The sequence below is a fragment of the Nelumbo nucifera genome, chromosome 1 (assembly GCF_055504915.1).
Source record: "Nelumbo nucifera cultivar China Antique chromosome 1, China Antique-T2T, whole genome shotgun sequence".
Lineage (NCBI taxonomy): Eukaryota > Viridiplantae > Streptophyta > Magnoliopsida > Proteales > Nelumbonaceae > Nelumbo > Nelumbo nucifera.
The window spans coordinates 118,100,955-118,173,043 of NC_142649.1; the positions used below are offsets into that span (position 1 = coordinate 118,100,955).

The window sequence follows — 72,089 nt, forward strand, 5'->3', positions numbered from 1 at the left end:
TTGAACATACACTTGAACCCGCAGGTTTGACCTCGGGCCAAAAAGTCTGGCCTGCAATAAATTTGAGTCGGGCTCGGGATTTGCCAAAATAGCTTGGCTCGTCCTGGCCTATAGGTTAAACCCCAAAACCCTAATATCCTAAGTAGCCCCTCTTCCTCATTCATCTCTTTCGAGTTAGCTGAATTGCCGAACCTCTCTTCTCTTCATAGTGACTCACATCACATTCTCACACTCTCAGGCGGCCACAGAACTGGCGAACACTGACCGACACAACCAGTAAACTCTGACAGACCGGTGGTGAGTCTTCTCTCTCTCTCTCTCTCTCTCTCTCTCTCTCTCTCTATATATATATATATATATATCATTCCTCTTCTCACTTCTTCTCTCTCAAATCTTAGACACCGACGAGGCGGTGAACACAGGCACCAGTGGCGGCGGTGAGTCCTCTCTCTCTTTCTCTCTCTCAGAGGCGAACTGATTTCATTTTTCATTGTCAAAATCTCAGCTCACCGATGAACACAATCACCGACGGTGATTCCTTTGTTAGGTTGGGCTTCAGGCTTTTTATTAGGGCTGGGCTTGGGCCCAAATTATAGGCCCGTTGGTCAGGCCAGGCTCGGGCTCAGGTCTAAAAAAATCCTGTTTATGAAGAGTAAAAACCCGACCCATGAACAGATCTACTTGATAGTTACTCCTAACACCACTGTAGTACTATAACACCTCAATTAATTAGCTTAATTTACAGCTGAACCTTGATTTTACATTGACAATCTACCATATGACACCAACTATTCCTTTAATTTTGTAACATCATCGATCTATTCCCATATGTTCAGAAGAGGAAACCATGGGACTCCCATGATAATCCTAGGGTGAGAATTGGGTGGGTTTGGGTGTGGATCGAAGACCAACCCAGTGGAGAGAGAGAGCATAATAATTTGGGAGGCGTACACCAATGGTCTTTGTTTGGTGCGCCAAGCCTTTAATATTTCATTTTTCATTCAAGGACAAGGATTAAAGTTTCTCTCAATCGAGCACAATAATTTGGGAGGCGTACACCAATGGAGATAAGCCAACTCAACCCATCGATCCAAATTATGTTTTGTTTGGTGCCCCAAGCCTTCAATATTTCAATCAAGGATTAAAGCTCTCCCAATCTCGTCACCAACGATTAATAAGCATCAATACAGGGGATAAGTGTAAATGTAATGAACCACCAAACCAAGAATGGCTGTGAGAGACGTTAAGCTACTAAAGGCCAAGGAAAACCCAACCCAGATTAATTTGGGCTCCTTTAATGCAAGATATAATTAGTTGTGCCAATGCCGACAATCCTCTTGTGGAAGCAGATAGGTGGATTTTTTTTTTTTTACTGCAAACACAAACAGAGGAACATGTTAGGGACAGCATAAGTTGTTACTGAGTACATGTTTTAGCACAGATGAAGTTGTGTTGGGACGGGGGTTGGTGCAGCGGAGACCAGAGTCTAATGCAAAGAAACCAACGAAGTAATAAAGAAACCAATTTACGGTGTCCATGGACGCTTCTCTCCTGATGGGGACATGTTTAGACACTACACGTTGATCTGAACTAACTCAACTCATAATTAGCTTGTTAAAACAAGTACCCTAAGACATTTCTTCTTCTTCTTCTTCTTCTTCTTCTTACTCGGTCAATATTTATTGGGTTCTGATGAACTTTGTAATTTAGCTGTATGGGGGGCGATCTGTGACGAACTCAAGGCAGGGGCGTGGTCCTCTGTTTGTTTCTAAAATGTAAGATACAAAATTTGGCTATTCATGTATTAAAATAAGTAAATAACCGTCTTCTTCCGCTATATATTAGTGTGATAGATTCAAGGAAGAATAGATTTATCATTTACTCGAGTAAATTACAAAAAATCTTCAAGGCCGCTGATACTCTGGTTTGGGGAAATTAAAGGGTCAGTTATACTTTACTATTAACTGCAGTGCTACTTTGTACAATCCTGTGTATAGATTATTGCCTGGGACCGTTGGAAAACGGTAAATTAGTTTAAGGAACGAATTAGAAAAGAAAGGCAAAGTAGACTGTGTTCCAATAATAGTGAAGCAGTCGTATCAATCTCTCTGCAACATGGGTTGCCACATCAGACCTGTAAGATTCACCAAGTAGACTGTGTTCACGTGGCAAGGTTTTAGGAGATGGAGGGGTTGGAGGGCCGACGTCATCGTCACGCCTAATTGTAAAGAGCACTAAGGGTCAGATCTTCACGTGGAATTCCCATGCATTTTCTTTTGTGATCCTTTTCCTCTCTCTTTCTCTCTCTCAATCAATCAATTTCAAATTTTATTAAATTGAATTACACTCCAGGTCCAGGCAGCAATAACAGGTAGCACTACCACCCTCGTCCCCCGCCTGTTCTGGAGTTACTATTTGTTATGTATCTCTGACCAGACGAGCAAAACAGGCACAAGAGAAAGCTCTTCCGGGGGAAAAATCGTATAAGAATGAATCATCATCTATTTTCAGTCATAACAATTTGGAACCACCGTCGGGTTGCTTGAGTTCAATCCTGCGGTTGTTAGCCGGATTTGTCTTTAACACCGGCCTGAATTGTCCAATATCGAGAGGCAACTGAATTATACACCAATTACAAACACAAACGTACGCACAGAGAGAGAGAGAGAGAGAGAGATGCAAAATTGCAAATATGGTTTGTCAACATATACATCTATTCAGTGGGACATAGTAATTTATAACACAACGGATCACAGAGCTAAAGGTAAAAAATACGAGGTAGAAATATTAAAGAAAAATCAAACGGTCATTCTTTGAAAGAAACCATAGCAGCATCGATCAATCATACTAGACAATGTAGTGTTTATGTAAAGTTTCAGCTAAGCATTTGACTAGAGTTAAACATTTGAACAGATTGGTAGGCATTGGCTAAGGGAGAGTAATTGGTATTAGAAACTGCAGCCAGGTAGCCGAGGGCGGCAGGACTATTAGCAGCAGCTCGTTCAAGAGATTGCACCTGTGTCTTCAAGAATTTCACATAGTGGACCGCTTCGTCCAACATAGACGCCGTATCCATCTTGGTTCCTCCCGGTACAAGTCTCTGCAGAATCCTTATCCTCTCACTTATCCGTTCCCTCCTGTGCCTCGCCGCTACACTTTGTGGGTCCTTTGATATCTTCACGTTCCTCCGCTTGGGTGGCTTCACCGACTCTGGGTCAATGTGAATAGGTTGCATCGCTGCAATCCGGAAGATCATCTCCCTCATCGCCGCCATTGAATTTCTCTTCTGCAACGCACTTGCACTACTCAGTAATTCGTTTGTGTCTCTTATGCTTTCCGTTACAGAATTATTGGATAACAGTGTTGGTGCCGCTAGTTGTTCAGTCGGGGCACCCATAAGTGATATTGACGAAGATGATGGGTTCATCCATGCATGTGATGATGTCACAGGTGGGTTACTCATGGTGGGTGGAGTCGCCCCGAAGCTCGTTCCAGCATTACCGCAAGGCAACTCCATGGTCGACGGCAATTCAGATGCATCAGGATAGGTTCCACAGAATTCTGGAAGATTTTCCATATGCATCGTCATCATCATCATCATCTCCAGCTGATCTTCTGTTGCATACTTTAGCAGGTCGATGTCCATGGATTCTCACCACAACCCAATTAAGAGAAATTAAGAAAAAGAAATAAGAGAGGTAAGTGCAGAAGCTGAGGCTAAAACAACAAGTAGACTGGACTGCAGGGATGGGCAAAGTAATGCCGAAGTGGACTAAAAGTTTTATCTCAGCAATTGCAGTTTGCAGAGGAGGAGGAGGAGGAGGAGGCAGGAAAAAAAAATAAAATAAAAGCAAAGAACTGATGAGCAATAAGGAAAAGAAACGAAAGAATAAAACAGAGAAGAGTTTGGGATTATCGGGAACCGCCTATCATTCCAGTGGTAAGACCATATATTTATATATAACAAGCGGTGGAATCCACATAAATAATAATAAAAAAATCGGCTCTACTGTTTCCTCGGCTCTCACCTCAAAAAGTGCTTGGGCTTTTTCTCTTTTGAACTTTGAAGAAGTCATTCCCTTGCCCTTTCATTTATATACGAAAATATAACAGGAGATAACAGAGATCACAGAGCCCTGATGGAAATTATAAGAGTAAATACTTTTAATGAGGGGCACCGGCCTTTTAATCCAGACCGTCCATCAGATGACCCACGTCCCTTAAAATTAAATCTACAAGATATTCAACCATCTAATCCAGAGTAGAAACTCAAATCGGTCGTTGGCATGAGGTTTTATGTTTTTTTTTTTTTGTTTGGGGGGGGGGGGGGGGGGGGGGGACCAGGGAGGGAGGGAGATGATACGACCTACAATTGAATGTGGCCCACCAATTGAAGGGCACTGGTCTATAATTATTGAGGTCATTGGAAGCATTATCTCCAGTACTGAATTCTTTGGAAGGCAAAGACAATTTCCCCCTTGAAGCAAGAATTCACGAGTCTTTCCCTTAAAATTTCGAGTGGGGGACGGGGATTCCATGGGAACGCTCCCATGTGAAAACCATGCGGTGTTTAATTGTAATTGGATAAGAAAAGTTCACAAACTTCTTTGTTGCAGACTCTGCAGCCAACCATGAGGCACGTTAAGGTTGTCAGGGGTTACCAAATGAGAGCGTTTCATGGTTAGATTACTTCACTTTACCACCACCTCCCCCCCAAGCCCCAAACCCCACGTTCACATGACATGTGTCAGGACAACTTCCAAATCAGCAGTCTCACCAGGACCCTTTAAATCAGCTATACCTAGAGAGGGGACCCAGCAAGGGAATCCGGTGGCCACCGGTCGATATTTCCACGTGTCGACGTTGTATGAGTGGACAGCCACTGTTAATCCTGCAACCGCTGCTGTGCTGTCCACCCTCCTCTTATTACCGGGGATCGCTTCTCGAGATGGATGAGGGTTTTGGTGATGGAACAACATTTGGTGACCCACCAACTCAGCAAGGATCTTCTCTGCTAGCGTTTGTTCAATTATTTTGTTTAATTAATATATAAGCGGAATTTAGGCATTAAATCCAAATTCAATTAATCAATTTGACCCCCAACCCCAAACGCAGCATAATTTGATTCGGATTCTTGAAATAAGATTCTCAAATTTGACTGGCTTAGTGGATGATATATCAAATATCATATCCCCCACTTAGCACGTGATTTTTTGTAGACGTATTCATACAGGAAGCAAGATGGAACTTGAAAGGGTGCAGTGCAGAATGAGAGAGAGAGAGAGAGGAAGGACCATTGGGAAAACGACATACCATTACTCCCAAGAAGATGACAGTTAGAAAATTAGGGTTTTGATCTCTCTCTTTCTCTCTCACCTGTCCATGATGCATCATGTAGTGTCTCTACGCTCAATTAACTACTGACTACAAGCCATATCCATGCTGTCTCTCATCTTGTGAATGCGTATGTAACACGCACCTTCAGTCTTCATGCGTGCAAACACACCTGTGGAGTTGCAGAATCGAAAGAAAGAATTCCCTTTCCATGGATTTTAATTTACCTCTCTCGTTATGATTATTAATTTATTACGAAGAAATAAAAGGAATAAGTAAAGGCCAAATCCTTGTTAATCATGGATTTTAGGGTTCTTATCATCAATTCATCGACAAAGCCATCAGAATTGAGAAAGAACATGCTTTGATGCTTCCAGATGCAGAAATCCCGAGGCAAAAGTTGGTAGTCCCAGTCCCGGATGAGCCAAGAAAGGAACCCCGGCAATTACGCGCTGTATAAGTAAAATGAAGCTACCAAAGTACCAATTTTCCGTCCCGTTTCTTGTGTCTGCTGTGTGGTACTGTACACTACAGAGATCTTAGATCAGATCATCATAGCCTTTGCGATTCTGTGGCTTGTGGACCGTACACGCGCTTTGTACAGACTACAGAGCCTGATGCTGAAGTTGTTACAGCAGTGAAGGCTCTATCACCATTTTTGGCTCGTCGGAGACCCATCTTGATTAGAAAATGTCTTCTTTTTTCAGGTTGTGCTATACCAGCCTTAGCATAAGCAATTATGCATGCATCGTTAAAACTTATAACCAATCAGTGGGAATCGATAAAATTGGTTTCCATCAAAGGGAGGTTGATTGGTCAAAACCTCCCTGTAGCCTAATGAGGCAAAATTGCTCAGTGAAAGATCATCATGATGAAAACAATCAAGCACAAAAGACAGACTAACCGACCAGGTATGAAAAGACTAACCCAAATTTCTCAGTTAAGTGAGCTGCACTATTAGCAGATGTACAAGCAAAAAGACACTGATCAGTTGGGGATTCTTGACAATGTAAACTCTGCTATGGGATGCAAGTGATTTAGTCCATATTTGTATACATTGGGCGTAGCATATAATTATAATGATTTGACAGACTAATACACACAAGAAATGCAGAGTTATAGCAACTAATTACAGAATCAATTGGAGCAGTTAATTGGGTGTGAGAGGAAATAAGAACGGTCAGTTTATTTATTTATTTATTTATTATTATTTTTTTGTTGATTCCACAGCATGTGATGTGATATCCAATTCCAATACATCTGTGGTCCTATGTTAGACCTCAATGCGACAGTTGTTTCTTGCAGAGGTGGGGTTGAAAAATAAAAGAACGCAACAGAGTGAAAAAAGCACGAATTGTATCTTTCTTTCTCTCTGAAAATATGCTAATTAATCTCTATCAAGGAGATCTGAATAAAGTGATCTGCGGGTAGAAGACCGATTGGATAAAAAAGAAAAGACGAAAGAGATCCAACACTTTTGTGGGTTTTTTCTTTTTTTTTTTTTTTTTTGTTATTCTTTGAACAATCAGAATCAGAAGAGCACAGTGCACATGTTATCTTTTCGCCCCACCCATAACAAAAATATAATTTCCAGGAGAACAATGAATGAAGGAAGCTTCAGCAATATCAGCCCCTGTTTCATCGAGAACTACAGACGCGGGCAAAACAATACGACATATAAAATGTATTTCTGTGGGTCATAGATAAGTGGGTTTGATTATTAAATAAAACTGCATCCAAATTCCAAACCCAAAGGTGGTCCCCTCTCCCCTGCGCTTCCCCTTCCCCACTCTTTTCACCGCCTCAGACAGTCAGATGCTCTGCTTTTCTTCCTACCAAATACCAAATTACAGGTCTCTCTCTCTCTCTGACAAGGCTTCCGCAAGGACCGAAACGATCGTTTTCTCTTTATCCGATTGCAACATGTCTCACTGTAACAACTCAGCTTTCATTGTTGACTTCCAACCTTCTGTGTTTTCATTCTCACAAAGCAAAAGAATTATGTCTCCATGGAAAGTAAAACCATACAAGGAATATCAAAGGTTTGTAGATGGAATTGGCCGAGAAGGCGAGTTGTCATTATTGCCATGCCGCTCATCCTTGTCTCCTCATGAAGACAAACGGGTTTTGCAGTCCACTGAATTTCAACGACAGGACACGTTTCAGTGCCAAATGAATGAATCATTTTAACTGCTAGTTCCAAACATGAGTTTATTGCCATTCACCAGACACCAGTCTCATCCAAAATCCAAATTCCTTGTGCCAAGATGCAGACCGATTTTTTTAATTCTACCAATAACCATCCCCATCCCCAGGTAGATTATTAGTCTGATAATATCCAAGATGATTTAGGTTGGTCTGCCTTTAAATTATGTGCTCCAACTCCAAGAAGATATCCATCACTTTTGAACTACCAAAAAGTGATTGGTAGAATCAGATTCCAAAGGCATGCATGGGCATGGCACAGGTAGAATGATCTCCATGCCATTGGTTGCTAAGAGTTCCTAATCACTGGGAAAGCAAAATAAAATTGCCATTCAATATTCACCCAAAATTTTTGACTGGTTTTAGCAAACTGCCCCTTTAGTTTGGACCACCAATATATAATTCAATTACACCAGCAGACTTAATTTTTTAGATCTATGGATTTTCTCCAAGATATTGGAAAATTCAGAAAATTATAAAAGAAATTATATATTTTAAATGATTTTCATTTCACTATAAAACTACAATATGGATCCATTAATGATCCATTGAAATCTTTGATCTGACAATAATTTGTCCAAAATTTTTAAGAAACACATGGAAACTAAAAATATAATTTATATATTCTAAATTATTTTCATGGAAAGAAGTATAAAATGGGATTTCACTATAAAATGGTGTTCACATTAAATGTCAAGCCGATCAAACCAGCCCAACCCAACTCGAGTTAGTCGATTTTTCAAAATCACTGGTTGGTTTTGGTAACAACTCGGTTTGATTTTGGTTTTCATGAAACCAAACCGAATAAGTAATTATTAATTAGTTCCTACCTCATATGTTAAATGTTGATATATTTTATTTGTGTTTTGTTTGAACTTTGAAAAAAAATGGTTATTTATGATAAAAACATAAATTTTACATAAGACAATGGTACAATATTTAATTCAGTTTTGTATAAATTTAAATATATATTAACAAAAAATCAGTTTTGCATAAAAAACTAATCGATTTAAATATATATTTTGGTTTTGCATAAAAACTAAAAAGAAATAAATTTAAATATAAATAGATATTTTAGTTTAAAATATATATAAAAACCGACCCAAACCAACCCTTCATGTTTGGGTCGGCTTTGCTTCAGGGTCAGTTGGTTTTGGTTTAGTCAATAAGTGAACCAACTAAATCGGGTTGATTGAAAAAAATGACTCAAACTGACCCAATCCAACCCGTAAACACCCCTAAGGATTATCAATGATGTATCAAACTTATGATCTAAAAACAAATTTATGACAATTTTTAAGGTATTGGATAGTTGATATCTACATGTATTAGATTTCCATTATTGTTGATTGTAATGTATCTCTTATAAAGTATTAAATTATGCATTTCTTATGTGTTTATACTTTACTCATTGTAATATCAACCTTAGATTTAGTGTTGTTAATGTAATTATGAAATTTGCGAAAGTTTTCCCAACGTATCCAAGCATATCCATATCCAAACATACTATGACGCATATCAATATCCAAGTTTATCGATACGATACGCAATGTTAATATTTTGAGCCTCGAGGAACAATTAGCTATCAATTTGTTGGTTATACCCTAGGAAATTAGCTCCGAACTTCCATGCAAGTAGAGCCTGAAATTGTCGATTAGTAATTAGTATAGACGTGAGGTGCGAGCACACATCGAGCAAACTTACCCATACAATGTAAAAAAAAAAGATGGAACATATAATTTGCACAAATCTAAACCATAAAAGTTATAATGATTTTCATAATGCCTTAAATAAGCAATCCTCAAGTCAGAAAAAGCATTCATTTACCGTACCTAATTCTCAACTTCTAGTGGCCAGTTGTATAAGGGAGATTTTCACTGTGTCTGTGTTTGATCATTGCCCAAAAGCTCGTCTACACAAAATTTATGAAGGTATGCAAACATTTCCTTCCATTTTTGTACTATTTCCACTGATCTTTTGCAGTCAAGATTCAACCTATCCACCTCCATTCCAGTGGCAGCAGAACTCTGTTGCTGAAGAAAATACCAGGAAAGAAATGTTAGGGCGAGGATTTTATGTTATCAGAGGACAAACAGGCAACCTAATTATAGAAAAATAATTACCTAGGTTTTTGGCCAAGACAAATTATTAGCAAAAAGCAGTAGATATTGAAGATAATAGAATAACAAAATATAATAATAGTACAAAATGATGTATGTTGGACACTGTGGGAAGAAAGAAACTCCAGGATATTCTCAGAAACTCAGAGAAGAGCAGCAGATCTGAGCGCTATTATACATATTAAGACGGTACAGTGGCTGAAATCTTTGGAACTATTCACAGATTACATTGTGGATGACATGTTGAGGAAGTGGGGTGAAATTGCAAATTGCACGCAGACCAAGTCAGTAATAAGGGTGGCTTGGACCCCCCACCTAGTGGATTCTTGAAATTAAACTTTAATGGGTGTAGTAGGGGAAACCTGGGACAATCGGAGATCGGGGGTGTTTTTAGGGATGAAAATGGGGTCATCTCTGCTATGTTCTCAAGCCCAATTGGAGTGGGTGATTCCCTTAGAGCTGAGATCTTTGCAGTTATAGAAGGAGTTCGGAAAGCTAAGGAATTGAACATCAAGAAACTCATAATTGAAGGGGATTCAAAGGTGGTGATAGGGTGGTTGACTAAAGATCAAAATGATTTATAGAAGTACAATAATGAGAGGAGGAAATTCAAGTGGCTGGTGCGAGAGATGGAAGTTAAGACATGTTGGATTAAAATATAGGCTAATTCCCTAGCTGACGGTTTAGCTAAACAAGGGGCAGAAAGGGATACATTGTTTTGGGCTAAGCTGTAATGTGAGTGTTTTTTTCTTTTTTTCCTTTCTTGAAGCTCTTTGCGACTCTTGGAAGATAAGTGTGTTTGTCTTCCACTTGTAAATTTTCTACTGATGAATTAATGGAAGTGTTATTGATAAAAAAAAAATAATAGTACAAGATGATCTTTGTTCAAACTTCTACAAGGCCAACTTGTGGTAGAATCAATGATCAGCAAAATACGAGCATAATATACATGTGTACACATGCATGGAGTATCACATTATACGTTCATCATCAGAAACCTTTTAGTAATTCAAAATTGGTTAAACGTTAGCCTTTGAAGGCAAAGGAAATATAGTGTGGAGAATTACTTCCTTTGCTGTGTACACATGCATGGAGTATCACATTATACGTTCATCATCAGAAACCTTTTAGTAATTCAAAATTGGTTAAACGTTAGCCTTTGAAGGCAAAGGAAATATAGTGTGGAGAATTACTTCCTTTGCTGTCCTTTATGGAATTTGGAAGGGACCAGAATAGAAGAATTAAACGAAGTACATCCACTTCTACGAATATGTAGAAAATAGAAACATTCATACATCATGGTCTAGGAGCTAAAGTTCAAAGAGTTTATAGAGATGTAGAGGACGGATGTCAAAAAACACCAAGAAGCAGCAAACTTGCTGGCACCTTTATGTAGTATTGTAAAGCATGCATTTCATGTACTTCCAGAACTTTTCCGGATAAAGCAGATCCCTTCTTTCACTTCTTTTCTACATAGATTAATAACTGTCATCTTGAAGGTATCAATAAGTTTCCTGGCTGGTTCCAGTGAAGACTTGGATCAATGAATGCCTTCACCTGGATTGGTGGACTACTGGTATTGGGGCAGCTCCACTGTGCACCCCGTGCCCCCCCCCCCACTCCACCCGCAAGACACAGACACGGGAGAAAAAGCAGAAACCATTCTATGTTGCTACCATAAACAACTGCTTGAATTTCAAGGATAGAAGATTTTCTAAGCAGTAAGCACCATATGCTATATTGGTCAAGGCATTACCTAGGCAACAAGACATCCTTGGTGTGACACTTAGCCTGAATGCCAGAACTTGTTCCAAAAAAGGTTTCCTTCTAGGTGAATAAGAACTTGCTTAAGCCAATAAAAAATCACAAAGATGACATCTCGTAGTAATATTATTGAAATAATCACATCTTATTAATGTGTTAGTAATATCATATATTGCTCATGTTTTACTTTAAGGTTGTACATTTAAAAATATAAAATCTAGGGGTCTTCAGAAAGGAGAAAGAAAGAAAACCTGACAAGATTTCTGTGTATCAATTTTGCAGTTAAAACATCACCTAGATGATCGACTCAACTAGATAGGATCCTAACCATATGCATCATGTACTGGTGCCCTGGGTAGTCAGATTTACTAATCCCATGCATATGCTGTAAAAGTCCTTGTATGATGCAACACCGATTTATCCATATACAACATTAATGAATATTTATATTTCAGTATTATATCGTCATCTGCAAAACCAAGATAGGATATGCCAAATATATTGTTAGTAAGTGATGAAAATAAAGAACTAATTAGGATTTGATAGGTAAAGGATTCCTCAAATGAGAATCCTTAACCATAAGAGAGAGATTGAGGCTGCCACCATTAGAATTACTTGGGTTGATATAGTACTGTTTGGTGTAGCTAATGTAATTAAATAACTATTCTCACCAGGAAAGGATTCTAATTAAATAACTATTCTCATCAACTCACCTAGATAGGATTCTAATCAGATGCATCATGTGCAGGTGCCTGGATAGTCAGTCTTAGAAATCCTATGCATATTGTGTACAAGTCCTTATATGACATACCACCAATTTATCATTGTATAGCATTAGTAAATATAAAATTTTATTATTGTTGAATATCATCATCATCTGCAAATATAATATTAGTAAAATGGAACTATTATTTTTCATGGTTATTTGTAAAATGTTACTTCTATAGCAAGGGAGTACCAGAGGCATGACTCCATACCAGTCATCAATTTGATTGTATATGCAAAGGTATTCGTAGCATGTTAATGGGCTGTGTGATGTTTGGAAAAAACAGGACCAAATAATAACATATATGCCACAACTACATGAAATGTAGAATTATTTTAATATCTACAAATTGCATTAATGAAATGATTCAACATTTTTTATGACTAACAAAGGATTCAAGAACATTATGATAAAAAAATAAAGAAAACCTGAAGTTCACTGATTTGCTTCGTCAGAACATGATAACTGAGATATGGAGCATCCATTATGTCACTGCTGGGTGTCTGAGGTACAGAAACAGCCCCTGAATCAACATTTTCATCTGTCGAGTTTACATATTTTCCCAGTGGCGGTGGCAACAGTGGAGCATGCCTTCTAGAAAAGGAAGAATGTGAATTTTCTGATGTCTGACGATTCGAGTAGAGGGGTCGTCTAACAACAAGAACATTGTTCACAGGACCTGACAAGTAGAAACAGACAGCACCACATATAAATTGAAAAGCTGATAACCTTTGAAAATCTACATACTAAACAAATCTTCAAAATGGATGCATGGAAATGTAACATAAGAGAAACTTCAGGCAATATTAGCTACCATTTGGATAGGAAGACATCCGTTAGGATGCCGTTATTTGTTGAAAACTCTCATGTGTTGAGGAAAGTTGGCACAAAGTTGTGATGTCCCTAGTTTGTTACAAGCAGATCAAGACCCAACGTACTTAATGATACAAGGAATGAGTTCAAAAATTCATTACTGGAAAAAGTAAATGCATTTAAAATCCACATTGAAGTAGTTTTTGAATGAACACAGACAAATCTACAATGAGATAGCATCTGATCATAGTATCCCATATTATAAAATCTCTTGATTGATCTTAAGGCTGATCTTCCTAGTATCCCTACCACAATACCGCCTTGAAAGAAAACACCAGTGATAGGCTCCTGAAATGCTTAAAGTGATGGTAGTTGTAATGGACTGAATTTCATTTCTTGGAAGAAAACACTTTAGGCTATCATTTTCTAATACTTGAGCTACTCACCATCTATCTACCTCCTGAGGCCAGACCTCTGATATTCCATTTCTTTCATCTCAAGGCTAGGCATTTTGAATAAAAAAATGAAGACCATCTCCCTCCTCAGCTTTGCTTCCAGTGGCTGAGCTCCCCAGTCCCCAGATTGTCAGCTAGCAGTTTAGCACCTAGGTAAGCCTTAACAACCCTTGAGGTAATTGTCTACTTTTCCCTTCCTTTCCTCTTTCTAACCCCCTTAAAAGATGGATCGATGTCTAATCTCCTTCAGCAATGCACACTCTTTCAATCCAGCAAAAGGTACCATAGAGCTCACCTCTCAAACTGTTCCAGTGACAAGGGTTTTTGCTAGACTGAAGGGGGGTTGGAATTAATAAAAGGATCAAGAAGACAAAAAGAGTCGGCAAGAAAAAGAAAGCAGTTGCTAACAATCTTGATGGAGGTTAGAGAAGGGTGTGTTTTGCTCCTTTGGGCAGGTGGTTCAGATAGTGAGGTTTTCTCCAGTTGTGATCTTTGGAATGGGGGTCTTGCTCGGGGTTTTATTGTAATATTTTTTGGTTGTTTGGGTGTGGTGTGGGGTGTTTCGAGTTTCATTTGGGATTGGGTTTTGTTCCATTTTCGGGTGATTCCTTATCACCAGTTGTATTCCTCTTTCTTCTTAGTTAACATTTATTTCTTTATTTATCTTCAAAAAAAAACCACAGAGCTCCCCAAAATCTAATAGTTTATACAACAAAAGGATATCTTTTCATGCTGATGATATACCAGCTCTGACTGTGGAGTCAATGATGGAGTTCATATGTGCAAAACAAGAAGGAAAAAAATCAGGGAATAGCACCTAGGCTTCTATAGGAATCAGCAGCTAATAGAAAGGGGTGAATAGGGGTTCCTTTTTTTCGGTTCATTTCTAAATTTGTTTCTTTTTTATGCTGTTGGGGGAGTTAAGACAGTTTACCTCCCCCTCTGATTTGTAATTAAATAATTAAAGCTTCACTGTTTTAATAAAATTTGCCGTTATTGATAAAAAAAAGTAATCAATACCACCAAGAAAATTTGACATCATATAGAAAACTAAGCCTAAGGCAATTTTTGGTTTCAATTCTAATCCCCTTTCACAGCAATATGGTCCTTTCTAGATTTGTTTTCCTAATAAAATAATTCCTAATCACTCTCCAGCCCATATCTATAGCTGGATTGACATCAAAATTGACTAGAACTCCTAAAAAAACTTCTAGAAATTGATTTCCACTTAAAACTACGGTAAGTTGTTCATTGTCACTGCATTACTTTTGGAGTATACTAGAGGATGGTTAAAGAGATGCCCTCACTAACACATGAGGTGATAAACAAACTGCAAGTCTTACACAATCTGATATATTCACTGTCTAAGATCATGATAAAGGGGCCTAAACAATCAGATTTTCCCAAGATGCCTATAAAGACCTCCATCTACTGCAGCTAATTTATAACTCTGGTGTGAGCAATCTGAGCCACTTCTCTTGGCAGTAAGCAATGCCCATGAAAAGCTTTGGTGATCCTTTCCACCCATAGTTTCAAAAGGCACATGCAAAATAAATGAGGTACTGACATTTTTGTTACTTTCCTCCAGTGTTTTACAAGGCATCAGAGGTGTATGCCTGGTGGCGCCCCAACAATGTCCTGAGGTGAATGCTAGAGGTGTTGATGCCTCTGAGGCATACACCTTCACCTTTTGCACAAAGCGTGCTAGAGATGTATGCCTCATGCACACCTTATACAAAAAGACAAAAAATAAATAAAAATAAAAGAAAATAAATGAAAGAGAGAGAAAAAAAAAGAGAAGAAAAAAAGAAAGAAATTTATCAAAAAAAAGAGAGAAAAGAAAGAAACGAGGCTTCCTCCTCATCCCTCTCCTTTTAATGAGGCTTACACCTTGTGCTCGGGAGGATCACACCTCTTATGTTCTGAACTATGCCTCACGCCTCAAGGTAGTAGAATGCCTCACATCATGCCTCTGCACTTTAAAACATTGTTTTCCTCTGCCCTATGCTTACTCTTAAGCACAAGAGACTTAAATGAGTTTGAGTTGAAACATGCAAACAAGCAGCTATTCTTTTGGATTTTCCACCAACATGTAACAAGAAGAAACCAAATTAACACTCTCAATCTAATTAAGTTATATCTTATATCCCATTGATAGAGATGTTTAGCATTTAGAAAACCTCATAAGCATTGTAAAGTTTAAAGGGAAATGATGCCCCATATAAAAAAGGGTGGCCTAGTGCATGAGGCTCCTGCTAATGCAGAGTCTGGGGAGGGACAGATGTACACAAATTTACTTCTACAGATACATAGACAGGCAGTTTCCAAGATTTGAACCCAGGGTGGAAAGGTTCAATCCATCAATTCAAACTATTAGGGTGGTCATGATATACTGCTAGGTGCAACTCATAATTAGCAAAACCCTTGAGAGTAATAGTCGATTATTCATAAACAAGGGAGAATTAAAAGAGTTTTAATTCAACTCAACAGGAAAGGGTTCCATCCGGAATGCTGAATCAGTTTGGCATTAATTGCTACTACCTAATAGTGTTGAACCTAAGAGGTCACACACAAAAGGGGGCAAAAGGCAATCAAAAGTAAAAAGAAGAGTGTGCACACTAAAAGGGTTTTAGTGGAGGGACCCAATTGCAATTATCCAAAACCTAAGAGTTAAGTTTTGCCAATTCTAATTAGGGGCAAGCTCTATATAAACTATGCATGGGGCGGCCCTAAGGTTATGAAAAAAAGAGAGTGAGACCAAAACCTTAAAGAGAGAAAGATTGCTAGCAAAATCAAGAGGAGCCACCTCATCTTTTCTATTATTCTCCTTTCCTTCTTCCATTGAAGAGTTTTGTCTGCTTCTTGCTTTGTGTGGACTATGTTGGAGGCCAAAAACGTGTGAGGCTAGAGGAAAGAACCTCCCAGAATCAATTTATAACATTCTTCAAATCGTTCCAAGAGGTGATGTTTAATATTTTATTTATTTTGGATTTTGCACAATACCATGGGTGTGATCTTGGTAAATTCAAGATTCTATTATTTTATTTTTCTGCTGCAAATAATTAAAGAAACTGCTAGAATTTTTCAGGCCCGCCCTCTGATGCACCATATATGCACTAATATATATATATATATGCTTATATATTATATAAGCATCATTTCAGCAGGATTGCCACCACCTAGTTACAACTCCAAATATGGACAATAATGAACACCAACAAATATAAATAATGCTGATAACAGAAACTTTGTGGAATAAGACAATATTATGATGGCCTAGGTAATACCTTTGGCAAGTCTATAAATTCGAACAATGTTATGGGTTTTAGCATCCCAAACTCGAATTGTGCCATCCTCTGATCCAGAAACTAAAAGGATTCCATCCTTGCTGAATGCTAAGCAAGTAACACCCTTGCTGTTGCACACAACCACATCAAAAACCCATACAAATTACAAAAAAAGGTTGGATCAAGTTGCAGAAAAGTGGCACTTTTACAATAAAAATACAATGACTTGGTGAAGCTAAGCATCCTACATTTCCACTCAACAGATAATGTAATATAACCTAAATAGTCATCAGTTTACTTTCGAACTCTCGCCTGATCTGCCATAACTCATTTCATCATACCTATGCTGATTGCAGACCTAACAAGAAATAAGTGTGGTTGCTGCATTTAGGATATATGTCTACATATGATTATGAAACCCTTTTTGTGCACATATTCAGCATAAATTATTAGATAAATGTTGCTAAAATAGAGGTTGAAAATGTCTACAATGTACAACCAGGTCAACCTCTTTTAATCTTGTCAACTACAATAGCACAACCAGTAATGGTCAGAAAGTTACTAGAGATTGGGCTTTCTTGAAGAGGCAGAATTGGTAAACCACTTAGGTTTGCATTGCAAATTTGCAAAGGATCTATTTCACAGGCACCGAGTCCATTTCAGGTGTAGAGATTTTCCTTAGAGCTGCTATGGAGTTGCCAGATAAGGGTTTGAGCAGGAGAGGAAAAGTAATATAGGCGGCAATTCCACTGGCAGTGGTTTGGTCAATCTGGGATGAAAAAAGAAAAGAAGAATTTTGGAAAATAAGAAAGAACAGAAGATGTTGTAATGAGAGAGTGGGGGAAAATTTATTCATGGGTGGCTAATCCAGTGTTTTAAAAGCACAAGGGCCAATTTGCACCTGAGGCACAAGGGGAGGCGCGCGCCTTTCTAAGCAAGGCGCAAAATTACAAAAAAAGCTAAAAAAAATAAAAAAAATGTCAGAAAATTCAAAAATGCAAAAAATATTAAACATAATGCTAATAAAAAATATAAACTTAAATTTTAAAATAAATGTAATAAAAAACCTATTATCTAAAATTAAAAATACATAAACATAACATTTAAAGCATATTCAAATGAAAATTTAAAAATAAAAGCAAACATATAAAGCATTTTCAAGCATATAAAACCCACAATCTCTTTTTTCCTTAATTGCATTGTTTCAAGTAGCTAATGTGATGTAAAACATATTGCATTCTTGATTCTATGAGTTGCCTTTGTACCACGCCCCTCGAGGCTCCGAGAACCCCCTATTTGCTAATGTTGTTCATTCATTCATTGCAATAAAATATCTTCTTAAAAGGCAATGAAAGTTAAAAAATCATTATTTTTTATTTTATTTTTTAATCAATAACTGTTAATTGAATTAATATTATGAAGAATTACAAAGCAAGGGAGCTAAACAATCTTAGCTCCCGAGTACAACCATTGAACACCAGAAAACAATTACAGTACAGCCCAAAATATAGAGTTTCTATTCACCCCTTGCCTAGATAGACCATCTGCAAATGAGTTTGCACTTCTCTTTACCCATTTGTATTGAACTTCCATGTCCTTAGTCAGCCACTTAAATTTTCTCTTTTCATTGTTGTAATTCCAAAGCCTAGAGTTATCCTCTTTTAGCCAGTTCACCACAACTTCAGAATCTCCTTCTATGATCAGCTTATTAATATGCATATCCTTGACCCTGTGTACCCCTTCAAGAGGTGCAAGTATCTCAGCCCTCAAGAAATCTCCCACCCCTATTGGTCCAAAAAACATAGCTAACAGATTCCCTTGTTCATCTCTTATTGCTCCCCCTATTCCAGATGGCCCTGGATTACCCATTCTGCTGCCATCAAATTTTAGTTTAGTAAAGCCATGGGGTGGAGGAATGCAACAAGAGTTTGAGGCCTTCTTAGCTGAAGCTAATTCTGCTATCTTCTTCCAGTTTCTTAGCAACTCATCAACTGAGAATTCTGCAAACAATGCCAAAGCTTTCAACCAATGTATCACCCTAATATGGATGACCTCCAATATTACTTCCAAGCTTCTCTCCTTTTCTGAGAAGATCCGTGAATTGCTCTCCTCCCAAACAGTCCAACAAACTGCAGCCCACATACACCTCCACATAATCTTGGCCCCTTTTGTTGGCCAATTCGGCATGGAAGTGAATAAGCTTTGCACATTCAAACGAGGGGTTCACCTACACCCAAACAAAGAAGTACACCATTCCCAAATGACTTTAGTAAACCGACAAAAAATTAGTAAATGGCATCTAGACTCACCATCAGCTTTACAGAGAGCACATCTGTGAGGATACAAACAACTATTTGGTCTTTTTCTTTGAAGTAAATCTCTTGTATTAACTCTTTCCAGAAAGGCTTCCCAACAGAAACTCCCAACCTTTGGAGGTATAGGATGACACCACACCTCTTTAACAGGGAAGGACAAACCAAAAGAAGAAGGTTGTATTAGGGCTTTAAAGAAAGAAGCACAAGTGAAAGAACATGAGGGAGTGAGTGTCCAAATTCTACTATCTGCCTTTGTTGGCTCTGTCCCTGATATCTCTTCTCAAGCCCAAGTTCCAGCCGAACCCAGAAACTGAGTTGGAAGGAACAAGGAAGGAAGAAACCGGTTCGTTTTTAAATGTGGAAAGAGCAAAAAGACTCGGGATTTGGTCTTTTAAAGAAGAATCCCCAATCCAAACATGTTCCCAAAAATTAATGAGATTGCCTAAGTGCAAGTCATACCTGATCCATGGAGAGAACAATGGCAAAATAGCTTGAATAGCTTTCCAAGAAGATGCTCTTGTAGTCCTTGCCAGAATCCCAAAATCCCATCCATTGTCTACAACCCCATGAATACTACCCACTATCTTCACCCAAAGTTTATCCTTCTCCAATGAAAATCTCCATAGCCATTTCCCTAGTAGTGCCAAGTTCCTATTCCTTATGTTTCCAATACCCAAACCTCCCTCCCTCTTACTCCTACAAACCATCTTCCACCTAACCCTATGGTCCTTCTTCTCCTCCCCCGGCTCCTAGAGAAAGTCTCTATTAGTTTTTCTAATATGCTAGCCACCCTAACCGGAATCTTAAAGACTGACAAAAAGTACACAAGAAGGTTAGCTAATGTAGACCTGATTAGAGTGATTCTCCCTCCAAGAGACAAATAATTTTTCTTCCAAGTTGCTAGTCTCTTTTCAGACCTCTCCACAACCGGAACCCAAAACTCACCTTTCTGAGGGTTATCTCCCAATGGCAAACTGAGGTAGTTAAATGAGAAATAAGAATTTCAAACTCTAACATAGACTTGTTCGGGCTTGCCTCAAGGGGCATGGTCGGGGTCGGGGGGCAGAGCCCCTGGCCTCGCCGTTAGACTCAAAAAAAAAAAAAAAAGCAAAAAGCACAATTTTAAAAAGGCGCACGCCTAGGCACACCAGGCATGCACATACCCCAAAATGCACCTCACTTGTGCGCCTAGGCGTGCCTTTTAAATCACTGGGCTAATCATTGAGGGTTTTTTCATACTTCTACTATTTTTATAACTGCATACATTTTGCACTTAATCACATACAACAATTGTAGGGTAATTGATAACAGTATACATTTTGATAAGCACTTCCTCTCTCTCTCTCTCTCTCCCCCAAGTGGGTTGGTCTTCAATCCACACCTAAACCCACCCAATTCTCACTCTAGGGCGGAGTCCCATGGTTTCCTCTGCTGAATACATGGGAATAGATGATGTTACAAAATTAAAGGAATGCACGACTTAACTACTCATATGTCAAGCAGGCAAAGCTTTATTAGTTGGTCTCATATGGTAGATTACCAATGTAAAATCAAGGTTTTTTTTATGAATAATGTAAAATCAAGGTTCAGCTGCAAATTAAGCTAATTGAGGTGTTACAGTACTACAGTAGTCTTAGGAGTAACTAGTAAGTACATAGATGGTTTGCTGAGAAGCGATCCTAGAAGATTCTTGTTTGTATTACCTTATAAAAGAAGCCTTTATGAAGTTCATTTTAATGGGTAGTAACTGAACATGCACGTGCTACTGCAGGTAGCCAAGGTTGATTTGTGACGACCTGCCGTTTCAAAGTTGGGCTCACCCGTTCAGTAATTCATACATCCTAAGCAGTAAGCACTCCCTTGGACTGATTTCTGAATCCACAAGAAGGTAATTTTCTGAGGACCCGCCCTGGAGCATGCATGTCTCTGATAATTCTGAATCCAACAACCAACCAAATGTGATGAAATTAGACAACCATATGGCTCTGGAATTTTATTATTTTTTCTTGGTCTAGCTAATAGAATGTTTTCTCCATTCAAATGATTCTACTACACGTACATAACTCTGCTACTAGTCTCAATTTTGGTGTCTTAATCCATTTTAAATTCACCACATGTTTGCCTATGTTCTGTTAATTAAGTAGGATTCTTCTAACCACAGTTTTGAATTCCTTTAGTTCAGTAACTTTAATTTCATTTCTTACGAGGGTGGACATACAGATTATACGAGGAGCCACAGGAGCCTATAGACTGTCAACACGTCTGTGTTAATTTTTAAGTGGCATCTTGTAATTGAGATGATGTCAATAACTTACCAAAAAGTAAAATCCTTACCCCTTTTTTATTTTTTTTCATTCGGGTATAGAGGAAATGAGAGTGGGGCAGAGCAAGGTGTACATGAGGCCCACCGGCCATACCACAGAGATCCTGTGGTTCCACTGATTTGATCCTACTCTACCATCTAGACTACTGAGTAGAAATAAAGTTTGTTTTTCCCTAAATTTGGTAGAAACTAGAAATATAAACCAGATTTTACAGATTGAAAAAGGTTTTCAGCTACTTTACAAAGCTTCTTTATTTTTTGGTAGCAAAGCTATATTTTACACAGATCCATTGAGAAAATAAAATAGGGCCTCTTAAATTCATGCCCTCCTCCTGCTTTCTGTGTATCACTTTTTACCAGTTGCAAGCAGAATCTTCCACATGTAAGCAGGGGGAAAGAAGCATGTCTTCCTATTATTCAGCCGTCACTTCAATCTGGAAAGAGTTGGATCACTACCAGAGCATTTAGTGGGACAGTGACAAAGATGCCAAGGCCACAAGCAATTAGTTTCTTAGCAACATGTCTTTGCTTTCCTGTTAGGCCTCAATTCCATGTATGAACCCATTACAGATTTTGGGCAGCAAGGATCTCCCTTCTATCCAAGAGGTATATGCTTTAATCCAGTCCAAGAAGAGTAGAAGGTTTGCAATGAATGTTCCTGAGGGGGAGATTGTTGCCTCGGTAGTCAGGGGAGGCACAAATTCTAGACGGAAAGGTGATGGTCAAAAGAGGGTTGCCTTGGTAGTCAGGGGAGGCACCCATGAAATCTGTTGGTATTTGATTGGAAAACCAAAATGGGCACAAGATTTGGAGAAAAAGTCAGCATAAGAGCAGAATAGGAAGTCTAGTTAGAAGAAATATACCTCAGCAAACTTGGCATCTCAAGAGTCCCAGTATGGTAGCTTGACAGTGAGTTCTTATCAACTCCTTTAGTGATCACCTAGACCAATATGGTAGGGCACTCCAACAGACAGATTTTGGACCTACCCCTTCTATTTCTTTTGCATCCACTTCAGGTAACATAGCCTCTACTTTCCATGTGTCCTATGATGCTTTGGAATCTCCATGGATCATTGATTCCAGTGCTTCCAGTCATATGACAAATCTGTTCCAATCTTATACCCTCCTCTTTGGTCAAGGATCAATATCTTTGCCTTTTTGTCTTTCCCTTTCTAATGTTCTACATGTCCCCAAATTACCTATTAATTTGTTATCTACCAATAGTATCACCCATTCTTTAAATTGTCCAGTAACATCATTTCTTCCTCATTCTTGTGTATTTTAGGATTGGGCCTTAGGGAAGACAATTTGTGGAGGAAGCAGGGTTGATGGTATCAATGTGCTAAAGAATAAAGTTGGTCTTACAACATCAGGGTCTCCGAGTCTATCAAATAAGAGTCAAGTTGTTTTGTGGCAAAATCATCTGGGTCATTCGTCTTTTGAGGTCTTTGAAATATTTGTTTCCCGAATTGTTTAAGTTTGTGTGTCAGTTAGTGAGTTTCAATGCCAAATATACCAATTGAGCAAACATTGTAGAACTTCATTTCCTTTACATAATAAAAGATTGCATTCTTCTTTTCAACTTGTGTACTCCGATGTTTGAGGCCTTGTAAATATTCCAACTGAGAATGAATACAAGTATTTGATTACAACCATAGATGACTCTTCTCAATACACTTGTGTACTCCTAAACTTGTAGAAGATTTTCAACGCATGATCCTTGTGCAATTCCAAACCAATATCCAAATGTTTCAATCAAACAACGCAAAGGAGTACTTTCATGATAACTTAACTTAATTTTTTGCTTCATGTGGCTCCTTCACCAGAGCTCCTGTGCCAAAACCCCTCAACAGAATGGGGTTGCAAAAAGAAAAAATGTCAACTCATAAAAGTGGCTCAGGGAATTCTTTTGCACATGAATGTACCAAAAAGGTTCTAGATGGATGATGTTATGACTACTACCTATATTATAAATCATATGCCATCTTGGTTATTAGAATATAAGGTTCCACATCAACTTCTCTCCCCTAAAGCTCCATTGTTTCCTATACCTATGTGTGTCTTTGGTTTTTCTTTATGGGAAACGGTAACTTTCATTAATAAAAATGGATAAAAATTACAATTGCCACCATCCAAGGGCTAGATGGAGAACCCTTTGATACAAATTGTCTCATAAACAGGCCCAAAAAAACTCTTGCCTATTGACTCCTTGCTTTGCTAAAGCATCAGCCATACCATTTGCTGATCTTCTTGCCCAATTAAACCTCACACCAAACTCCCTTGCTAAGCTTGAGATTTCTTTTTTTTAATCAAAACTAAGCTAAGCTTGAGATTTCCCTTAGCTGATGTCTGAAAAGCCACATGCCCAAGCTTCTAGATTGCAGCCAGCCTATTACTAGCTTGGAGTCTCCCTCCACTTCTAACCATTGTAATCCCTAATTCTTTGCCAATCTGAGACCTTGGAGTAAAGCAAAAACTTCTGCTCTTAGGAAGTCTCCCACCCCTACAGGGCCAAGTGGCCAACACTCTACCCCCCTCATCTCTGAAAACACCCCCTATTCCAGAGGGGCCTGGGTTGTCTACAGAGCTTCCGTCAAAATTCAGTTTCACTCTAGAACAAGGCAGCAGGGTCCAACTTTCCTGAACTGATGGGGAGAAAGATGAGGAACCAGCTATGACACCCCATCCTCTATTGAAGTCAATGAAGGAAAAGTCTTTAAAAACCTCCAAAGCTTTCAGCCAATGTATGATCCTGGTAGTGATGCCCTCTATAAGTGTTTTCCTTGGTTCTTTCCTGTCCTTGGAAAATCTTATTATTTCTCTCCTCCCATACTGACCATAATACAACTATTCTTGTTGTTTTTCACATCACCCTACCTCTCTTCTTTGGCAACTAGAAGAAACTAGAATCTAAAAGGTTCCGCACAGACGAAGGAGGAGTCTACCTGCAACCAAAGAGAAAGGAGAACCAACCCCAAATACAAGAAGTAAAAGGACAGGAAATAAATAGATGAGTCGTTATCTCTCCATTCTACAGGCAAAGGCAACGGACATGAGGGGATAGGCACCAGTATTCCAAAAGTGTTGACCTTTTGCAGAAAGCCCTAACCTTTGGTGGAACAGGAGTACCACACATGTTTTGCAAGGCCCATGTGTGTCTTTGGTTGTTGGTGCTTCGTTCATGATCTATCCCCTACCCTATGGGGTGAAAACAGGTGTTCTTTGTGAAGCATTGGAGGATTGTACAATAGAAAGATACATAGTTTTCAAGGTGTCATGTTATGATCCATTTGTCTTACATTGGTGGTATGGGATGCTAATGTGAGATATCCCACATCGGTAGTATGGGATGTTGTTCTAGGGTATATATGTGCTTGTGTTCCCTCCCTCTAACAGCTAGCTTTTAGGGGTGAGTTCTCCTAAGGCACGTAATAAATGGTATCAGAGCCAGGTTGCTACCTTGGCTTGATCCTTCTTGTTCATCCTCCCTCGTTCCATCTGTCGTTGCCTTCTCACAATAGGACGCCACCAACGAAAGCATCTCTCGGATTTCCTTCAACTCACCAAAGAGTTTATGTAACTCAATCTCTAGCCTATCCACGCGTTCGTCAGCCATCACCGAGCTCATTGTCGTCATCTTCGTTACCAGCTTGCCTGCTCTAATACCAGAAATGGTGGGTTACTGCCCACCTCAGGGTTCTTTGAGGGACCCAACCTCCAAAATAGAAAAGGGGAGAGAGAAAGGGGGATAGCCAAATGATTTGCAATGATTGTATTGTCCTCATGATGAGACATTTATAGCTACTTACGATGAGAATACGAGAATTTATTCACGTGGTTTGTTGCATGTTTATAACTAATTTAGGCCACATGTCCTTCACACATAAACAGACTGAATCGATGATCCTATTGTGAGCTTGTTGTTGGACTGATATTGGGCCGTGGGGCCTTATCACGTCACCTATGCGATGGATATTTTTTATGTATAAAACATAGATCCAAGGGTAGTTCCCTAGGTACCATAACCATATTTCCTTAATGATTATTCATAATTTTCATAAGAAAAGCATAAAATCCATGCTAAGGTATAGAAAATCAACAAATTCATGAGAAGAAAAGGAAGAAAGAAAAGAAAATTCAAAAAAATATATAGGGGCTTAACCCTTATTTTTGTTATAGGAAAAGAAGAAAAGAAAAAGAAAATGTGTTGATTAGACAAAATTTTAAGTTCTTCCTTACCTAGTGGTTCAGGTTTTGAAGTCTTTGAGGGTTCAATACAACATTTAGCAACGTTTGTGTTGATTAAACCCTAACAAATAAGAAAATAATAAAAAAGAAATTAGTATATAAACACACAAAATGAATATTTTAGTTAAATAATGTATATGTTATAATTAAAATCTCAAAAAAAAAGAATAAAAAAGTATTTTATAATAGAAAGTACAAAATTGTTTGGCGATTAAACAAGGCAAGCTTCAAAGGGCCTTATTGCCTAGGTGTCGCCTTGACAACTACGGAAAGATATAAGGCTCATTTGGTAGAAAAAGGGTTAATACAGGTGTATGGAGTAGACTATGCAAAGAATTTTGCTCTAGTGACAAAGATGAACTCTATTAGGGTTCTCCTATAAAAAAATGCATTATTGAATCATCATTTGGAGGAGGTATACATGATCAAACCACCCATGTTTTGTGGTAAGGGCAATGAAAGTGTGTAGACTGAAGAAGACTCTATATGGCCTCAAATAGTCACCAAGGGATTGGTTTAGTAGATTCCACAAGGTTGTGCTATAGATAGGATTCAAACAGTTTGAGGTGAAAGATTTTTTAACCACATAGTTTGAGCAGGGAAAAATGGCTGCCTTGATAATCTATGTAGATGGCATGGCTATCACTGGTGATTGGGTTTCAAAGATAGACAAGTTGAAGGATTTTTTAGCCATATAGTTTGAGGTGAAGGATCTAGGCCCATTATGTTACTTCCTTGGAGTTTAAGTTTTTTTTTATATAATTGTTCCTTGGAATTGAAGTTGCCTACTCTCAACAAGGAATCTTCATCTCCCAATGGAAATGCACCCTATATCTCTTGAAGGATATAGGAAAGGTGGGAGCAAAACTAACACTCATATAGTTGTAAATCATAGGTTGGGGGCTGTAAGGATGAGCCTATAAAAGATACTAAACAATACCAAAGACTTGTGGGGAGACTTCTCTACCTATCTATGACTCAGCCTAACATTGCTTATGTTGTGGGTGTCCTCAATCAATTCATGCCTGGACCCAAGGCATCACACTTTTAAGAAATCCCAGGATGGCTTCTTCTTTAAGAAGATAAACACATGAAAGTTGAAGTTTATAATGATGCTGATTGGGTTGGTTTTGTGAATAAAAAAAAAAAAATCACCAATGGCTATTGTGCCTTTAGGGAGGAAATCTTGTTACTTTGAGAAGTAAGAAATAAAGTTTGGTGGCCAAGTTTAGTGTAGAAGCGGAATATAGGACCATGGCCCATGGAGTTGCCTAACTTCTATGGACTAAGAACTTGCTAGGTGAACTAGGTTTTTAAGTTGATGGTCTTATGTCCCTCTATTGTGAAAATAAAGCAACCACCAATATTGTAGCTAACCTTGTCCTCCATGATTGAACAAAGCACATTGAGGTGGATAAACACTTCATTAAGGAGAAATTCGAGAAGGGAGAAGTGTGCACTCCATTTGTCAGCTCAAAAGAACAACTTGCAGATGTAGTTACGAACGGTCTTAATCACTTGCGGCATAATGAACTTTGTGACAAGTTGGGCATGATTGATATATAAGCCCCAACTTGAGGGGGAATAATGCAATATTCTTAGCTATGTGATGCAAGGGCACTTTGGTCTTTTTATGTTCTTTTATTTTTTGTCACCCTACATAGTATATATTAATGTTGGCGTTGCTAACCAGGAGTTTTGGCTCTCTCATGATTCACTTTCTTCTTCTCTTCCTCGTTTCCCCCTATCCTCTATCTTCCTCTCTCTCTCTTCTTCTCTCTCCTTATTCTCTTCTTTGATAATAACTTCTAAAAGCTTCCCCTAACTTTGAAGCCCCTAGAGTTCCAAAATGCTTCTGCTAACTAGAGCAGCACATTCTTGGGCATTCTACCTTCTATGATGTGCATATCCTGCAATTACCTACCCCCTTATTTTGCATCCATAGTTACTCCCTTTAATTAATCCATTGTGGAAAGCCATAGAGAAACACCAATATGAAAGGACTTGCACCAGTCAAGCAGATAGGGAATAATGCAAATGCAAAAGGCCACAATTAATACCAATACAACATGATTCCAAAAGATTCAAAGGAAGTATAAAAAGTAATTAGATTCTTCTTTCTTCTTAGTATTTGATGATGAGTATACATGCCTTGCAAGTCAACCACACCAAAGGTAAATGATAAAACAAGGGGCGCATGTTACATTAATATACTCAGTGTTCCACAGCATTAGGCATTAGACCATGGCAAAGGATGAACATTAAATGAATATGCCCACTACAAATCAAAATAATTGTACATGAAAAAAGAAAACCAACAAACCTGTTATCAGATAATGTGCCAATGATATGCTTTCCATAACTGTTGCTGGAAGTGGTTTCAGCATTAATAGAAGCAATATATATCTTCCCATCCCTAGCACCAGCATAGAATACATGTTCACCAGGATCTAGTGCAACTGCTTCAATAATAGAAGGGAAATCAATCGATCTCAATAATTTTCCCCTGGATAGGCTCCAAACCTGTGACATTTACACCATGGTGCTTAATAAGCAACACACAAAGGAATACTAAGAATGCAGGTCTTCTCCTTTATTCTGGTCACTGTTTTCTTCCATGCAGATCAGCGTGGTAACAGAAACAATAAAAGGATCAATTTATACAAGGTGTAATTGAGATAGAATTGATTAAAAAAGGTTTAATTGTTAGGTCATAGATTTTACATAGCTCACAGACTAGTATGATACTCAAAAGAAAAGTATTCCAGATTTTGACACTGCACATATTGCTCTGGAGTTTTTTTTTTTTTTTGGAATTTTCTGGCTTCTTTCTACAATCAGCCCAGATATTAACACTGTATATATTGCCTGTTCATCTGCATTCAGAAGTTTGAATTTTGGTAAACAGAACCAAAATTGCTTTTGGGGCTTCTTCTTCCAAAAGAGTTCTCTCGGTAATTCAAATTCATTATTGATATTAACTTTTTTATGATATGAAATTATAGCAGAACTTGTATTTTCTTATTTATAACGTATAATCATTAATATCCATTGAATCATGAATAGGGCCTTTCCCTGAATGTGGTCAACAGACAGTTTCTTGGACTTATATGGTTATTTCTGCCCCCATTAAAAATAAATAAAAAAGTTTACAACAAGGCAAGCTTGTGAATCCAACTTAATAAGGTGGAACGGGAAGGCATGCTGATAAAAAAAAAAAAAGGTGGAACAGGAAAGCACCGATATTCAACAAAGAAACATATAGCAGAAAAAATATTCTGACCTTTAAGATACTTTATTGATCTGAGATAATCTAAGATCAACTCCAATGTACCATTTATCATACATCATCTGTGTTAGCATATCATAGGCCTAGGTTTTAGGAAAACAGGAAGTGTGAATACATGATGTGTTAAATTGTGTTTAACTGAAATTTCTAGGATAAGTGTTTAAATTGCATGCTACTTATTTTAGTTTAAGATATCCATTTTTTATCAGAATTAAGATAGCTATTTCTTCTTATAAGTTATGAATTGTTTAAATTGTTTGTAAATTGTGCATGGAATATATATATTTTTTGTTTCAAGTGATATTGCTAATAGTTAATGCCATAGTGTGCCATCACATGTAAATTTGTAATTGTTTTCAATAAAAAAATAATAAGAACTGAAACCACCATCTGGGTGCATAAATGACAGGGTGCTACATTATCAACTAGCATCTCCTTTACATTATTACATATTGATAACTATGATTTATGCATGTGTATATATACAAAAATTTCAAACTTTAACAGCTTAAAACACATATTGTAAGTTGGTAACTGTTTTATTGGATTTGCATAGTCTTTCTTGCCCAACCCAATCAATCAAACATGCCCATTCCCATATTTATCTTAGTGTTATTTCATGTATTCAGTGAAGAATTGCTATTGCATAAAGCCATGCATGAATTAGTTATAGAACCATTCAACCACCAAAAACATGTCACCACTAGCTACCGAACGATTTTTTGTGATGCATTGCCATTTTATAAGTTTTATAGTGGTTCCAAGGAGATTTTTAATGGGGCAAAGGATAGGTCGGGGAAGAGGATGGAGGAAGTTGCAATAGGGGTTGGCAATGCTGAATTTGGAAAGGTTTTAGGAGATGACAATGGATGAAGAGAGGATAACAATATGACTGCTTGTGAATCTTCCCATGTAGAATGCTCTGATGCCATTCATAATCCTTTTGAGGAAGTGGTGATTGGAAAGTTAGATGTGGATTTGGGAGGGAGGGCGGCAAAGAAAGACGTGGTAATAATTGAAGAGGTGGTTCCCAAGAAATCTTGCGGAGCAAGGAATATGCACATCGTCCACATAACCAAGGTCTTTTCTCGGCTGAAACTCAGTTTGGTAGGGGCAGGACCTACAAAAACTACAAAAAGAGGAGGGGGGGAAGACAACAGTGCCAACATTCAAGGATGGTGGAGGTGTGGACTTTCAGGTTAACAACGGTTCAGTCTCTCAGATGGGAACCTTTCAGCATGAAAAAGACAATGGAATTGATTCCAGTTCTGAAACAAGAGATCCTGATAAAGGTCTTGATGATCAGATGGAGAGGTCTGGAAAGCTTCCTATTGAGAAAATTATGGAGAAAGATGTTGCAGTTGGAAAAAGCTTTGGCTTGTTTTTGAGGGGAGGGGAGGAGCTTGCTACGAAGGCCTTGGAAGAGTTTGAGAGGAGGGAAGAAAGTTTGAAGAAAGGGATCGTTCCTGAGCAAGATTTATCGGGGCAAATTGCAGTGTCAATGTCCGTTTACATTTCAACTTACCCAAGCAAAGACAGAGGTGGGAGATTTTAACGTTTTTGGTGGATGGGTAATCAACCTACCCACCCCCCAAGAGAGTCAGTTACCCAGGGAATTGCTACTCTCCGAAAAATAACCTTCCCGTGGGACCCATTATACCAACACTCGAACATGGGGAAATTAGTCAATTACCTGGTTGAACAACTTACCCCCCCCCACCCCACATGAGATACTGGTAAATGAACAAAGCCAAAGTGGTAATTGGGGAGGGAGGAGAGATGTGGGATGAGTATATTGACAGACAAGTGGAAGTGTTCAAAGGGGAGGATTAAGAGTCGGTTGCCTAGGTCTTGTGTGGTCTCAGAGGTCATAGAGGTGGTGGAGGTGTCCAGAAATGGTGCTCTTGGGTCTTCACTTTGATAATTGTCTCTAGTCTTGTGTTGTTGGTTGTAAGTTTGTATTAGTGTCTTCTTATCTCACTCCATTTATGTACAAATGACTGAGGGGTAATGGACAAATTAGTTGGAAAAAAAAATCTCTTATGAAGGTTAAGTACCAACATAATGAATGTTAGCGAGACCTATTTGTATCTCTGCATGTCTGCATATAATAACAATTATTTTTCTTGATGTTTGATCCAGAAATGGAGTGAGAAAATCGCATCATGAAGACTAATGAACCACAAGGTCAAAAAGAGCACTAAAAGATAACTGGAACATTCCACCTTTAGAACAAAGAAATTATTGTAAATCAGAAGAGGTGTATTTTTGCATTTAAACATGCCCCCGGAACACCAGCCACTAGAGTCTGCATATCGAGCTGTGGTAGAAAACTGCTGTGAAGACTCCAGCAAAGGAGAGTTAGTTAATTTGATAGGACAATAAAAAAATGTTTCTACTCCCCACCTCCAACCTCCTGTGCACACGGTTACACAATTGTAACAGTTCTACCCACTATTTATGATTTCCCTCCTATAGAGAACAAAATAAAATTGATCAACTCAATGAAAGAAAGTCTAATCCCAAAAATATGGGGTAAGCTAGCAAATACAGTATCACTGTTCCAATCTATCAAGGTCCATATATCTTTTGTAAAATCATGAGACTTCAAATCATTTTAGAAAACCCTCAAGGATATTAAAGCTACATAAAAGCATGACCATAAAAAAAACCTGGAACTGAAATCCTTAATTGTACAGAGAATATCACATGCAAGTATGCAATCATTTTAGTTGTGATGCATGACTAAAGAAATTAACACCAAGATACAACAACTAAGAACCTACCGAACCTTACATGTTCGATCCTCAGAAGCAGATACAATGATTGCATTACATCCTCCATAACCAGAAACCATATCAGTCACACGCAGAGTGTGCTCAGAGAAACTATATTCATATGGGTTTTTTGCCATTTCCATTCCGATATCATCAAAAACCCTGTCATATTAATTGAAAAGAGAAAAATATATTAAGAAAACTAAGGGTGTAAACTCAGAAATAGGAATAAATAAACTTCGGGAAAAACACAAGAAACAAGAAGGAACTAAGTACATGAAAAGAGACCAGACTCTGATACACCCATCCTCTGCCCCAGAAACCAAAAGGGATTCATCATCGGACAAAAATAAGCAAGTAACAGCCCTGTAATGAGCATGCCACCTCTTAAGAAGTCTGCCACTTGCAACCTGGTTCATAAAATATTTAATAGAATAAACAGATTAAGAAAAACTTGAATTACGTCTCTACACATTAATATTTCACAAATCCGTAAATTTTACATGCATAACAATAAAATAGAAAGTACATGAGAAGATTTCACCTCCCAAAAGTAAATTGCCCCGGATGAACCTCCTCCAATAATATACATCCCATCACTATTGGAAACAAGTGGGTGGATTGGCTCAGCAGGAAAACTTTTAACTTCAACTTGAGGCTGAAACAGAAAGACAATAAAAAGATATATTTATATAAATAAAACCTGGTCATTTCATCCTTGCTGACAAGCAATATACATCACTTGCATTTACATTTAAAATTTGTCTAGTGCCCATTTCCAGAATAAAAAATAAGCCCAATTACCCTTTTTCTATTAGAATAAGGTATCTCACAATAACAAGCCAATTTGCAACTAAAAACAGGATTGACTGACCAATTTAGTACGCAAATCGCTCTTTTTTCTCTCTTCAGAGAAAGAACAAAATAAAATGATTAAATGCATATCATTTAAGATGATAATGAAAGGTTAAAGAATCCCAGAAAGTAAGAACAAAAGAGAGAAATAAAAGAGATACAGACGAGGAGATAGGATTTAGAGAGAGACCTTGCTCCAGGACCAGTAGAGAATGGAGCCCGATGACGAAGAGGAGTCTCGAAGCTGGGAAGAGGCAAGAAAGCGTTGACCAACGCAAGCTAGGCCGTGAGGAGTAGAGGTGCATGATCGGTAACGGAGCTGTTCTGCGCCCGAATGCAAGTCCCAGCAACCAATCCCAGCGTCGACGGGAGACGACGCTATCACCACCTCCATTATTAATACTGACTAAAAACAAATAAGTAGAAACCCACCTCCTTAAACGTGACGATGACTGTTTTACAAATCGCAGGAGATCATATCCTCCTCTTCTGTTTCTGCTGCACTCTTCTACGACGACTATACGAGCGAAAAATGAAGTATGGTTCAAAATAACTGAGAAGCGAGAACAGATTTTTCCACTAGGGTCTAGGGTTTAGGGGAAATAATAATTAATATTCCAATGAATGCTAATAAGAAAACGATGGCGCCCGTGGCCTAATGGATAAGGCGTCTGACTTCTAATCAGGCGATTGTGGGTTCGAGTCCCATCGGGCGTGAATGGTATTTTACAACTTTTATTCGTCGACTCGTCCCTACATGGGCCTCAAATTTTGCTTCTGTTCTATATCTCTCGAATCTCTTCTTATGGGCCGGCAGTGTACAGAAAGATAATTCTCCTACTTTTTTATTATGGTAAACGGCGCTCGTGGCCTAATGGATAAGGCGCCTGACTTCTAATCAGGCGATTGTGGGTTCGAATCCCACCGGGCGTGTTATTTGTTTTTAACTTTTTCTCATTTGCTAGATGGGCCTCAAATATTGTTTTTGTCCATTTGTTATGGACCGGCAGAAGCCTAGGAAGCCTGTTTTTTTATTATTTTTAATTTAATTTTAGGTATCAACTAGTGAAAATCAAATAAAGTCCACAATAAAAAATACTTTTGAATAGTAATAATTCAAAAGCATAAAAATCATTTAGTGAAAATCAAGCCATCGTTGACTCGGACACGGACAGACGAACATTTTGGCTCAGGAACCGTCTAGGCAACCAATTCAATTTTACCTCAATCCCGATCCCTAGCCAAAAATCATTGAATCAGTCAACGATCCATTGACCCGGGTGGTCAAACTGTCAACCCATTGACCCATTCAATGGTTTTTTGCCATTTTTTTTTAATTGGGAACTGTCCAAGCAACCAGTTCCGTTTTATCCCAATCCCGGCCTCTAGCTAAAAACAGTTGAATCGGTCAATGACCCATTGACCCGGGTGGCCGTCGACCCATTGACTCATTCAATGGTTTTTTGCCTTTTTCTTTCAATTTTTGCTGTCAAAATGGGTCATTTGTTCAAACTGAATGGTCAAACCATCAACCCAAAAATCAGTGGTCAGAACGGTTCCGTTTTCAAGTCATATGAGTCACACGCTCGAATGACATAACACGTATACTACCACTTAATGGACCTCACACACTCAATTTTTTGCTTGTAATTTTTGTTGTCCGAATGGGTCGTCCATTCGAACCAAACGGTCGAACCGTCGACCCGAAAGCGAGTGGCAGATAAGATATATAAGATTATATATATACATATATTTTGTAACTTTTTAACATTATATATATATATATATATATATATATATGTGTGTGTGTGTGTGTGTGTGTGTGTGTGTATGTATGTATGTATATATCTTATAAACCAGTACAATTTGAGAATTTTCAATGATGAATTTTCATTGAACCGTTGTTCTTGTAATTTCAGAACCGTCAACCCGAACCGATAACTAACGGCTGATTAACGGTAGGGACCAACTTGACACCTTTTGAAAGTTTAAGTATTGTAGTGACACATTTGATAATTCGAGTACTAACTTTACACTACCACCAAAGTTCAGGGTACTAAAGTGGAATTTTCCCTTTTAGTAATTACAATAAATCACAAATAATTTATTATTTGATAATGAAAGATAATTTATGGTGATTACAAATAAATTTCGTTAATAATTTTGTAATTTTAAAAAAATTATAGTAATTTATAGTAATTACTAATAATTTACCATTAAGTAACTTGACACTACCCCCAAAGTTGAGGGTACTAATAATTTTTGGTAATTAATTTCTCCTAATTATCACTAACTTAATGTTAGCTATTACTAATTTCTCGTTATTTTAAAAAGCTAATGATTATTTATTGAAAAGTAAAAATTATCTACCATTACCTTCTTTGAAAATTTTTAATAAATTAAAAAAAAACATTGCAATTTATATTAATTTTCTAGTTCTTAGCCATGTTTGATAATCTCTTGTATTTTTTAGATAATTTACTAATAATTTTTATTTAATAATGACATATCATTTATGGTGATTACAAAAAAAAATCTGCTAATTTTTGGTAATTTCTAGTAATTACAAATAACTTCTTTTAATTTTTGGCATTGTTTGGTAATAACAATAAATCACAAATAATTTATTATGTGATAATTAATAATAAATTAATTTCTAGATGTTAATAATAATGTTAAATTCTGGTAATTTTCGTTATCAATGAACAGTTGTAATTTATTTTGGGTCATTTTATCAATAAAATACTGGTATTTTATTTTGGGTTATTTTATCAATAAAATGCAGGTATTTTATTTTGTGTTTTTTTATAATTTCTAATAATTTAAAAAATAAATAAATACTAGTAATTTATTGTTTATCATTTTATTTTTAATGTTAAAAAGTTACAAAATTTATCAATAAATACCAATAATTTATTTTGAGTTATTTTCTTTGATAGTTTCTTGTAATTCAATAAATAAACAAAAGAGCATTTAATAAATAGAATTGTTGCTAATTACTATTTTCCCAATAAATACTAGTAGATATTAACTATCTTGCTAGTAAAATGATTAAATTGAATAGTCTGACATACTATTTTTAATTATTAAATTGAATAATTCGTATTCTTTGATAGTTTCTAGTAATTAAAAAATTAAATAAAAGAACATTTAATAAATAGAATTGTTGCTAATTATTGGCAATTAATATTGGTGTTAATTATTAATTACTATTACCCAATAAATATTAGTAAATATTAATTATTTTCATTAAATTGAATAGTCCAAGCTATTATATTTAACTATTGAATAAAAACATTCTGACTTCTAAGTGCTAGAGAACGAACACATAACCAACCCTTCATTAAGAAAAGCCCTCAAAAATTCCTCATTAAGGCGGTGTTTGGTATGGCTTCCGTTTATTTGATAAACAGTGCCATGTCATTGTCAAATCAGCATTTGTCCCATCATGTTATTTTGTATGTATATTTATTGATAAATTCTTGTCTTGATTTATGTGCAATCCAACCGTTTGGGGAAACTTTACTTTAATGCTTCCCCCAACACAAAAGCGTTTATTTATTGTTCCGTTGATGTGGCGTCTAGTTGTCAACAAATCCTAAAAGAATGTTATCAACCACATTTTCTCGGTTTTGACGACAAATCAAGTACAAACATTTATTTAATAAACGGAATCTATTCAAAACACATGATACCTGTCCGGCCTTAAACACTCGAAGAGACTTGGTGTTTGCAATTGCAACCTTCACCCACCGGCAATCCAACTAATGGCAATTCAGCAGACCATTAACACTCCAATTAGTTACAGACTACAAAGGTTTATTGCATAACAAACATTGAGGAAAACCAGGCACAGAAATCTTGTTGAAATAGAAGGGATGTTTCTTTTTGGTGAGTTTTGGCGAGTTCTGAGTTCTAGGTTAAGAGGGACATTTCTTTATGGTGAGTTGATAGAGAATGCAACCAGTTGCAGTTGCATTGGGACAATAAGATTGTCGAAAACCATCCTAGAGTCAGCCAGCATAACATGGAGACCCTCGTGCATGGCGACTCTATAAGTTTTCTGAGTTGTTCCACTTAGAAGAGGGAGAAATGCTACCTCAAAATCAATAAGTGCACTGAGGCAATATGACCACCAAAAACCTTCTTAGAATCATCCAATATGACACAACAATTGGAGGAAACCCTCTGTACACAGTGAATATATAAGTTTTCTCTGGGTCATTTTCGTTTGGAGGAAGGAGAAGCCTCGGTTCTATGAAAAAAATCTAAAACTATACATGGAGAGTATCAATTATCTAACATACTTAGAGAATGTCCATTGTTTAAGTCATTATTAGTGAAAAAAAATAAAATTAAAAAAGAATCATTAGTAGTGCATCAAAACTTTACGATGGGGTAGAGCCCCTATTTTAACGATGCACTGGAGCCCCTGTTTTTACTGCCAAGGGGATCTAACAGTGTCATTGCCCACTATTTCTATCAAAACCAATCCACATGGACCATGAAGAATGCAATGAAAACATAGAAGAAGGAGGTGCTTCGTAGTGAGTTTCTTTGCTCCATTTTTTTTGTCCAAAATGTAAGGGACGATCGGAGCAAAATTAAAAAAAAAAAAAAAACGATGAGGAAGAGGAATAGAGGGAGACCTGTTCCACCTCTTCTTTGTAGAATGTGGGAAATAGGAATCCACCTCTACTACCTATTCTCTATAGAATGCTATGAAAAGAGGGAAGAAGGAAGAGGATGTGATGAAAAGAGAGAGGCGCGTGAATGGTTAGAAATTTAGAATATAGTTCGATAGAGAGATGCGTGAATGGTTAGTTTCCTATTATATCACAACTGTGAATTGTGATAATTTTTTTTTTTTTCTAAATCAATGGAAGAGATTGCCATGATAGGTGGCAAGTCCATGGGCTTCTAGAGGGAATCTTGCACCCCCTCTAGAATTGCTCAATTGGGGTAATCTGATATAGAAAATTTTACTTCAGTGTATATATAAATGTCACTATTGCTGAAAGTGTTTGGCCTCGCCAAGCATTTAGTTTTTTATCTATCTATAAAAAACACATTTAAATCAGAAAAGCATGTGAATTTTCTTATCCAATAAGGCATTTAAATAAAAAAAGTATGTGAAGTTTCTTATCCAATGTCCCATTCCCATTCCACCCCGTTATACAAATGTCAATTTAGTGTTTCTCCAATCAGCCCCTTCTATGTGTAGTGTATGTAGTTGTATTGGTAATTTGGCATTTATTTATAAATAAAATAAGTATGCATCAAAAATAAAACCAATATTTTAAAAACCAACCCAGAAATTGAATTGTTTTATTTACCGGTTTCCGGGTCAAACGGTTTGGACATGTTGCTATATTAGGGTAAATATTTTCTCATATAAAAGTTTTACATGAGAATGGAGAAGAGAGTGGAATTGTCGGTTGAGAAAGAAAAAAGAAAGAAGGAAAGAAAGAAGGAAAGAAAGAAAGAAAGAAATGAAGGGAAGAAAGGAAAAAAAAAAGGAGAGAAAGGAAAGGAAGGAAGAGGAGGATGAAGAGGGTTTGATGCTCACCTACGGCAATAATGGCGACGACGACGTCAGGGCAATGACAACAAATGCAGATCTCAAATATGAGATTGATTTCTCTCCAATCTCTTCTTCTTCTTCTTCTTCTTCTTCTCTCTCTCTCTCTCTCTCTCTCTCTCTACTAGATTTCATATCTGAGTTCGTGTCTCGCTTTCTCCTCTTTCTGTCCTCTTTACAACTTTTTTAAACTATGAATCACTGTCCAGGTCGAACAAGTCGATAGTTTGACCGCTTGGGTCAACGGTTCTATGACCAAGTCAATAGTTTTTGACCTAAGAACGGGTTAGGAGTGAAACGGAAATGGTTGCTTGGACGATTTTTGGGCAGAACGGTCCAACCATCTGGGTCAATGACAATTCAAAAACATTGATAAAAATAGGATAAATATATGTGATTTTGTTCCTCAATTAAGCATAAAAAGTGTAGATGTAATAACTTATTATGCGATGACAAATAAACAACAAAATACCAAACACTATCCCTATGATATAACATATTCATTTCATGCATTACATGCATATATTGAAAATAGTAAGTGGTATCTAGCTATTCCTATAGATTTTGGTAAAAGTTAAAACGATTTTGAAATTAATAACATAAAAGTTGAGGCAAAACCTATGGAGGGATGGGATGAGGATGAGAAAAAGGAAATATTCAAAAAATATTCCTTTTTTCTCTCATTTGTTTTGAGGAAAATAGAGGGATGGGATGAGAAAAATGTGGGATGTCAGATCCCAAAATCATGGAATTGGGGTCTCACCAAAACCGTGCGACCCCAGTGGACAAATTTGAGAAACCATTGTTACCATTGATGACGAACAGAGGAGGGAGAGAACCAGTGCCTTCCCCATTACCATCAGCAATCTGATACCTCCCCTTCCCTGTTCGAACCCAGAAGCAGAGAAGCGACGACGGCACCCCCTCTCAGCCACTCCCTTCCTCCCTCTCTCCTCTCTTCTTCTGTCTTTTGTTTTTCACCAAAAAAAAAGCACTATTCATTATCTTTTGAACAATGAACACAGGAAATACCAATGGCGGTGACCAGGATCATTTACCCTCTAGCACCTCTCCATTCATCGTCATCGTTTTCCGCTGGCGAACTATTGTTCGTCTTCCTCTTGGTGAAGCAGAGCAACCCACAGAAACTATACTCCATCATTCCTACCATCTCTGACAATCATTTTACTGGTTTTGACTAGTTTCTCCGATCATCCATTGTTTTTGATTCCCTCATTTTCCCTTTCTCTCTCTCTCTCTCTCTAATCGCCGCTGCAGTCATGGAGCTCTCTTCTTCACCTTACATGAATCCGACGAAGAAGTAGCTCGTCACAGTGCTTTTCCCATTATTTTCCCATTTATAAATGAAGGGATGAGAGATCCATCATATGGATGGCCGAACCCTGTAGGAAGGTAGGGCGAAATTTCAAAAATTTCTCTCTCCCACTTGGGAATCACATTCCCTGTTTTGGAAAATCTGCATTTTCAAAGATCAATCTTGAACCAAGAACCGAACCAGATCTGAAACCAAAAGGTAGGAGAAGGATATACCTGATACGAAGAAACAATATCCTCCAATAAAGGTGTTCACGCCCAAAGAAGTCTCTAAAGACTACTCCCACTAAAGATGACACAGTATAGGGTGGAGCAGAATCAGCAGTGCTCTTCCCAAGAACCGAATCCTTCAGCAAGAATTCGATGGAGGTTATGAGCACGACTTCTGATCAACCTTTCTCCAAAGGCTGATATCAAGAACTATTCTTGATCGCTCCTACAAAGCTGGAGATCAAACTGGCAATAGGCGGCAACTGGAAGAGAATGCAGGGAGAAGATGGCGCAATCATACTATTGTTGTCTTCTCTCTGTGTGATCTAAGATCTGATCTCTGGGGTTGAGTGTAGATGTGTTGAATGGTTCGCCCCCTCCTCCTTTTATAGACTTAAAGAGATCAGCTCCTAATCCCATTAGGAGTTTCCTGATTCAAATCCTTATTTGAATCTAGACTCTCTTTAAGTGATAAGGATAAATCCTTATCTTATCTGCATATTAGATAAACTCTCTCCTAATCTCATTAGAAGGTTTCCAGATCCAAATCTCTATTTAGATCTAGACTCTCTAAGTGGATAGGGTCTCCTATCTATTGATCCAAATCCCAGATCCGCCCCTCTTTAATTAGTCTAACTAAACCAGTTTGAAATGGGCTTTAGGCCCAATAAGTCTTATGTGCTCAGTGGCCTTCCAAACTGCTGCCTAGTTGGGCTTCTTTGTATGGCATGTGACCCAAACATTGATTTACACATCAGCCACATGGGTTCAGCCTAGCCTCTGTTACAAGGCCTGGCCGAATTCACTGTTATGGGCAGTGAACCCCTGAGCCCATCACATGGGCTCTTAATGGGTCCAACACTTACAGTAAGTGGTCCCTAGGCCAAGCCACCTTATAAAACCCAGAGACTGTGGGCAGATGCAAGATTAGCCCATTAGGTATTACCCTCAATGGTCTTACACTTAACCTCTCAGCCCATAATGATCAAACACTGCCCGGCAAGAGAGGACCTCTCACTCAGCTGCAAGGAACAGTGTTGCACTCTCTACTCACATGGATCCCGGGAATTAAAACCTTTTGCAAACATTTTGCAATAAAACCAAACATTTTGCAAACATATATATGTATATCCGTATATAAATATATTTTGCAAAGCAAATTTCAACGATTGAAATCGGTTGCCGGTAGTCTTGGTTTCCATCAGAGAGAGTGCATCCCCAATCATTACCTTTGTCTGACAAATGGGCTGATCCTGTCACTATGATCACCCACTTAGATGAATTCTCAGACTGTCCCAACATACCTAGATTTTGACCCCCTCTAAGGATCTCACTGATTGGCATATCAAAGACAGCCCAATCCGACACCTAGTGTAGTATCATAATCAAGTCTAGGGGTCAGGTGTAATTTTTCAGTTTTGCCCATCAATCTCCAAGGTCTAGGGCAATACGGGAAATCTGGTCCGGTTCAGGGTTTCAAGTAAACCTACACTGCATGTACCTCGGGTCTCACCCTAGCAGCTGAAACATGCTACCCCAACCAACTTGGCGGCACATCAGTGTCAGCCTTGGCAGGATAAACTCCCCAGACTTATCCAATGGCTGTGAACATTCTAAACTAACACGAGTCTCATATGTGTCCAGTTTAAGGGTATTACATAGAAACATACCATAATAACATGAATCAAATATGTACTTTATTCATTTACATTAAATGTCATAAGGTACATCATTCTGATTGGAGCTAAGGGCATACACTGTCTAACAATAAAACCAAACAATGGAAGTGTAAATTTTTACACTTTCCCATCCCATCCCATCCTATGTTTTCCCATCCCACCCAAATCTTCCCCCAAACCAAACAGAGCCTTATGGAACTTGTTGCAACATCAAACAAACTAGTGATAAAGTAATTGTCATAGTGACATCTTCAACATCGTTAAAGTTTACGATGATAAATACATTTTTTTGAAAATTTCTATTAATGAAAAGTAAGTTGTCCATCTATCAAGTATCTTTAATGCCATTGATTAAAATTTTAATCTAACATGTTGTAAAAATTTTAAAATTTATTATAATTAGATTCTAAAATTTAAATAGAGATAAACTTTTTTAAGACCCCAAAGTTTACTCCAGGTGGAGGGGTAACAACCTACAAGTTTTATTAACCATTATTAAAAGGAAAATTAAATAAAATAGGGGAGGACATAGCCCGCCTTGCCCCAAGCCTAGAACAAAAAGCTATCACCTTAACCCACCTAAAATAAACAATCAAACCACATCACAACTCAACTAGTCAATACATAAAAGATGAATATTAATATAATCCTCTCACATAAGCTTTCTAAGATCAATCAAAAGATTTGGAATGGTATAAAAAGCTACATGGCATATAGCATAAATATCAACATTGGCAAGGAAATCTGTGCATTTCTTTCCTTCTCTCCAGGTGTGAGAAACCATAAATCTCATTTTGTTAACGATACGATTGATTCTTTTATAAGAGCAAGGCACTAACCAAGGATGAAAGACAGATCATTTATTGATTTGAACAAGAACTTCACTATCACTCTCCATTTCTATTTCATTAATTTCACGACTAATGCATAAATTAAGCCCATCAAGAAGAGCAAAAAATTAACTTCTAAAGAGGTTGCAATACCATAGTAATTGTAAAAAGCAGAATAAAATTCTCCAATGTAATTTCTAATAAGAGTATCACCACAAGATAAATAGGGATAAACTATTTATGTAAAGGTCAAGCCCATTTAACAAAGGAGCTTCAAAATAAGATTTGATGTCTCACCACTAGATAAAAGTACAACCATACAAGCTCCATGGACTTGGTAACCATCTATTCAGCCCAGCGCAATAATGTTGCCCAACAATATTTATTTGGGAAAACGTTGTTATCTAATTCCAACTCCTTGGAACAAGTCCACCTATAGTCATCCTTACTCTATTCTTCCTCCATATTACTTACTCTATCTATCTCTCTCTTTCTCATAATTGTATGCATGGTTATATCATTCTCTTCTTTTGAATATGTAGAGTTCATAGATTGACACCATCTAATTGGAAACTTGGGTGAAAATTGCATTGAATTGAAAGTTTTTGTACTCTTATTTAGAGTTTGTAAGACAAATCTTCATTTATTTTATGACTTTAACTAAATTTGCAATAATTATTCTTGTTATAACAAGTTTATGTGTTATTTGATAATAAGTGAAGTCATAAAAAGTAGGATTGTTGTCATAATAGGTATGTTGTTATGTTATTTTAGATAAATCCTTGATGTTGTGTTATAAATCCCCATCTTTATTTAGAATAAGGCTTGAGATTATGTTTCTTTTTTCATTTTTTCCCTCTTCTTTACTTGAAACTATGTTTATCATAAGCATTCATAGTTAAATGCATAGCAGATGATAGATATTTACAATGAAATATTTATACAACTATAATTATGGGTGGATTCGAACCGAGCTGAGCCGAATAGTTCCAAGCTTGAGCTTTGCTCAGAACTATTCTACAAGGCTCGAGCTTGGCTCGAGTCAAAATTTCATAAGCTCAAGCTCGGCTCGTTTTATATTTTATAAAAATATTTTATTATATATTTTATAAAAATAAAAAATTTATATAAAAAAATTAATAATTATAATATTTTTATTATATATATTAAATATCAAATATATATATATATATATATATTCGAGCCGAGCTCTAGTAGGCTCGAGCTCGGCTCGTTTAGTAATCGAGCCACTGAATTGGGCTCGAGCTTGAGCTCGAGCAACTCGTGAAAAGCTCGGCTCGTTGCCACCCCCAACTATAATAAATGGTATAATGACATTTGGAATATAATAGGACTAAGAGTATTGTTCACATATTGAGTTGGAAAATCTGTCTAACCGACTAGCTAGACAACTTGGGTTTGGTATTCTTGGTGACATTCAAAGCTAGTAACAATTTGACCCTTATTATTGAAGGAGATTGTGAGTATGGATGGAAATGAGGTGGGTTCGGGGAGGATTTTGTAAATTCTAGACCCTACTTTGCCTCCTTAAACCTCACATCACGTACCCATCCCAAAACTTGTAATGGGTTGGATTTTGAGAATCCAAACCCTCCTCACACATGAAAATGCAAAACCCTCCTTGACCCTACCCTCCCCACATTCAAGGGTAGGGGTGTGTTGGGTTTAGAACCTGTTTCTAATTTTTTATTATTCCTTGTTATATATGAGCAATAAATAAGTAAAATAATACAAACAACAAAATTTCTAATTATTTGATTAAGACATATAAAAAACACATAAACTATTAATTATCCTTCACATATAATTCAAAATATTATTAAATTCAACACCTAGTACATAAAGTTTATATGCTTTCCAACAATATGCGGGTTGGGGAGGGTTGGGTTTAGCCTAATACCATACCGTATTGTAGAATACCAAAACCTATCATTCAAGCAAAAAAAAAAAAAACCACCCCAATGAAGTGGGTACCCACTGGGTAGGGTAGAAATTGCCATCCCTAATTACAAGAGAAAGTTTAACTCTCTAGAATTCCAAACACATTAAACTTTTAAGACTTGGAATACTAGAATTCCAATTCCATGAATCAAACAAAATCATTTAAAAATGAGAAAAATATTTAAGCACTTTTCATTTTCTTTCACTTTTACCTTTAAGCTTGGTAGCCTTCCAATTCAAGTTCAAATAAAATTTCCCATTTTGTAACTCTCTCTTTCGAATAAAAAAATCCTCTTAAAATAGCCTTTTTTTCCTTTGTTTTCTTTTGCTCTCTGGTGGACACTACAAGAAATCTGGGATCTAGCAAAAAACAAGAAAAATAGTTGCAATAACATGGTCTATAACCACGGTCTTGTATGTCCGTTGCAATTGAATGTTGTTTTAGATAAGGATTTAGCCACGAGCCTAAAATCATAACAGAAACTATGGCTAAATACATATATAGCAAGTTTCTGGATGTACTGTGGCTAGATACATATACAACAATGTACAACAGATGTACTTCTGATGTGTTGAAAGATATTAGCACGGTCAAACAAAAATTGATCATTGTAATAGACCGGTTTCATCTACAATTGTTTTACACGCACATGCCTAAAACCCCATCTTATTCTTATCCGACATCTCCTAAAACACCCAAAACCCAAAACCCTTTCTTTCTCATTTGAACTTTCAGACAACACAATGGCAACTGGAGATGATGGTTGGATATGTAGCTTCTCTTCTTGCTCAACTTATGAGATAATGCAATTGGAATTATTTTAAACACTGAAGTAGTGGCAATTGATAGTAGAGGATTTCCTTACGGCTAGAGAGAGTTGTGGGTTTGTAGATTAATGAAACCCTAACATTATTTAGAAAGGGTTTCATGGTCCGAGCTTCACCGGTGAGAGGAGATATGTTGCCACCCTGAGTCACTTGTTGAAAATTGATTCTCTAATCCTTTGTTCTTGGATCATTTGACACGACCAAATCTGTTCATGTCTCCCTTTCAATTGTTTTTCATTCTTTTTTCTTTCATTTTTAATTATTATTATTGTATTATATTTATTTCTAGGGTTTTGCTTTCAGCCAATGGAGAATGATAATGGAGCAAAGCAAATAGTGGAAACCCTAACTCTGTAATTGTAGATGAAACCAAAGACACCCCTTCATGACCTCAACTGGGTTGATGTTGACTTTGCTCTTGCAAGGAGGTTACGATAATAGGTTGAATGATGGTCATTGTGAATTCTTGGTAGCAAGAAAGGGTCTTGGAGGTCTATAAAAGTCGGTATAATTTTTCATAACAAAGGAGGTACAAAGACATGCAGAGTTACTTTTGCCATCGATGTCAACATCAATCTAAAATCACTGCTTAGGGTTTCTCCACAGATAAAACTCAGAGTAATTGTTAGTTTTCTTCTTCCTATTATCTAATTATATATTATTTTACTCTTGTCAATGATTAATGTCGATAGTTTTGTGTTTTAATGGCAATCCTTTTGTTCTTATCTTTTGTGTACTTTTATTTTAGATTGGTTTTGTAAAGTAGGGATGGATAATATTGTATTGATATATATATATATATATATCAATGCAATATATATATATATATATATATATATTGCATTAGATATTACACATTACAAGGGGACTTGGGTAAGGACAAAGATACTTTATTGGTATCTTCAGATATTTTATTCATTTGGCTTTTTAGTGTTCATGAATTCCAAGGCATTGGAAGCCTATAAGCTAATTGACCGATTATCCATTGAAGATTCAGTGGACAATTTACATGGAGAGCTGAAGGGAGAAGGGGAAAATGCCAAGTCTCTTGATTTTCTTAGATGATATAGATAGACATAATTATATTGTAGGACGACCATGGACCTTTCTTTGCTATGAATAGCCTTAGGGGATTATGTATCAATGGTTAGCATATTCTGTTCTTCGCAAAATGATGAAAATTGGTGGTAAATGACTCACCACAAAATTTAAGACTTCAAGGCATCATATGGATCTAAAAATTATAAGGTAATTTGTATTATATTCATTGAATTGTTATGGATTCTAGTTGCTAAATAACTCTTTATTTGTACTTATTTGGTTCAAAACTCTTGTGTCTCCTATTGGATATTATAGTGAAGTTCGGCAATATAGAAAAACCTATAATTATGGTTATCACTAGGGTCCGAAGTATAAATTATGGGTATGGAATGGAGGTCTAAATTTCGATATGATTTTCTTCACATATGCTTTAGGTGATTTTGAAATTTTAAATGTGTTTTTGAGTTCCATTTAAAACAAGGATATATAATTATATATGTTTAGCATTTTTCTTCGGTTTGCTATGTTTGGATCCTGAACATCATAGTCCAAAGTATATTCATTCATTTGATCCATATAAATTATTTTTCAAAAGGAAAAAAATAATAATAATAATAATAATAATAATAATAATAATAAAATACTAATACTAATACTAATAATAATAATAATAATAGTAATAATAATAATAATAATAATAATAATAATAATAATAATAATAATAATAATAATAATCAAATTAAACCATATTTGATCTATTGATTTGATACATGTTGACTCTTGGATGTGAATCCCCATGATTGAATCTTAGTGGGATCCGAATTTGGATATATAACTTTTCTCATGTTAATTTGGATTAGATAAGGATTTAGATCATCATGATTTCAGTATAAGGCTATTTTTTTTATACTTTACACAATAACCCAAGCTTTATCTAGGTCATAGTTAGCAAAAGATACATATTATAAAAAATAGTTTTTTTTTGGTGCTTCCTTGATAAACTACAATAGCTGAGATATTTTAGACAAGGTGTTGCATTGTCACTACTCCACCTTTTAATTAAAGCACTTGCTTGAACTCTATTGTTTTCCTATGCAAGAGGAAATGAAATCATTCAACTATTTTCTGCTCAACTTTGAAGAGCAAACCACCATTCTATGTAGGGAGCTTGATTCTTAGGTCTATGTGTTGATCGGAGACTATACTTACAACCTATTTTTATCATCTAATGGTATAGCTAGCTAGCTAGCTACTAATGTTAACAAGTAACCATTCTGTTAGCCATCAACTAGAAAATGCCCTTATTTCTACTTAATACCATGTCTATATGCTTGATTAGTGTGAATAGAAGAAGCAAACAGAGGAGGAGGAGGAAGATGAAAAGAGAAAAGCGTTTATCAAGTAAATATTTATTTTTAGAAACATGGAATTTTATTAGTTACATGGGTTAAGAAAATATACAATTATGTTTTAGAGTAGGTCCATAGGTGCAAACTCTTAACTGTGTGACAGCCCACCCCCATACCCTTGCTAACTATGCAAGAAATGTTTACCTCACACGAGTAAGCACATTTGTTTGAACCCCATTCCTAACTAGAGAATCGACAATTGACTGAACTTGTAACCTAATGTAACACGTAGTTTCTTAAGATTGCTTGTGATCTTGATTCCTTTGAGAGATGTTCATCAAGTGGACACACACACACACACACACATACTAGGAGTGATGCATGGTTGAGTTTAAATAACCATATGTTCAATTTAATGTTTAATATATATATAGATACACACACATGAGGGAAATTAGAATAGGATGGTCCATTTACATGCTGAGAAGACATAGTACCGGTGAGAAGTGATTTGTTGTAAGTTGAAGGGTCTAGATGAAATAAGGTAGGCTAAAAAGGATAGGGATTGAAGTAGTGTGAAATGATTTGAGGGTCCATTGTCTAACAAGGGATATGATGCTGAATAGAGTGGTGTTGTTGAACAAGATTAATGTAGCCAACTTGGACCTGTATAGTTGGGATGATGCTTAGTTAAGTTGAGTTTGACATAAATCATGGCTCTTGATACTAGACAATGGTGGATTAAGATCCATGTAGCTGACCTCAAATGGCTATCTACCAAAAAAAATTGGAGATCCCAAATAGTTTAGACTTTAGACTAAGATTGAGTTGAAAAGGACACCTTTTTTCTGTAAGCTTCCAAACTTGATTGAGTTGATATGTGTTTCCAAAGTGTTACATTTCCCAGTCTTCTTTTTATTAAGGGTTTCCAACTTATGATTTGATCATTGAAATTCCATAGGTACTTTAGAATTTGATTCAGTTGTAGCCCTTACCTTAAAATGGGCTTATGGCTTTCAATTAAAGAATTCAATGTTATGGTTACTTTTAATTAATGCTTATCATTAATTTCATTTTGATATTTTATGTGATCTTAGGGTAGGAAAAATCGATTAATCCTTGTTATTTATAGGTGCTTCCAACAATTGTGAAACTCTTTGCCTCCAATAATGGAGCTATTTGAGTAGGCCATCTACAACGCATAGAGCAATTTGGTGAATTATTATCAACTCAAGTTGTAAATGCAATTATGGGGTTTTTGCTGACAAATTTTTTTCATAGCATTAATCTAACTATAGTTTCATCAGATTTAGATGTAGAGTCTCCTGATAGATATTCCACATTAATTATTTACTGTTAGATTGGAAATTCTAGATTGCTTGGGTAATGCTTGTGATTAAGTATATCCTCATGTTGTCGTTAGGTTTTCTGATACTATGCTTTTCTTCAGGAATTAACATTAAAGTCTATGTTCCCCCTTGCTCCCAAGGTATGTGTATTTTTTACTTGCTAGTTTTTTTTTTTTAAGCCATAAATTCTTTAGAAAGACATTTCAACACCATGGTAGATTTTCTGATGAAGAACAAATTTGAAGTGGTACTATAAAAAATGTTGAACTAAGTTTTTCTATTTTAGGCGATTTTGAACTTTAAAATGTGTTAGAGTTCCATAGGTTAATAATTAGCAATAGTTTGTATGCAATCTATTTCTATAGTTTGTCTTCCAACTATGGTAACCCGTAGCTAATATTCTCTTTTAGTAGTTTGTCTTCTAACTACTATATAGTACTATACAATTATCTTATGTTATATCAATGGCTTGATAACCAATCAGTTATTTTATAACATGTTACAATAATGGTGTAATATAACAATGCTTCTATATAATAACCGTTTTTAGAAGTTTGTTGTAGCAATGGTTTTATATGATAATCATTGTTAGAAGTGAGTTTTAGCAATGATTTTCATGGTTTATCATTGCTATAGGTATTATGTAGCAACGGTTGTCATGATGAATTGTTGCTAAACTAAAAGTATTATGTAACAACGGTTTTCATGATGGGCTATTGTTATAGGTATTATGTAGTGACGATTTCCATGATGAACCACTGCAATAGGTATTGTGTAGCAACAATTTTCATGATGAATTGTTACAATAGGTATTATGTAACAACAATTTACATGATGAACCGTTGCGATAGGTATTATGTAGCAACGAATTTCTTGATGAACCGTTGCAATAAGTATTATATAGCAATAGTTTTTTTGATGAATTGTTGTGATAGGCATTATGTAGCAATGGTTTTCATGAAGAATTGTTGCGATAGATATTATATAGCAACAATTTTCATAATTAACCATTGCTATATGTATTATGTCACAACTGTTTTAATGATGAACCGTTGTTAAACATATAATTTAGCTACAGTTTTAAAAAATAATTGTGGCAATAAAAACATCAATTTTTCTTTTTTGTAATGTTTTAGCCACGGTTTTGTCCGTTGCTAAACTTGCTATGGCTGCTTTTGCAACAGTTTTATAATGTTATTGCAACGAACTATATGTGTTGCTGAATGATATCTTTAACAACAGTTTCATAAAAACCGTTGCAATAACTTATTGCCACGGTAGAAGAGGCATCGTTTTGTGTCTATTACTAGTCCATTGCAGTAAGTCTCTAACAATGGTTTTGGGGGCTTCTAGCAACGGATTTGTCAGTTGCTAAAAGTTCATTTTCTTGTAGTGGGGATACAAATAACCCTTGCGATGGATGAGATTTATAACAGGAATTTGAATAAAAAGGAACCTTATGACATTGTTGAGTGTAGTCATTCATCATCGAAGCTTAAAAGTGATGTAAAAGGGGTTCTATATATGATGCCCATTACTCCAACTTCTATCTATGATACCAAGCCTTAGTCATCAGTCTCAACTGTGGTAAATGAAGTCTACTTTTGGGGGATGTCTTATTTACTTATTTTTTTAAACGGATGGAACAAGTTTCCTAGATGAAATACTTGAATTATATTTTCTCCTATTTTTTTTAAATAAATAACCTTAATTTTCTTGTTATTTCCATCAAAATAAATTAAAATTTTATGAAAAATAAAGTTATTTTACTATAAGACTCAGTTTGGAAAGAGTAGAAATATTTATAGTATAAATACATACAAAGTAATACAAAGTACAAATTTTTTCACTCCTTCCAAACTGAGCTGAATAAAAAAAAAAGACAAAAGTAATAACTGAACTTTTAGAAAATTGAACGTTCTCAAATAAGTAAAACATTAGCATTAGAAAATATTCATATATGATATCCGACCCAAGTCTGCTTTCTTCTAATCTGATGAACAGTGTCCAAAGTGGTAACACAGTAATACATTACTCTACGGAAAGTAATCCAATAAGGTCAGGAAGCAAACTCATGGGCATACCATTTCCTAAAGCACCTTTACCGTCTGTGTGTCTCAAGGCCCAAGCCCGCTCCTCAGATCGAGGTAGACATCTGACATCTCCCATACCATACGTGTATTCTTCAAAGACGTGCGATCCCACCCGTAAAAGGACAAAATTGGAACTTGTGTATCGATTATTGAAGGTGCCAAACTAGGGTTAGGGTTTCTAGGCATCGCACGAAATGATTGCAGAAACATAACACATATAATATTACTAATAGGTGTCCTTTACCCTACCCCCCCACCACACACAACAAAAAAAAAAAAATACTAATAGGGGTCGGAAGTCGGAACTCCCAACTGGGAAGGGATTCTATAGATCTACCCTCTTTTCTTTTTAAGGCCATCCATCCCTGTCCCTCCGCCCCTTTTTGCTTATACTCTTTGCAGAATTTCTTTTCCCTTTTATAATTCTTCCCGTCCTCCTAACAAGAAAAAAGAAATAGAGAACAATCAGGCAAGCAATTTAGAGCACCGAAAATGGCCCAGTCAAACTTTATATGAAACTTTTCTTGTATTGGGTGCTGGATTGAGACAAGCAAAGGCATAAATTAAAGAGACTGGTCTTTGGGGGCAAAGTGGTTTTGCTTATCTAACAGTCAATGACTTACTCTCTGAATTTTGTATTTCGTTTGAAAGGAAAGAAGGCTTGGAATAAGTGAAAGGAAGTGGAGCTGCAGGCTGCAGGGATCCAAAGAAGGTGTTTGAAGGATTTGATCAGATATCTACAGTAGGAAAGGTCAAAGGATTTTGTGCTCAGCAGGAGAATTAGCGAAAGGTCTGAAGGTCATGACCCCAAACCCATGACTTATTCGGTCAGTCTTCCTTATGTTTTTGTGTCATTGAAGACCCCCCCGACTCTTCCTCAGCTTGCTTTGCGTAACTGACAGTTTATCTAAACGAGAAATGAATTGGAGATAATCACTTCCAGCATGATAGCCTTTTTTTTCACCCTTAACATACTTTTTTGACAATAACAATGGTTATAATAATGATGATGACAAGGAATGAACGATGATTAATTTTTCAGGACAAAAATTATCATTTGGTGTCAGCTTCTTTTCTTTTTTGTTTTTTTTTTCTTTCCATTTTCTGAAAGTATTTCGTAAGTCGAGGTGTACATATTCACCATTAATGAGATCAAGCAAAGAAATCACTGGAGAGAGAGTAGACAATGAGCCAGCCTGAAACTTTAGAGAAAACTGAAGAAGATCTTTTTATCTTCTCTTTCTCCCTCGTAGTTTAATCGGTAATCTTTCAAGTTTCTACTACTACATTCATGTAACTGAAGGATCATAACGAGAAGCTAGGATAACAAATTTAGAAACTCTGAAGAAGAAATACTAAATAAGATAATGTGCATGACATAAACTTGCATTTTTTTTTTCACTCTAATCAAAACCAACCTGCATTCATGGCTGGGGAACAACAAAATACCGTATCGAACTTCTGTACAAAGTACCCATGACACACTCACTCAACTGTTAAGACTATCAGGCCCACGAGAAGAACAAGACAATCAAACAAGAGGATAAGGGCGAATAGAAAAAAAAAAAAAAGAAAGAAACAGTAGCTGAATCCGTTGAATGTGAACAAAGGATTTAACACGGAGAAGGAGGCATCAGATTCAACCCTAAGTCATCATTGGAAAGCATTAAACGAGCCTTGCTTGTGTCCATGCTCGTGGGAGGAGATGTGGGTTCCGGGTGCAATCTCTTTTTGGAATGAAGAGGCACGCCAAACAACTTTGTTCGACTGTTATTACTGTTGTTGTGGGGTTCTTGGAGAATCGTTGAAGAGGCGTTTGATGGAGCAGAAGAGTTGAAAGAACCCTTGGTATAGGAAGGTTGTTTTGGACTGGATGACTGGTAAAACCCAAGTAACTGGTGAAAAGGTTTTTGCACTATCGCCGTTGAAGGAGCGTTGGCAATCGAAGATGTTTGCTGGTTGGGCGTTCCAGGAGAAGGATTGCAGATGATAAGAGAAGAAGGATAAGAATTACTGGGCGCAACAGGTCTTACATGGTTCTGCACGAAGTAGATAATATCATTGTATAGCTTCTTCATGTGTGCGAGTTCCGACATTAGCATGGAGTTGCTCCTTCGGAGCCTCTCGTTATCTTCCGATAGGGCCGATACCGAGCTGCTGACGCAACCACCACCACCGTAAACAGAAGCTCCTCCTCTTGGAGACGAAAGCGGCGATGATTCACACCAATTTGCTTGTTCGTCCGAATCGGACGAAGAGATGCTAACCCGGCCAGGAAATGGAAAGAAACCAGGGCTACCAATAGCACCAGCAGCACCGATCGGCGAATGCGGGTGATGGTTGATGGAAACTTGGGGTTGAGATGTCTTTCTTCTATGGATCTCGCATAGCAAGTGTTTCTCTCCTTTTTTGAAGAACTCGTTGGCGAACTCCCATCGGTCTGGGACAATCTTCCTGAAACCCTATTTTCACAAAAGATCAAATCATACAAACCAACCAATAGCAGGAAATTAGTCAACAAAATGCTCAGAGAGAGAGAGAGAGAGAGAGAGAGAGAGAGAGAGATGAACATACGTAAGTATTGAGCTGGCGGACGAAGCTAGAGAAGTTGTTGTGCTTGAAATAGTTGGGGAGGAGGTCGCGAGCGAACTCGGGAGGACGCCAGACGACGAAGGTTGTTTCATCTTCACCCCAAGAGACGATGTGATCAGTGGTGGGATCGTCGACGAGTTGATAGGTTTTGGTGAGGAAGGGAGCTGGTACAGACTTATGCGAGTCTAATGAGAGTAAGATGCCTTCACAATTGTCTAACATAAGAGCCATGGGCGAAGAACCGATCCAAACTTGTCGTCTAAGAAGCTAGCTAGCTTGTAGAAAGAAAAGATTAAAAAAAAAAAAGCTGTAAAAGAAGAGAAAAGAAGGTTAGTTTGCAACAAGATACTGAGATAGAGCGATGGAGCAAGCGAGAGAGCTAGCTAGAGATGGTGATAGTACTCTGATCAGAGAGATAGAGAGAGACCCAGGTAAGGGAAGAGAAAATTGTGAGCTAGCTAGCTGGTGGTGGTGGGGTTTGATTGATGGGTAAGTGTGCGTGGGAGTGAAAAAATAAAATAATGCTGTAAAGAAGGGTAAGGGGAGATAGGTTATACGGCTGTTGTTTTTCTCCTCGATTTTGTAATGCGAGAATATGTGTCTGCCTGTCTACTAGGACTGTGAAAAAGAGGGGAGTTTCAAGACAAACCCGTGACTCACTGCTTCTCTCTCTCTCGTCCTCCGAGTTTCCAACACTGTATAGCCGAATGAAATGATTCATTTTTTAGCTGTTGCACAACGAGTTTGGATTTGAATCATGCATGAATATAAATCTCCTAAAAGGTTTTAGCTTATGAAGTATAAGGTTGATTAATGATCCAATTGTTTTAAAAGCTTGCAGCAGTCTATTTTCAGTCATTTATGCTTCCATTAATCCCTTCTAGCTTGTCTAAAAGAAATCCAACCAATCTTCGTCTTCGTATATATGCCTTGTATTCATTCATACACGTGAATGAATCAATTGTATTCTTGAAACCAGTTTGCGATTTAACCGGTAGAATAATTACCCTTTTTGACTCTAATTCTATATTTAATAAATAATATATACAGTATGTCTGTACTGTACTGTATACCATGGGCATGTACGATCAGGAGCCAAAATGGAAGATGAATAGATCAGATATTTGGGTTGGTGACTTTGGGAGGCATGACCTCATGGGCGTGGATTGGATTCATCACGTCAAACCAGTCTTCTCTTTTCATTTTGTAGCTTTCCCTTTTATCGTTCAACCCCCATTATCCTACAATCCCCACACTACCTATCTATCTATCTATCTATCTATATATATATATATATAAAAGGATACACATCGAACATCGTGATAACATTTAAAGCCTGCCCAAACGACATCCCTTCTCTTCTTCTTCTTCTTCTAATATTATTATTTTTTTCTTTCATACTTCAAACTTCAATATCATAATATTCATATCTACATATTCTCTCCAGCTCCTACCTTAGCTGACTACATGGGTTTACCTTTCTTTCCTAAGGAGGGCAGGCTCACCTGTAGCTGTAGGCTACTTCGCTCGGTTTGATTGGTCTTTTGGCTGATCAGGTGATTGAAGTGAATTATTGGAACTAAAAGTTTCCACATATATAACTGAAAAATGCAGCCTTTTCTTATTGTAATTATTCCATATATAAGAAAATAGAATATTTATTTAGCTCCCTTTTCTCCGTATGGAAAATGACATGGACGTGGTGGGGACATGAGATGAACCAGTGCGGAACAATAGGAAAATCTATCACTAATTATTTCCCAAAGATACCCATACTGATTATTCCGTTCAAGTCTATGCTACTAATTATTAGAAAGATTAAAAAAACCAAGTAAATTGTACTAGATCCATATGAAAAGGTTTTTCTAAGTGGGCCGTTCTGATTTCTTCTCTAGACGATGAAAGTTTTCTCCGGCAATCCAAAGTGTGCAAGAGATGAGCAACCTTTGGATTGTGTAGTGATCTTATCAATATACACTTCTGAGAAGGCTTGAATCACTCTAGCCTAGCCTGATAACCCAGCTTGTTACACCCCAATATACAGTACTTTAGCTTCTCAAACAAAACAAGAAACTTAATTAATATACGATGGGCCAATAAATACAAAGTTCCAGAAAGAAATGGAGAATTATTATATTGCAGAAACATTACATATATAGCAAGAGGGAGATAGAGACGTTACATCTGCATGTGACAGGCAATGTTTTAATTAGATGGATTTCTTAAAAAAAAAAAGGCAGAGAATATATTAGCATAACATGAAAAAGAAACAAATAATAATAAAAAAGGGGAAAATTTCCCATTAGTACATGTAGTTTGGGCCTAGTGCCACTTTGGTCCCCGAACTTAAATTTTTAAAACATGACAATCTAGTACTAAGTAGTTATTAATCAGTCGTTAAGTGGCATTTGAAAAAGACAAAAAATGCTCTTCAAGTATTATTTAATTTTCTTTATCAATCATCCAAACGTTAACAAAAAATTAATAGTCCCAAAATTTTGCCTTTTCCATTCAAGAAAGTTGGGGTTATGTTTGAGTGGGCATTATGGTGATCCCAACTTTCTTGAATAGAAGAGACAACGATTTAAGACTATTAATTTTGTCGATATTTGGATGGTTGATAAAAAAAAATTAGATGATACTCGAAGGACATTTATGTTTTTTTCAAATGCTACTTAGTTAACAGCATATATTGGACTGTCATATTTTGAAAATTCGGATACTAAATTATCACATTTTAAAATACGGAGACCAAAAATGACACTAAACCCAAAGTATAGGATACTAATAAAAAAATTTCCCTAAAAATAGTATTAGCCATGTGAGCTCCAAGTTCCAATTCCCGGTCTGATCCGGAAGCACCTTCTAAATCTTCTTTTCCTTACTCTTCTCCCCTTCTATTTTCTTCTCCCACCTTCTTTCACAGTTAGTTCGTCCTTGAGAGTTCACACACACACACCCCACCCCCACCCTGCCCCACTGCAATGATGCAGAGAGAGCCGCAGCGGCTGACAAGGAGACAGTCTTCTTGATGTGTTTTGTTTATACATCCTCGTGATCCTTGTTGTTTTCATATATAACATATTAACTCTCACCACCACTTCACCCCAAGATCATAATCAACATGCCTCATCTTGTGGCTGTGGATCCTGTACAAAGTTACAAATCCCCTCTATTTTCATTACTACATGCTATATTTGTATATAAATTAGTACGTGGCTTCACATCAAACCGTAGCTTGAGATCTTGACCATCGATTATTCAATTTATCCTCAATCAATATAATGTCCCATGGTATCATGGTTCATCCTCTGAATTCAGATTAAAAGGCTCTAACCTTGCAGAAGAAGTGGGACCCCATGAATTGGAATACACTAGTGAAAAACGCGTATGCAACAGTACTACGTACCCAAATGGATTATTGATCAAGCGGTTAGTGTCATCCTATCCTAAATAGGTGGGTCAAGGGTATACGGAAATAGTATAGAACGTAATTGAACCCTAATCTCTTTCTATTTGTCCATCTGGTCAATATGGGATGGATGAGAGAGAAATTCTGAGAGCTGATCAGTGAGAGAGGCAGTGAGAGACAAAGGCCCAGAAGGCCAGAAATGACAATGCTTCACAGATCTTACAGAGCCCCACCAGAACAACACACATTCACTACTACCACCACCAACCCTACACAGCTGAGCTGAGTGAAAGGGCGAGAAGATTCTATTCTAATTTCTAAAATCCAGTGGAGGGTAGTGAAGTGAACCCACTTACCCTCTTCACATGACCACTGCCAATTTGCTTTTTCAAGTCTGAGAAATAAACAAGCAGATAAATACAAGATGAATTAATTTGTAGTAAAAGAAGGAAAAAACAAAGAAAAGAAAAATCCAAACGAGACTTTCGAGGAGGGACATCTTGAAACACAGAGATGATACGGAGAAAAAACGATTTAAAAGGGAAAAAAAAAAGAAAGAGAATAAAAATATGACTCACCTCTGAGGAGTGAGGAGTGAGGACTGAGGATTCCATATTTATATTAATAATTAATAATCTAGAAATATCACTTGGAAAGGAATCAATCTCTTTATTTTACGAGACAAGCTACAAGGTTCTTTCTTCTGTCTCTTCTCAAACTCTCTTTTGTCTCTTCCTCTGTCTGACCCCCTCTCCCTGTGCACGGCGAGAAACACAAACATCCACATTATTTTATATATATTGTATACCTTCTTATATTGCTTACACAGACACGCAAACTGACATTTTCATCTCACTCTTCAGTCTTCACTCTTTGGGTTTGGGGGCCTGCTGGGCTAGTGGGCTGGGGAGGGTGTCGGTCAAACAAACAAGTTCGATGATTCGATCTCCTCTGCTCCACACGGTGTTTTTGTTTTTTCGGCAGAAACATCAAACACGGTTGTATCTTGTATGGAATTGAAAGTTGAAACAAATAGTTATGGGTCACGAGGAGAGGAGATGGCATCTTGATATAAATCGACCGGACAAGAGGTCCGTTTGTCTATCGACTACGTGACTAAACTTACCTCCTCAGTTGTTCCTATTTGACACCTCTGTCCTCCTAGCCTACGATAAATTGAGTAACTGTTGTTTCATGGATACACATACGTACACCATTCTTTTCCAGGAGATTCGCTGCACCCAGAAAAGCGAATGAACAGATGCCAATCTTTTTTGTTTCATTTTCTTCTTTGGGTTTCGAGAACTGTCTAACCCGGATCCGATCTCTTACTGACACGTGGAGAACGCTGGTAATAATTAAGCCTTCCGGCTTCCCAGTCCCATATCATGTGTGTTGGAGTTAGTGGGTCGGGATGTCGGGTGGGTCAATAATTGGAGACCGGATCTACTCCTCTCACACCAGGTGTCTTTCACATGCACATCCTACTGGGAACATCTTCTGTATTTATTAATTATTATTTATGGGAGATGTTTTCAATCCACGGTGGATATGCATGTGAGGCGCCCATTTGTGAGGAACAGATATCGTCTCTAATAATTGTCACATTAGACACCACAAAATGGAACGGGATCTACTCCTCACACAGGGGTGCCTCACATGCACATCTATCGTCCCGAACATCTCCCCTGAATAATAACTTATAATTATGGGAGATATTCTCAATGCATGGTAGAGTGTGCGTGTGAAGCACCCTGTGTGAAGAGCAGATCTGGTCTCCCACAAAACACTCTAACAGTTGAATCCTTCAGTTTGAACGGTTCTTTATATAGTATCAAAACTGTTTGATCAAATGGTGTAGTGTTCCATCTTTGTCGTCTTTATTATTATAATTAATAAATTTTTGTACAAGGTATGAATGGGCCTCTACTTGACTTTGTTTCAACCCAATAGATTTTAATTTCTGGTATCACAGGAAAAAAACCTATTCAGGAATCTCTCTTAATAATTTAAGCTTTTAGAGGTTGAATGTTTTTTTTTTTTTTGACAGTATTCACTTGGCATGCATTTAATCAATTATAATGGGGCTTGGAGAGTTGGAGGATAGAAGGGGTTATTTTTTCTCGATAATCACTCGATATGTTTAGAACTTTAAAATTTAGATATACTGATCAATCATGCATGATGGGGATCAATTGAATAGCTCAAATCTTGTCACTTGTAGCTTGTTTTGTTAATTTAAAGTTAAACTAAAAGGTGACAGTAAATTTCATGGGAAACATAGCGTCTAGTACATTTTCTTTTTTAACATTTAATGGGAGATTCTCTCCAACATCTCCTAATTGCTAGCATTTGAAGGAAAAAGTAGGGGAAGGTAAAGAAACTTTTACAAATCTTGTATAAGTTTTCCTGTCTTTTCCTTCCTTTCCCTTTTTCCTTCAAACCAAACATAGCCTAATCGTTTCCTTTTCCTTGTGTTGAAACTTGCAATCTACACTGAGTTGACCAGGCCCAAACTGAACATCCGACCATATTGGACTTAGTGGTCCCACTTTCCAGATTGATTGTTGTGATCCAGTCTTTTTTTTTTTTTTTTTTTTGATAATTTGAAGCCATAGCAATTTATATTTTCATTTTTCCACATATTGTCACTACATTAGCTTAATCGAAATAGAACCACAAAGAGTAATTTTAAGAGAGAGAGAGATGCAGTAATTGGCAATACCATTTCTTGCTTCGAGAAACAAATCAGAACCAGACCTTGCAATAACATCAAAGACTCCAATCTTGGAAAAAAACCACTACCACAATTCATTTAATTTCATCCAGCCTAAATCCATGGTTACTCAATTTAAATTGGATGCCATTATAATTGCAAGACCAGAAAATGGGACGATAGATTCCCAGAGGTGTTTTATTTGACTCATATATATGTAAATAAAAATAACAGTGGTCCAAAAAAACCATATATATTATCTTCAGGCCGCAAGAGAAGCTTAGGCATAAAACTTCAAAACAAACAACTAGAATGTACTTTTTATAAGCCAGCAGAATCCAATGGTCGAGCCAAACAAGCAAGCTCTCGTAAAGAGAGAGTATAGGTAAAAAAAAAAATTAGTGTTGTCTGTATTGTGGATAGGCCATTCAAGGAACAAAACTACATATTGTAATGCCCATTAAGGCTTGCATTTGAGCATATTACCCCGATGCCCCATAACATTAATTCTAATGAAGAGCTATTCTTCCTACTGAAAAACCCTCAAATCAAGTACGGTCAATTCTAAATCATCTGAAGAATAACTTAATAAATGGGGTCATTAAGTCCATATTGGAGTGTTTATCCTTTTTACTTGGGCATTTATGCTATGCTTGATTTGATAGAAAAATAAGTAACAGAAGTTGAGGGAAAGTTCTTAAGGAATCAAAATGAGTTAAAATTTTTGAGCATTTGGTAAGAAATGCTTTTAAAATATGATAATATAAAGCTAAAACACTTTAAAGTTTCAAGGCACAAAGTCTAATATTGGGGCTTTGTTTTTTTGGGCTTTAAAAGCACAAAACTTATCCCAATGCAACCTAGTATATGTTTGTTAACTAATAATTTATATCCATCTATCTACACGATGGTTACAAAGAGTCCCAACTCAGCATTCTCTTTCTACCTTTTCTCTCTAGCTACAGACAACTCAACTTGTCTGTATGTCTTCAAATAAACACAAAATTGTAATACCAAAAAAATAAACACAAAAACGCAAAGCTGAGAAACCCTAGTAACATGTTAAAAGACATAGAGACATGCACACCAGACATGCCGCAGTTGATGATAAGATCATTTAGATTCTCAGTAATAAATATATGCATTTTTTACCTTATTATTATCTTTGGTGATATACTAACTCCATCTTAAACCATAATTTGTGCATTTGAACATGGTTTTTAAAACCAACTCGGGGACCAAACCGGCCAGGCATTTGATTACCGGGTCGAACAATCTAGGTTCGAACGGTCGGTCTGTTCTAACAAAAAATTAAAAAAAAATGAAAACCGGTCAAAACTGTTTGAATGATTCAAACGGTTAATCGCCCAAATCAATGGTTTGCTGATCAAAATCAACGGTTTTTATAGAAAATTCGGTTTTGGGGGAAACCAGAACCAATTACCTAACCAGTTTCCGGTTTTTCCGGTCCGACTATCTGGTTCCGTCCAGTTTTGAAAATCATGCATTTGAATGCCAATAGAGAAAAGGGATGGACTATGATACCACAAGAGCTTTGACAACTTAGAATTTATTTTTCTTCTTCTTTTTTTGTTGTTCGTTGTATTTGATCTTTGCTTTAGTTACAGACAATTGATTTGAGTTTCCTTCAGGATATACAGATAAGGGTCCATATAAAGCTTTTTAGAGATATTATAATTTTTAATTATTTTATCCCAAAATTTGGATTAAAGCAGATTACCAAGTAACCATTTTTAATTCTTTTTCCTTTCATGTTTCAACAAGCTAGTTTGTGTTTCTATAAGTTGTCTTTAATTACTTTGTACAAACTTCAATTTAATGCTATAATATTCTGTAAAAGGGTGGGTCCTCTGTTTTCTTGTTTCCAAAATGTACTTCCTCCTAAAATTGGAGAAGGATTTATCACCAAGAAATTTAACAAATTAAAAATCTATTCTATCTTTGTAAAAACTCGAAGGTTATTGCTTATGTAATTAATCGCTAGTTTTTCTTTTTTTTTTTTTTTCATGAGTGCTTGTATAGACCAACTTTATTCAATATGCACTTTGTTAGAGTAACTTTACCGCATATAATGCTATCAAGGCTCAGTTTGGAAGGAGTACAAATACAAATATGTATAATATAAATACATAATAATACAAAATATAAGGTGAACTTTTGTATTTCTCCAGTCATTTAAGTTTTTCTTTTCAAATCTTCACTTACAATTTGAATACAAGGTGAACTTTTGTCCTTTGGCACTAGTTTTGCTTCTCATTTTAGGCAAGGTTCAAGGGCGTATCGACCTGTATCGATGTTTTTTTTTATGTTTTATTTATTTTTTTTAAAACCAATTTAGAAGTTCCGATTATCCTCTGTACTATGGTCTGACCTGATACAACCCCTGTAGGGACTTATCGAGAAGTCACCAACATGATATATATCGGCCAATACGTATCAATACTTTGAAACTTGATTTTAGGTGATAACGGAGGATAGCTTTTGGACTTGAATCAACCTTGGGCATTTAGACCATTTGCATTTGATGCTATAGTGAATTTGAATTGCATCAGCAATATTTTTCTACTTTGTCCCTTTGTTATTTTACCCCGATAAGGAAAGGAAAGAAATCCTCCAACATATCCTCTTGCATGCAATTAATAAAGTTCAATCAACTTTTTTAAAGAGAAAAGTGATACAATAATTCAGCACTAATGCTTTCTATCTAATATTTAAGTGTTTACACCACATATATGATTAGATCATACTGCCTCACCTTTGAGACTGGGCTTTATAGTTTATACAAACATATTAAGTTGTCATTTGTCAATATTGAATACTTTCTATCTTCTTTTTTTTTTTCCTTTTTCTTTGACCTCTATGCCGTTTGGTAAAATTGAAGTCTAAATTCTGAATACAAAAAAAGTTCTAAAAAACGGAGAAAGTAAAAGTTTGCTTTTTTTTTTTTTTCATGACTGACTGAATGAGGAGAATGTTCTTCTAAAATTTGACCTATGAGTTTTGAGAGATGGTTATATTACAATTTTGCCCCCAAGGATGGATTGGAAGGATCAAAATTAAAACTGTACAAAATGTATTAATTAAAAAAATAAAAATTAGTTTAACAGAATAATTTATAAATGTAAAAAAAATACAAATTTAATCTATATTAAATAACTAGTTGTTTAGTTAAAATATTACTTATTTAATATTAACAAAATAATAATTATGTAAGTAAAACATTTAATTGAATAATTAAGAAAAACATATAAACTGAATGATAATTAATTCATTAAAATATGAATGAATAATCATTTTAATTAATTAAAAATAGGGTCACTAGATGAGGAAAAAATGATTAGATAGAATTTCGGAAAAAAGTGGTAAGAGGTGCGTTAAGAGGGCACCACCAAACAAAATTAATTATGATAAAAAAGTAAAGTTTTAAGAGGTAAGAGATTCTTTAAAGAGTTAATGATTAATGAGTGAACCCACGTTTCTATTGACATTCTTATTTTCATGGAGTTGTATGTTATATATGGGAATGTAGAAGATAAAGTTATGTCTTCCATCCCAAACACTTCAGCTGTTACACCAAACGGCTCCTTAGATTAGACTATGCTTGAATAAGCAATAGCAATGTGATTCTTCAGAATCCATAAGAAAAGCCTTATTATGTGTAGCTCGTGTCGAAAAAAAAAAGAGCTTATGACAAACCATTGGAAACAATCACTTCATGGAAAATAATAAAAATGCGGAATGTTAAGCCTTTATAGAATGTGCCTTTACATCTGGTATGACCCCTCCAGTGAAATACAAACGCCCAGGCCACCCGCAATGGAACGGCACTCCGAGTCTCCGACGTGCTCTCCCTCCACAGACACTAGACATGGCTGCAGATCATGGGACCAATGGGTAACGGCCTTTCTCAAACATTTTAGGACGTTCAAGAAAGCATGCATGAGGCAAAGAAGTAACTATGTGATAGTGTGATTGAGAGAGAGAGAGAGAGAGGTTATAATAATTAATAGATATATTATATGAGTAAATGCAGATCTATGTTCTATTCCTCCAAGAACAGCATAAAGTAGTTGTTTAATTACTAGAATCTAAACAAAAATTAAAAAGAAAAGAAGGGGGAGAACCTTGGGAAGTAGTCTATCCAGAAAAAGGTCCAAAAGAGCTTCTACACTAAAGTTGATAGTTGGCAATGGCCTATATAGCTTCCAATAAAAAACTGAGCTAATTCTATCACACTTTCGAGATGCATGAAAAGGAGAGAAGAGCAATACATGTCTTTTCCCAATTATCCTTTCTTTCTCTCATTCTTTTTCTTCTATTTTGATATTAAAGTCCATGGCTTTTCTGAAAGACATCCGAATCACAAATGCATGAAAGGAGATGACGACGTTTGTACGGTGTCCTACAATAAGGAAAAATCTCGCTCATACACAGAATATACAGTTCTGTATGTGTAGCTCTTACACCAATTACAGCTACAGAACATCATCCATCAGGTTAATTATTCTTTAATTGGAAATTAAATGCACGGGGTTGATCAATTTCTTATAACAACCATTCGATTGGTGCAGTGTTATAGGATTATGGTCCACCATGCATCCATGCAGGCATCTACAGACAAGCATGTGCATCACCAAATTAATGCTTTCTGTAAGACGTAAACCAAAAGGTTGGTGATCGATCGGATGTACAAAATAAATAGATGGAATAATATAAATTGTGGTCTGCATATTTCAATATATTTGGTTAATTAATAAGAGTTCAGGGGCGAGACAGAAAGGCTGTTGGATCACATGCTCATCACCTTCTTTTCTTCTCTTCTTTTTATTTTGTGCTCTAATATATAACGTTACAGAAAGGGGAGAGAGAGAGAGAGACCCACCATTCAAGGCTGCTGCGGCAGCTCATCAGCCCTCAGTGACTCAGTCCAAGGGATTCCGAGGATCGGCCCCACCACATCCATCCCAACCATCATTTCATGCATAGCATATATACGAAGACCCACACTGCTCTCACGTCCAAAGCACAGTGGTCATTGTTTTGTTTCAGTTGGAGGCAGCACCCGATAAAAGATAGAGTTTCGAGGGAACAAAAACAAATTAATCGTTTTAAAATATTCGCAATTGGCAATTGTTTTTATCTTTTGTTTTTTTCTGCATGCTTTGAGCTAAGCTGGCTGTAAGATCTATGTACCCAGTATACGTAGCAGATCGAGAGAACAATGATGGATGAAATGTTTTTTATATTCATTCTGACTTAGTTTCCTATGTTGATCACCGCCGGAGAAAGGAGAAACCAGCTGGCCGGAACTGGCGCTCATGTTAGTATTCCGTTTTACTTTTTAATGATATATACTACAATCGTAATTAGAATGTTACAAACAACTTTTGAAAGTAGAAACTTGTTTATCTAGCTAGCTTGATTCTTGGCATGCCTGCAGCTGGTACGCGTTTTTCCCCAGATGGAGTAAATGTGTAGTCATTTTGAACTCCACGGAATTGGCAGATATGGAATTAGGCTCTATTTCCGTGTCAATCCAAAGACAGCCTACATCTCTGGCACCTAGATAGATGCCTCTGAATTAAGGGTGGGAGACAATAAAGAATATTACTTTTATTAATTCCACAGTGTAATTAAAGCAATGAATACATGCTTCGTCAGATATGTTCACACATTTAATTGTAAAAGTGAAGATGGCAAGGGTCCACATCCTCGATCGTTTCGTTTGGGAAGAAGTGATTTCTTGAAGCTATGATTAAACGCAATATTTTGTTCTCTGCAATTGATAAGGGATCCCCCGTACAACAATGATGCTTTTAATCAGTAGCTGTTAATCTTAGATGTCACTTGTACCAATATGATGCTGTGCATTTGCAGAGTGGGAGTGGAATTGGATTTCTTTTCAAATCCTGCTTTCATATTGCATGGAAATGAAATGGCTATATCTCTAGTGTCATTTTGGATTCCATAAGCTAATATTCTGCTTTAGCCAAAATTCTCATATGCACCGAGGGAATAGAATTGAAAGATGGAAAATTTTATATATGGTGCATTCTACGGGAATTGTAGCAATATATAACTCAGATATGAATGCATCAATAATAAAATAATACATCACAGAAATATTTTTAATATCGTTAATACATCGTAGTTCATAAGCACACTTTATGAACTGTGAAAATACATCTCTTATATCATTAGCCAATAAAAATTAAATAGACCATGTAAAATATTTAATGTGTTTTGTTGAAATTTTGATTTAATATACATGAAATAAATATTCAAATGAACTACGCTTAGACTCTCCAAAGATTTTAATTATAATTTGATAAATTTCAAAATCTAAACAAATCCACCCTAATAAAAAACAAACCGTCCAAGTTTTAAATATTGATATGGACCCATGGGGCATTTTTTTCACTATTAATTTTAGGAAAAATTCTTGATAAGTAAGTATCCTGTACTTTGGCTCGAGTGACAATTTGGTTCCCAAACTTTCAAAATGTGACAATCCAGTACCTGCCATTAACTAGTCTGTTAATTAGTTATTAAGTGACATTTGAAAAGTTAAAAATACCCTAAGAATGTATCTAATTCTCTTTATCAACCATCCAAACATTGACAATAAAATGAACAGTCCCAAATTCTAAATTAACAACCACCAACTTTTTTGAATAGAAGAGGCTAGGATTTGGGACTGTTCATTTTTTTTTGTCAATGTTTGTATGAATGATAAAGAGAATTAGATGGCATTCAAAGAGCATTTTTGACTTTTCAAATGTCACTTAAGAATTAGATGACATTTGAAAAGTTAAAAATGCCCTAAGAATGTATCTAATTCTCTTTATCAACCATCCAAACATTGACAATAAAATGAACAATCCCAAATTCTAGATTAACAGCCACCAACTTTTTTGAATAGAAGAGGCTAGGATTTGGGACGGTTCAGTTTTTTTGTCAATGTTTGTATGAATGATAAAAAGAATTAGATGGCATTCAAAGGGCAATTTTGACTTTTTAAATATCATTTAACGGCTGATTAACAGACTGGTTAATAATATGTACTAGATTGTCACATTTTTAAAGTTTGGGTACTGGATTGTCACATTTTGAAAGTTCAGATACTATATTGTCGTATTTTAAAATTCAGGAACCAAATTATCACTCAGACCAAAATACAGAGTACTGATCGGAAAATTTCCCTTAATTTTATTATTATATAATATATTGGCTTTTATCCCAACACATGGGGCGTTATGTTGTCTTTTCCCTTGAGATTCGCCACGTTTACAAAAATGGAATCTGTCTTAAGTGTCTAGCTAAGTATTTTACTTATTTAAAGTCTTATTGAAAAAAGAACATTTGTTTATGAAATATTATAAATTTATGCGAAATATTATGAAATAGATAACGTGAAATCCTTGACAAATGCGTAATAAACAAGAAAAATAGTTTAATTAGAGACTGTTACAAATATAAGAATCTTCAAGTCAAGCCAAGATGTAAATCAAATACCATGAAAGCCTTAATGTTTTTCATGCATGCGTGGATAATATGCTTCTTCTTAGTTTCAAATGTATGGTTATTAAGAAGACAAGACATGTAATAAATATTGCAAAAAATCAATTTCAAATACACGACTTTAGACAGAAAAGAAATTTGTAAGAAACTTGATAAGACTTTGTCAGCGCTGTGAGATGAATGAAGTTTGTTTCTAGAACCCCCACCTCGACCAAATTCTTTTCCTTTCTCCTGCTTTATTTTGTTTTCTCTGTTGTTTAGTTTCTTTCTACGCTTGATGTTGATGCTTCTCTTAGATATTCTTTTCGCTTGAATACCCAATAATCAACTGTTGTAGCTTGAATGCCCAATAAAATACTGGCAGTGATCTTAATGATGAATTTGATTAAAAAAAACAACAAAAAAATAATATTAGGGGTATTGTTTTATTTGATCTGATTTATTAATTTTACTTAATTAGGCTAAAAAATTTATTAATTTTACTTAGACATTGACTTATATATCATGATTAATTTCTGCTTATTTACTAAAATACTCCTATAATTAATTTTATGGATTTACTAAAACTTATCCTATTATTTGTACTTTACTAAAATATTCTTTATAGATTGCAACTGATTTATTTAAGGATTTGATTATGATGCTGGAAAGACATGATATTATAAAGACTTGGGGCATATTTGATTTACGGGAATAGGGGTTTGGAATCGGAATTGGAATGGGTTATTCCGATTCCAACTGTTTGGTTGGGCAGAATTGGAATTCTATTCCCACTCCTAGTGGAATGGCATTCCCTCCACTTCCCTTGAGAATGAAATCTTATTCCAGCTTATTTCAATTCCCATTCCGATTCTTGTTTAAATTAAATAGACTGTGGAAATAGACCATTCCAATTCTAATTCTGACGGATTTTGATTCCGATTCCAATTAACCAACATCATAATAGTAGGAAACAATCAGGTGGGTTTTCACCAAAATTCGTAGGGGGTTGTGTTTGGTCAAACCTTTCTTGCATTGTAGATTTTCCCTTTATTTAATTGACCTTTTGTTATGAGTCAGTTATATTAATATTTTAAAAAATGACACAGAACCGGTTCAAATGGACGACTCGTTCTGATGAAAAATTTTAAAATAAAATAGAAAAAACTTAAAAATTTGAAATAAAATAATTAAAATAAAAAATGACAAAAAACTGTTGAACAGGTCAAATGGGTCAACAGTTCAACTACCCAAATCAACAAGTCATTGACTAATTCAACGGTTTTTGGCCAGGGACCAGGTTTGGGGTAAAACATAACCATTTGCTTAGACGGTTCCTAGGCTGAATGGTCCTACTGTCCAGGTCAATCACAGTTCAAAAACATTGGTGATGAATGGCGATTTGGCCCTCCAGTGATGTGATGACATATGGCACCTCAAAATAGTGAAACGACATCTCAACACCACGTAAGTAGACCTCAGGAGCACCTTGGACACCTCGCACCCACCCTAATGACCTTGATAGACTGAACTATGAACGACTTGGTAAGACTTCAGGTTGGCGTAAGAGGCAACTTGCTTCCATCGACATGGCCCGAGTTCATCTAGTGACCTGCTTGACGTGCCAAGCAACCTCCTCATTCAGTGGGTTATTATCTTTGACTTCCTCGAGATCATGATGCCATGTCGGAAGATTCGGTTATCACCCCGCCCACTTTGGACGGGACTGAATAGACACTACCCACTTACGCGGAGTCCATCTCTAGGTGTAAAACCACCTTCGAACCAGACGAGTAGGAGATCTCAGACGCGCTTCGTGAACCTCATGGCAGCTAGCCTATATAAAGGCATCCCCATTCACAGAAAAAAGGTACACACAATTTATCTCTAAAGTTCACTAGCTCTCTAGTTCTCTTGCTTTTAGCTCTCTCAAAGCTCTTCACTGACTTAAGCATTGGAGTGCCCACCCTGGGTAAAGCAATACGAACAGTTTGATCATCACTTTCTTGTAGTTCGACCAGGAGACCTACTCAGTTCGGAGTCCGAGCTGTTTACCAGCAAGGAGAACTAAATCGTGAACCATCAATTGGTGCCATCTATGGGAACACACTACATAAAAGGTAAGTTCTCATCCATTCTTTGAGCCTCAAGTAATGACATCCTCAACCAGTAACAACAATAGCTGGATCGAAGGAACCCCCGTAGGGGGGCAAAATCAAAACAACCATCCTAGACAAGCCTCATCAGCCCTGGTAGCAAGGTTGCTTCTATAGGTCGAGCCCTCCGTGACTTCCGTGAGAGTCAGCAGCCAACGAACTTTGGAGTTGCCCTCATGGGTCAAGCCCTTTAAGGCTTCCGTGTGAGTTGATGACCTACAGATAATGGAACTGCCCCCACAGGTTGAGCCTCCTATGGCTTTGGTAAGAGTAGACGACCAGCGTCTCCGAAAACTTATGTAGTGCAACTGCGACACCAACCTGCAAACATAGCAATATAATAATCCACAAGCTCGCGGCATGATTAACATGACCATTGAAGAGTTGGAGGTAGCAGGTCCCATTGCTCCCGCTAGTCGAGCCTTAGGTTGCGGGCTAGACTATGAGGGGGAGAACCTGCCCAAATGATGAAGAATAGAAGAGGTGATCTACTTCAACGAAGACGATACGTGTGGGATCCATCACCCTCATAATGACGCTCTCATAGTCAAGCTCATGATCCACAATTATGAGGTAAAAAGAATACTCATCGATTCCGACAGGTTGACAGATATCTTGTTCCTTGGAGCTTTCGAGCAAATGGGACTATGGAGGGAAGACCTAACCCGAACCAGTGTCCCCTTGGTCAATTTTGGTGGTGGAGCGACCCAAGCTCTTGGACCGATCAACTTGTTTGTGACAGCAGGAACCGTGCCGAATAGGATGAGGTTTCGGCATGACTTCCTGGGGTTGGCAACGACATCACCATGCAATGCCATTCTATGCTGAGCAATACTACACACCCTCAGAGCGGTGTTGTTGACATACCACCTTGCCCTGAAGTTCCCCACTGACCATGGGATAGGAGTAATGTATGGTGACCAACTCGAATTGCGAAAGTTTTACATTGCAACATTGAAGCATAAAGGGAAGCAAGTCGATGTTGACCTAGAGCCACCCCTGAAGAACAACGAGGAAAGAGCTCACCCGATGGAAGACACTATTTTGGTGCCATTCTTTGGTACCGACCCCTTGAAGACAGTGCAGCTCAACGCACGCCTCAAGGAACTATTGCACTCTGAATTAGTAAGCTTTTTAATTAATAATCTAGATGTTTTTGTTTGGTTGGTCGCCGACATGCATGGTATAGACCCCTTTGTGATAACCCATAGATTGAATATAAACCCCTTAGTTAGACCGGTAAAACAGAGGAAAAGGACCTTCGCCCAGGAGAGGAGGAGAATAATAGATGAGGAGGTCGGGAAGCTCCTCATGGCAGACTTTGTGAGTGAGGTTGAATACTTGAGTTAGATTGCCAGTCTAGTTCTCATGAAGAAGGCCAGTGGGAAGTGACACATGTGCATCGACTATACCGACCTCAATAAAGATTGTCCAAAGAATAGCTTCCCACTCCCTAGGATAGACTGCCTAGTAGATGCGACCTTGGGGTTTGAGTTATTGAGCTTCATGGACGCATACTCCCATTATAACCACATCTAGATAGATCCTACCAACCAAGAGAAAACGACCTTCGTGACTGAGACCGACCTTTACATGGTCATGCCCTTCGGCCTAAAGAATGCTAGGGTGACCTATCAACGCCTTGTGAATAAAATTTTCTTCCCTTTGATTGGCGACAAAGTAGAGGTGTACGTAGACGACATGGTCGCAAAGAGCAAATACTATGAAACTCTGATTGCCGACCTAAGTGATGTCTTCAACGTAATTAGAAAATTTAATCTAAAGCTCAATCCAAATATGTGTGTCTTTGGTGTCACGCTAGGAAAGTTCCTCAGGTATATAGTAAATTGACGAGGCATTGGGGCTAATCCAGATAAAATTTCGTCATTCTAGATATGCGACCTCCTAGAATAATAAAAGAAGTACAAAGGCTAATTGGTCGGATAATTGCCCTAAATCGGTTTATGTTTAAGTCGGTTGGGCAGGGCCTTCTGTTCTTTAAATCCATCAAGAAGAACCAAGAGTTTGAATGGACCGAAGACTGTTAGCTTGCGTTTGACGAGCTGAAAAAGTACCTAAGTTTGCCACCCTTCCTAACCAGGCCGGAACCTGGAGATGAGCTAAAACTCTACCTCTATGCGAGTGACGAGGAGTCAGCTCAGTCCTAATTTACGAGGTAAATAGAGTGTAGAAACTTGTCTACAATGTAAGTAAAGTCTTGCATGCCGTCGAGACTAGATATCCCAACATAGAAAAGCTAGCATTCGCCTTAGTATTGGTCACTTAGAAGCTGCACCCTTACTTTCAAGACCATATCGTGGTAGTCTTAACCGATCGACCTTTGAGGCAAGTTCTTCAGAAGCCCGAGGTCTCGAGAAGGCTGACAAAATGGACAATCAATCTCAGTAAGTACGACATCGGGTTTGAACTGCACCCAATGATCAAGGTGTAGGTCTTGGCTGACTTCATTGCCGAGTGCACATTCAACACACCAACCCCTAAAGTTGCAGAACCTGTGACCACCTCGGAGGCATTAACCTATGCGGAACTCGACCCAACATGGGATGAGGAACCCTAGATCCTCCATGTAGAACGCTCTCCGGTTCACGTTTCGAGCCTCGAACAATGAAGCCAAGTACAAGGCGCTTATAGCCAAGTTGTCCCTAGCAAAGGAGGCTGGTGCAAAACACATTGTCATTTGTGGCGACTCGTAGATGGTTGTCAACCAAGTGAATGGGTAGTATGAGGCTCGAGAGCTCACCATGTTGGCCTACCTAGCCAAGGTTAGAGAGGTCTTGCCCAACTTCCACTCTTGGTACATTTAGCAGATCCTGAGATTCGAGAACACCTAGGCCGATGCACTCTCAAAGCTAGTTGGTGCAAC

The 72,089-nt window shown here is 37.0% G+C and overlaps 3 protein-coding genes and 2 non-coding genes across 6 annotated transcripts; 2 read left to right on the forward strand and 3 right to left on the reverse strand.

The window, feature by feature from the left end:
- Window positions 1–2,696: 2,696 nt before the first annotated feature.
- Window positions 2,697–4,066, reverse strand: LOC104601763 (uncharacterized). Its single transcript, XM_010265220.3, has one exon. It carries the CDS (start codon window positions 3,644–3,646, stop codon window positions 2,876–2,878), a length of 771 nt encoding a protein of 256 aa, XP_010263522.1. The 5' UTR covers window positions 3,647–4,066; the 3' UTR covers window positions 2,697–2,875.
- A 5,167-nt stretch (window positions 4,067–9,233) lies between these two features.
- On the reverse strand, window positions 9,234–33,100 carry LOC104601762 (protein ROOT INITIATION DEFECTIVE 3-like). Its single transcript, XM_010265219.3, has 8 exons — window positions 32,742–33,100; window positions 32,241–32,354; window positions 31,973–32,106; window positions 31,711–31,858; window positions 27,954–28,153; window positions 16,745–16,872; window positions 12,618–12,868; window positions 9,234–9,572 (listed from the first exon to the last, which is right to left on the reverse strand). Exons 1-8 carry the CDS (start codon window positions 32,943–32,945, stop codon window positions 9,414–9,416), a joined length of 1,338 nt encoding a protein of 445 aa, XP_010263521.1. The 5' UTR covers window positions 32,946–33,100; the 3' UTR covers window positions 9,234–9,413.
- Window positions 33,101–33,195: 95 nt separating this feature from the next.
- Window positions 33,196–33,268, forward strand: TRNAR-UCU (transfer RNA arginine (anticodon UCU)). Its single transcript has one exon. It is a non-coding gene; the product is annotated as a tRNA-Arg (tRNA).
- Window positions 33,269–33,411: 143 nt separating this feature from the next.
- On the forward strand, window positions 33,412–33,484 carry TRNAR-UCU (transfer RNA arginine (anticodon UCU)). Its single transcript has one exon. It is a non-coding gene; the product is annotated as a tRNA-Arg (tRNA).
- Window positions 33,485–52,168: 18,684 nt separating this feature from the next.
- On the reverse strand, window positions 52,169–54,033 carry LOC104601761 (heat stress transcription factor B-4-like). 2 transcript variants are annotated; one of them, XM_010265218.3, is made up of 2 exons: window positions 53,383–54,033; window positions 52,169–53,270 (listed from the first exon to the last, which is right to left on the reverse strand). In XM_010265218.3, the coding sequence occupies exons 1-2, from the start codon at window positions 53,629–53,631 to the stop codon at window positions 52,422–52,424; spliced, it is 1,098 nt and encodes a 365-aa protein (XP_010263520.1). In that variant the 5' UTR covers window positions 53,632–54,033; the 3' UTR covers window positions 52,169–52,421. The 2 variants fall into 2 exon arrangements, with proteins under 2 accessions (XP_010263520.1, XP_088750055.1); XM_088893929.1 differs by having other exon boundaries at window positions 52,169–53,262; window positions 53,383–53,633.
- Between the last annotated feature and the right edge of the window lie 18,056 nt (window positions 54,034–72,089).

Coding starts and splice junctions, on each gene's coding strand:
- LOC104601763 (XM_010265220.3), bottom strand. CDS start 3,646: ATGGACATCGACCTGCTAAAGTATGCAACAGAAGATCAGCTGGAGATG.
- LOC104601761 (XM_010265218.3), bottom strand. CDS start 53,631: ATGGCTCTTATGTTAGACAATTGTGAAGGCATCTTACTCTCATTAGAC. Junction 53,271..53,382: donor TCCGCCAGCTCAATACTTAC/GTATGTTCATCT, acceptor TTGTGAAAATAG/GGTTTCAGGAAGATTGTCCC.
- LOC104601762 (XM_010265219.3), bottom strand. CDS start 32,945: ATGGAGGTGGTGATAGCGTCGTCTCCCGTCGACGCTGGGATTGGTTGC. Junction 32,355..32,741: donor TCTACTGGTCCTGGAGCAAG/GTCTCTCTCTAA, acceptor TTTCTGTTTCAG/CCTCAAGTTGAAGTTAAAAG. Junction 32,107..32,240: donor GGGCAATTTACTTTTGGGAG/GTGAAATCTTCT, acceptor TTTATGAACCAG/GTTGCAAGTGGCAGACTTCT.